Consider the following 71746-nt stretch of genomic DNA (forward strand, 5'->3'; position numbering starts at 1 on the left):
AGAGGATTTCTTTTGGCATCCTTCCTCTTCCAAGTTCAAGATGAGACTGCATGCTGGGTATAATCCCAGCTACTCAGGAAAGATAGGTAGGAGAACCATGGCTGTGCGGTTGCTCCGAATACCTCAGTCAAGCCCCATGTGTGGGTTTCATCTCAGCAAGGCTGGGAAGAAGTGGCAGATTGGGTGACAGTGGCTGGCCCAAAATTGGCTCACAGACAACCTTGACCTTGGCTGCAGAGACTTTAGACATGTCTTCTCCTGAGATGTGATTTCCATGGCTGTAAACACCTGTGTGCACAGTAAGTATCACCTCACTGTCTGTGAGTCTGCCTGTAACACATGGTAAGCGGGGCAGCCACTCCTGCCAGGCTTTCCCAGGTGACACCAAGGGACTCAGAGATGTGTGTCTCCCATTAGCCAGTAAAAAGCTGAATGGAGCCAGATGTTAGTGGCTCACGCCTGTAGTCCTAGCTACTCAGGAGATTGAGATCTGAGGGTCAAGGTTCAAAGCCAGCCTGGGCAGGAAACTATGTGAGACTCCTATCTCAAGTGGTAGAGTGCTAGTCTTGAGCAAAAAAAGCTCAGGGATAATGTCCAGGCATGGAGTTCAAGCCTTGAGACCAATTTAAAATGATTTTAAGACAATTTAGTAATACCGAAAAGTACTCTTGTGTTAGAGTAAAATAGACAGTCACAAATCAAAAATGACATGTTCCAATGCAATAAATATATCAATTTACTTGGGGAAAAGTCTGCAAAGAAAGTCAATGAAAATATCACCATTAGCTGTTTACAGATATATATGTGTGTGCATGTGCGTGGGTGCATGTTGGGATAAGTACCAAGTCTTTGGTGTGCTGGGCAAACATTTACATGGAGTTATATTCTCTGAGATTTCACTTTTCAAAGTTTTTCCTGGTTTATAGGGAAAATGTATTGTTTTTACATGGAGAGGGGGGGAGTGACAAGTCTAAAAGTTGTCTGGTTGATCCTGCTGATAAAATAGGGTTGGTTCTTATCTTTAGGAATGATGTCTGCTTTTCTCAGTCACTGGACTTAGAGGACCCATGTGTATAATTCAAAGAGAATTTCCCAACATGCTTCCTGTAGAGCATAAACACTACTTTCTAAAGAGGCTCGGCAGCAAAAGGAGGGTTAATGCCTATCTAATGTCACAGATCTGCTCATTTCTTGCTGACAGCCATACAGGGTTCTTAGAACACAGTCCCAGGGACAATGGAAATGAACACAGGTCAGTGGTCAGATAAGAAACTTCCACCCAGGCCAGGAGTTTGGCCTAGTGGTTAAAGTGCTTGCCTAGCATGCATGAAGACCCGGGTTCGATTCCTCAGTACCACATACATAGAAAAAAGCCAGAAGTGGTGCTGAGGCTCAAGTGGTAGAGCTCTAGCCTTGAGAAAGTCCAAGGACAGTGCTCAGGCCCTGAGCTCAAGCCATGGACTGGCCAAAAAAAGAAAAGAAACTTCCACCCAGAAAATTCCCTTTTCCTCACGACTTATCACCTTGATAAAATGAGGAGTCCGATGATTGAGTACTAGCTGCCATGTTGCCTGCTTGTGTGTTGGCTCCAGAAGTTACTGAGTAACTCAGAAGTTACTGAGTACAGTCGGTGTCACTTTAAGCCATGTCTCTTCTCTAGCCATAGATTGGAAGGAAGTTCTGTTGTCCCCACTGAGATGACTCAGCCCAGCCTGCAGTCGCCTGGTTTTCAGGGATTATTATGTCCAGGAGCATGAGTGGATATAAGTTATTCACCAGTGGATAAATGGGCAATATGGCTTAAAGGACTAGCGATGAGAACTGAATTTATTTAAGAGTAAAACTCAAGTGAAACAAACATTGAAAATGACAGATCAGAATGTAAACATTCTGTGTTTTGAGAAGCTAGAAATGGCATAACTGATAGAACCCCTCAGGACCCAGGGAAAAGAAGAGAGCAGGGGTGTACTTATCAATTGCCTCAGTGAAAACTACTAGTGAAAGCCAAATGCCAGTGGCTCATGCCTGCAGTCCCTGCTGTTCTAGAGGCTGAGATTTGAAGATCGAGGTTCAAGGCCAGCCTGGAGACTCTTAGCTCCAATAAACTATCAAAAGAAAAATCCAGAAATGGAGATGTGGCTCAAATGGTAGAGCACTAGCCTAGAGCATAGAAAGATTGCGACAGTGCCTGAGTTCAAGCCACAGGACAGCACTAAAAATAAAATTAAACAGTAAAGTTAACACATTAAATGTAGACATATGGTCATTGCTTTGTGTCTGTGGATATTGGTTCCAGGACACTCATATTCTCTCTCTCTCTCTCTCTCTCTCTCTCTCTCTCTCTCTCTCTCTCTCTCTCTCTCTCTCTCACACACACACACACACAAGCACACATGCATGCACACACACACACACACACACACACACTCAGTCTTTCTCACAGTCTCTCTCACACACATAATGTTCAAGCCCTTCTATGAAATGAGACGTGCAACTTCCAGTGGCCCTCCAGTCCTCTCTGATGACTTCCTGCACCTGGAGTAAGTAGTTGCTCTACTGGGTCAGTCAGGGAAGAAGAAGAAGAGCGAAGTATCTATACATGTTTAGAACAAATGTGCTTTCTCTTTTAATATTTCTGATCCATGGTTAAATCTGTATGTCCCAGGCCAACTGTCTAAGCTCGTGTCCATGTTTGGGTACAACAGAAACACTAAAAAGGAAAACTCAAGTGAGTGATGGAGAAGAAGAAAGAGTTAACAGAGAAAGAGAGGCGTATTCATGCTATCATTTCACATACTAGAGAATACATACAGAAATGAATAGTTAAGGGCATTTAGTGTAAGGTTTGCACTAGCACAAAAATACAGAACAAGAAGACCTCAATCACTTATTTCTGTCTCCAAAATCTGGGTGACATCCAATTTTTCACCAGTTGTGACATTAGCAAAATGTAAGTGCCAGAGGGCAATAGAACTTCACTGAATGACCACTCCTCAAATATTCTGCTACTTTTTAAGTTAAATAAAAACAAAGTGGCCATGTGGGTGGGGTGGGTGCAGCGCTCCACAACAAGCTCAGACAGGCCCTGACTGTTGTCACCATCCTGGAATGTGCATTATTTTCATTGTTGGTGTCTTGCAGTGAATGCTGCTGGGACACTCCTGCATGCTCATGAACAGAGGTGATAAGGCCATATACTTGGGAGTGAGGACGGGGACAAAGCAGTCAAGGACTAGAACTTTCCCAACCAACAGAGGAGATACCAGTCTCACCCAAAGAACCTTCCAGATCCTTCTTGCCATGCACTAATTGCCTGCGTCAGCCAAGGGCTTATCTGGAAAGTAATGACAGGGAAGGAAAAAGAAAAACAGAGCCACCTCCTGTTACTTTTCCTTCCAAATCCCCTACTCACAAGCAGCTACAGACTGGGTGCTGCGATGATGTCACTTCTCATATCACAGAATAGCTTCAAAGCTGGCTGCAAAGCTCACAGATACTTGGAGAGGACCTAGTTGTTGGCTGGTTTTGTCTTATTTTGTTTCCAAATGTCCTTTGTAAACAGTTTTGCGATTGCAGGCTTATGTAATCAATGTAGAGAACCGTGTATGATGAACCTTGTAACAAAATAATGTTAGCTGTCTCGACATTACTCATTTACAGCCTCTATTCTTGCTGCCCAGTTGGTGACTTGTGTCTCCAGGAAGGTGATTCATCCTGGAGTGCTTCAGACCTCTCACCCCACTTCCTTTATCAAGGAAATAAATGTGTATCACTGTTACTTAGCAGATATTAGTGATACTGAGAAGATTGGTCTTTATAAACACTTATAGAATCTTATATAAATAATAGATTCTACTTTTTGAAACATAAAACATCAAAGAAACAGAAAACCATGTGATAGTAAAAAATACTATTGCTACTTCTACTTTCTAATTAGCCCTCTTCTGATGCACCCCTCCCTCTTAAATTTATATAGAAAAATACAAAAATTCTTGGGCCATTTAATAGGAAAAAGACTAAGCTCTTCACAAATGGTGTTGGGATATGCAGCATTTATAAAACTTAAACTTACCTGGGCTCACTCCTATATACTCAGGAGACTGAGATCTGAGGATCACGGTTCAAAGCCAGCCAGGGCATGAAAAGTCTGTGAGACTTTTGTCTCCAGTTAACTACCAGAAAATCAGAAGTGGTGTGGTGGCTCAATTGGTGGAGTGTTAGCCTTGAGCTGAAGAGCTCAAGGACAACTCCCAGGCCCAGAGTTCAAGCCCCACAACCAAGCAAAAATAAAAAAAATTTTAAAAAAAATCTCTTTACCTTGCCCATGTACTAAAAGTAACTCAAATGCATCTTCAATGTAAATATAATGCATAAAGTTTCTAGAAAGAAATATTGTAAATGTAATCTTTAAACAGGAAAAGGTTTCTTTACTATGACAATGAGAGACATGATTTATTAAGAAAATTGATAGGGAGGGATAGAGTACTTTACTGAGTGTAATTTTGATGGGAGGATAGAAGAACTTGATAGCTAAGGAACAGGTAATTGAGGCACAAGTCCTGCCTCCCCTCCCCCACCAGCGGGGTGACCTCGTGTAGTCAGCCAGCCCCTTCAACTATGGAGAAAAAGTTCCCTGCCAAGACACTAGGTGGCTGGGGTTCATTCTGTTTTCTCTCTCCTTGTGTATCTTTCCTAACCCCCCCAAAAAAAATGTTAAAAAGAAAATGCCAGCTCGATGCCAGTGACTCAAGCCTGTAACCCTAACTGCTTAGCAAGCTCAGATTGAAGAGCTTGGTTGGAAACCAGTCTAGCCTACAGAATCCATGAGACTCTTTTTTTTTTTTTTGATCCATCCTAGGGCTTGAACTCTGGGCCTGGCCATTGTCCCTGAACTCTTCAGCTCAAGGCTAATGCTCCACCACTGGAGCCACAGCACCACTTACGGTTTTCTGGTGGTTAATTGGAGAGAAGAGTCTCAGGGACTTTTTGTGCCCAGACTGGCTTTGAACCATGATCCTCAGACCTCAGCCTCCTAAGTAGCTAGGATCACAGGTGGGAGCCACTGGTTCTCAGCCTTCATGAGACTCTTACCTCCAGTTAACTACCAAAAAGCCAGAAGTAGAGCGGTGACTCAAGTGATAGAGCAGCAGCCTTGAGCCAAAAAAAAAAAAAAAAAAAAAAAAAAAACGCCAAGGGACAGTCCCTAGGTCCTACATTCAAGCACCAGTACTGGTATAAAAACAGCAACAAAGAACCCAACTATCTAATTCTTTCCAGTAAGTGTTGGCATTGTGGTGACCATGGTAAGCCATCACAGGACCTGCTTGTAGTATGTGATAAATAATAATTATTCCCCGCAAGTGAGGTAATTAAGGTTGATGATTACATTCTAAAGCAAAAATCTGCCAAATGAGTTGTGATTCAGTCTGTGTGGTAAAGTTAGTGTGTCTGTTGCCTTGTACACCTGCCATCTTTCCACCCCACAGCCATAAGCAGGATGACATTGTTTGACAGGAGGAAAGGGCAAGATGGGTGGGGCAGGAGTCCGACAGAACCATCACAACATTTGTGGGTTTAACTCCTCAGTGTTCTGAGGACATGAGGAACCATGCATGACCCAGGCATATGTGTTTCTTCTGCCAACTCTTGGCTCCAGGGTCTCATGGAGTGAACTTGAGCTGCTTCTGGTCCTCCTTCCTGTTGTCGAAATAACTTCCTATCTTTTGTAGCTCAAATTCTCCCTCCCTATCCTACTTCATTTCTCAGTGTCTCTCTCTTCTCAAAAGGATCACCACGAGATTCATTTTTGTCATTTATTCCTAAAGTTTCTTTACTGGCACCTCTCCAGAGGCAGTCTGTTTGTTTGATGCCAGCCCTGGGGTTTGAATTCAGGGCATTGACACCTTTGTTCAAGGCTGGTGCTCTACTAAATTGAACCACAATTCCATTTTAGATATTTTTTTGCAGTCCAATTGGAGATAAGAGTCTTTGAAACAAGATCTTCAGATCCTAGCCTTTTAAAAAGCTAGCCCTGCAGCTGTGAGCTGCTAGTGCCTGACTTGCTAGTTCTTCAATATTACCTTCTATTCAATTTCCCTGTGAGCTGGGCTTCAGGGATCCGAGTACCCAACCAATCTGAAAGCTAAAACTGGAGAAAGCCATGTAAGAATGCATGGCTAATCCACTGTGACCTTTCATGCCATGGCCATGCTTTGGTGATGGCCCTGGTGAAGGCTCGAGTTGGAAAGCCAGCTGACACCACCCAGTGCCACTTATCCAGCCATCAGCATGGGTTTTCCCCATGGTCACTTTCAAAGCACAGCCATTCCTGTGAGGTCAGCCCACAGTCTCCTCTGTCTGGAACCAGCGATCACTTCTCTACAGGCCTGGTGTGGACTAGGGGCTCTTTGGGAAGTGTAGTCGGGATCATGGCGCCCTCCGCTGAAGATGTGTCCCCTGGAACCTGAGACTATGGTCGTATTTGGAAAGGAGATCTTAGCAGATAGAATCAAGGATCTTGAGATGGGCTTGTCCTGCATAAATATAAGGCTCCTGACTGCAACTCTAACCATTCAGGAGGTTGTGAGGAGAGTGACTTAAAGCCAGTCTTGGAAAACAAATCTGAGACACTGGTATTTCCAGTTAACACCCCAAAAAGCAAGTAGTAGGGAATGGCAAAAAGTGGTAGAGTACCAAGCTTGAGGGGAAATGTAGCAAGAGCATGAGTCCGTGAGTCCGAGCCCAACTAGAAGAGAGGAGAAACAAGGAGCACAGAGGAGGAGCTTGCATGAAGACACGTGGGGAACTCGAGTAAGACAGTATAGACTGTAGCCACATACAATGCTACCAAATTTTATGGTGATTTGTTATCACCAACCCCAGGTGGCAAAACCACCAAGCACTGAGGGAAACGTGGAGGAGGAAGAGGCCTGCACGATGTGTCTCACCAAGGCCAAGAACTGCTCCCAGATCTGCTAACGCCACACCACAGCCAAAGATGAGCCCAGAGACAGGCCTGTGGGGCACACTGTACTGGAGTCCAGTATAATCTGGAGAAGTTTTGTCTCCCCACAGTTTGTCTCTTTGATCCTGCTGCTTTTGTTTTTGTGTCCCTGGCTGGAGTGTCATTCCTGTCCTGTGAGTCTTAAAGGACAAGGAAGAATGCTAGTGCTGTGGCCACAGAACCATCTCTGTGCCATTCCAGACAGCTGCCACTTGCCTAGCAGCTTGAACCTAGTGTGATTTAAGAATAAAAATTAAAAGCATGGCACCAGTAGCTCACACCGGTAATCTAAGCATCTCAGGAGGCCAAGACTCTAATCTCCAATTGATCAGAAAAAAAAAATGCCAGAAGTGGAGCTGTGGCCCAGGTGGTAGAGTATCAGCCTTGAGCAAAAAGCCTAAAGTACCAACTCCAGTCCTGGCACATCCACAAAAGAAGCCCGTCATGAGTAAAGGATTAAACAGGTATATGAGAGAAGTTGAATTTGCTTCACACTGTAGGAGATACTGGCTGTACCCCCAGAAATCTCCAGGCCAGTGATCTTGTATTCTCCTGGGTCCTCAGGAGCCGCTGTGTGGAAGCCTCTGGTCGGGAGCACGAGTGTGTTCCCAGGCCCAGGATGCTGAGGCTCCCGACCTTAATGTCACTGGGGAAACTGGTAGAAGGAACTGTTGTCACCTCCCTGCCCTGCCTGGCTGTGGGTGCTACCCCTCCCACCTGGCATGGCCTGTCTTAGGCCACATCAACACCCTGTGGGATCAGCTCAACAAAGATGGAGACCGTCTTCTTCCTCCTGCACACCATTAAGACAACCGCAGGAGGAGCTGCCTTGCCCACCTCCACCACCTCCACCACAGTAGCAGGCCTGGGTGTTCCTGAGGCCTGGAGGGTGACAGGTGAGCCCGTAAACAACGGCCTTCTGCAGGAAGAGTGTCCTGACCTGTGCAGCCCCTCTGTGACCTGGAGGACATTACGCTAAGCCAGTCAGGAAAATGACAGGTACTGCACAAACCCACCTGTGTGCGCTCCACAGAGAAACAGAAAGACATTCACAGAGCTAGAAAGCAGAGCGCTGCCATGGCAGGGGCTGGGCTTGGGCGGGAGCTGGGACAGGTCTGGGAAATGGGAGAGTCCAGAGATGGAGAAGGAAGCTCGTGCACACAGTATGGATGCAAGCATATAACTGTCCGCATGGTAGTAGTCTTTCTACCAAGTGTATCCCCCCCCAAAAAATAGAAAACCCTCTCATTTCCCTTCTTTAATAGTCTCTGTATTTGTCCTCAATTTAGACACAAAAGTGAAAAATCATCTGTGACTCCTATATTATTTACTTTGGTATTATTATTGCTGCTGCTGCTGGTAGTGCTGTGTGTGTGTGTGTGTGTGTGTGTGTACAAGGGCTAGTACTGGGGCCTTTCCCTTAGCTTTTTTTTTTTTTATTGTAATTAGTAAAAGGGTTACATGATATTTGCCAGATAGAAGGTGCATTAATTCACATACATTGATACCCTTTCACATGTCTTGGTACCCATTACCCTCCCCCCCACACTCCCTTAGCTTTTTCACTCAAGGCTACCACTTGAGTCAGAGTTCCAGTTCTGGCTTTTGCTGGTTAATTGGAGATTAAAAAAAAAAAAATCTCATGGACTTTTCTGCCTGGACTGGCCCTTAGATCTCAACCTCCCAAGTTGCTAGGGTTATAGGTGTGAGCCGCCAGCGCCTGTTTTGTTGTTTTTTTTTTTTTTTTGGTTTTGTGTTGTTTTCAGAAAGCAAAGGAAGTGCAGGCTTCTCCTTTCTATGCTTTATACTGTTTGAACTCCAAGGGAAACTACACACACACACACACACACACACACACACACACACACACACACACACACACACACACACACACACACACACACACACACACACACACTGGAGGGATGTCCCACCCGTCCTGGGCTTCTCCAGCCCCTGCAGGTTTGTGCTCCCTGTGCAGCGTTTTCCCGCGTGTCCTGGGGCCCCGCTGCGTGGACACCTGGAATGGTCCCAGCCCTGGGCCCCCGGCCGGCACACGGGGGGTGGGGCCGGGCAGTCTGCGTCTTGCCACGCCTTCCAGGTGACCCGGGCCCCTCCCACCACCCCTGTCACTTGGGGCCTCGGGTCCTCTCCCCATCCTCGCAGGACCTGCGGCACCAGCCACCCACCGGGGGCCAGGTGGAGCCAGGTGGCTCCGCCTCGCACACTTCCTGCTGCTCCGGTGTCCGGCTGGGCAGGTCCTGGAAACAGAGTCAGAGCAGCCCTTCTCTACGCCAGCCAGCCGCAGAGCTGAGCCTCCGCGACCGCCACCATGGGTACGTGCGCACCGCGGGCGGGGCCCTTCTGTCCTGGCCAGCGTGCCCAGGGCAAGGTTGGGGGGCGCCATGGGGGCCCTGGGGAGGGGAAGCGTCGCCCCTGGGTCTGTGCTGTGCTGTGGAGCCTGGACCCACATGGAGATCTCATTGACCCCGGCTGCCACTGGGGCCCGTGGAGGCGCCTGTGCGCAGGGGAAAACCCAGCAAGGATCCCACCCACCTGCCCATCTGTGGTCTGAGGGGCTGCAGGGCGCCCCACGTCCCCCACAGAGTAATCAGCACATGGCGGAGGGTCTCCCAGGTCCCCAGCCCACGAGGTGACCCTATCGTTCTATGGGACCCCAGGTGCAAGGGGATTCCAGCCGTGTCCTCAGGCCTCTCCAGTTCTGCCCCAGCCTGTGGGGCTGCAAGAGAAGGCCCCCTAATCCAGTGCCTGATGCTGATGTTGAGACCCTCCCTATGTGGCGCACGCTGGCTTCGAACTCACCATCCTTCTGTCTGAGTCTCCACAGTGCTGGGATTACAGGCGTGCACCACCATGCCCCTCCAGTGCCGGATGCCTACTGCAGCAGTTAGAATGGCACTGCTCTTGAGTAGGTGGTCAGCTCCACCCTCTCCTCTCTGAAAGCTGGGCCCCTGCGTGGAATGTTGCCCCTGAGACCTGATGTGAATGGTTGAGGCTCTCACTCTTCAGGCCATGTGGCTACAGGGAGATAACTGGAACTCTGAGCTTGGCTGGCCTGCATCCCATTCACTCTACCAGTGGTCTTGCTTCAATAAAGTAAGCTCTCTGGGGACCTCACTGTCTACTGCAGAGTGTAGTTTGGGAGGTAGATGCAGTGCATGGTTCAAATCTTTCATTGTGGCTAGATGTGCTTGCTCCAGAAAGAAGATCTCATCAAGTTGTTGGGTAGAGGACTTGCCTGGATCTCTGGTGCCTCCAGTGCACTTGTCACTGTCTTCCCCAAGGTGCTTGTGTTGAACTTAGATGCCAAATACCGAGTAACATCTAGGCTGAATCAAGGCTCTGTTAATAGTTTGAGTGGGGGTGGTTGTCAATAGCAACTTCCTGGTTATTGATGAAAGAACAGAGTTGGGGGCCAGGCGTGTGGCCTAGTGATAGAGTGCTTGCCTAGCATGCACAAAGCCCTCGTTTCAATTCCTCAGTATCACATACACAGGAAAAGCCAGAAGTGGTACTGTGGCTTGAGGGGTAGAGTGCTAGCCTGGAGCAGAGGACCAGTGCCCAGGACCAGAACTGGGAAAAAAGTCAGAGTTGGCTTTTCAAGCATAGTTCTGAATGAATTAATATTTCCCCTTTGCAAATTGGTTTTTGAGTGAGGTTTGTTGTTGTTCATTTTCTTTGTAGCTAAGAATAATAGCATAGAATGTGCAGAGCCACGGTTTATATTGAGGTACCACTCTGAACTGAATGAAGTCTCAACTTTTCACTATTGTAAATGAATAAGAACAAAAATATCTTTTAAAGGTTTTTATTAAGATTTTTTAAAAATGTCAATTCTTGCCTTCTTGAGCAAATACCAGGATTTGAACTCAGGACCTCACACTCTTCCATTGGTGCTCTGCTACTTCAGCCATGCCTCCAGCCTGGCTTTTTGCTAGTTATGATGGAGTTTGCAGGCTTTTCTGATTGATCTAGCTTCAAGCTGTGATTCTCTAGACATGTCTCTTGAGTAGCTAGGATTACAAGCATGAGCCACTGATTCCTGACTGAGAACATATTTTGACACTTAGTTTATGCCAAAATCATTTCATATATTGGGTGACAATTGAAAGAAATGTTCATACTAAGTTCTCTCCCTTCCCCTGGGAATCAAGGGTCAGACAAGGAAATTGAAAGATAACATGAGGCTCAAAACTGTCCCATCAAGGCATTCCTTACTTAGCAACATAAGCAGTGACAATCCACAATAAACAGGAAGTGTAGCTGCTATGAATGTGGCAATATTCATAAGCCTGGCTACAGTATTGATTAGCATCATGAACCCCAAATCCTGTTTTGAAGCAGTGCTCAGAAACCTTTTCTATATAAAACCAGCTCTGCAGGCCACATAGTTTCTAGGGTAGCGTCTCAGCTTTGTCCTTGAAGAGTAGAAGCAACTATAGGCAGTTTAATAAACAAACAGGCAGAGCTGTTCCAATAAAACTTTATTTATGAGCACTGACTGTCAAATCTCATATAGTTTTCATATGCGCTGGATAATCTTTAAAGATCTTCCCTATCTTTCAAATTCATAAAAAATATATCATAGCATATGAACCGTGCAAAGACAGGCCATGCCTGGAGCTTGAGCCATTGTTTGGAGGTGCTGCTTACTTTAAATTGTCATGCCCCTCTGAGGCAGTGGTGGAGAGAAGGCTCTGAATGCCAGCAATCTCCTCCAAGGGAGAAGATTAAGGAGGAAAGAGCCGCCCTGAAGGCCTTTGCACATTCGCTGAAGATATTGCCCTCCTCTCCTATCGCCTCCAACCTCCTCACCCAAAGCTTAGCAAATCCATGCCAAGTTTGTCACACTTACAAATTACATGTCGTAACTGGATTCTGAAGAGCTGTCGATTTGTTCTGTCATGTATATGACTGTGAAAATGAGGCAAAGGAGTCAAGTTCTACAGAGGGAGCTTGATCTGGTCTGCAGAAGTCTCTGGGTAATTTAAGAAAATCGCTACCACTGCTAGGTGCTAGTAGTTCACATCTACAATCCTTGCTACTCAAGAGGCTGAGATCTGCGTATCATGGTTCAAGACCAGCCTTGGTAGAAAAGTCCATGAAATTCTTATCTCCAATCAATAACTCAGAAAAAAGTCCAAAGTGGCTCTATAGCAAAAGTAAAGCAACAGCCTTAAGCAAAAGAAGCTCAGGGACAGCTCCAAGATCCTGAGTTCAAGCCCCAGGATTGGCACAGAAAGAAAAAAAGCCACTTGCTTAGTGAATAATAATTTAACCCCATGACTGTGCTAGCCCCCAAGTGAGCTTCCTTCCTGAGTGTAAAATGATGAGCTAGACTTGAAAGAACTTCATGTTTGGCCACCTGAAGGCTTTCTGCTGTCAACTCTCCTCTTCCCAGAAGCCAGAGGGGCAATACCGCTGGAGGCAAAGGAAGCTCCCCAAGAAGACCTCTTCCTTCTAGACAGCAGCCAGAGGAGAGTGCTGCTTCTCTGGCCTGATAAGGAGCTGTCAGGGGCTGTGGGACCACAATCCAGTTGTGGGCCCACCTGCTAGGGCCTAGACCCTATGGCCAACAGATCTGTGGTGGGCTTCAGGATGAGCACTTGAGTACAGGATGCTCACCTGCTGGCCCCAGATCATGGCTTGAAATGACTCGACAGGTCCTAGGCTCTCTGCTTGACCTTTGCCTATGATCAGATACTGCTGCTGCACCCTAAAAATGAACTTGTGGAAAGATCTTATACAAACCTCTGGACCATCCAGGTGGGTTCAAGTCAGTAGCGATGAAGCATTGGATCAATCTGGCAGAATTGGATTAGTAGCTGAAGAAGTGAAGAGGGCGGCTGGGCTGGGGCTGCGGGCTGGGCCTGAGGTTCTCAGGATTTAAAAAAAAAAAAGAGTTTGTTTCCCACCTGAGGATGTAAAACAATCCTGAATGATACTTGCATGGGGCGGGGAGACACCGAAGTTCAGGAATAACTCTCTTCCCCTCTGAGTTGTGGGAGAGGAACGTGAGGTCATGAAAGGAGCAACTGGAGGCCGGCCTGCGTGCTAAACTCCGTCTTCTTTCACACCGCTGTAGAATCTCCCAAACACAGGTATTCTTTTCATTTAGGGTGGATTTTTGTTTATTACTGTCTTCCTACTGTCCTTGGAGAAGGAAAAACATAACAAATCAAGGGTTTATTTGTGGGTGAGTCTAGCTCCCAAGAGACCTCAGGAACAGAAGGGACAGCCATTCTGTTCTCCAGAGCCAAGAGGAGGAACCGGAAGTCGTGTGGAATCCTGAAAGCAGGGGACCCAGTGGAACTTTGCAGGCAGCAGTGCTTTGCCCCAAAAAGCGCTTCCATAGTGGCAGTTGTTGGACGGGATTGCATCTCCCTTGTAGGAGAGAAAGTGGGTAGTTGTCCCAGGTGAGCTGATAAGGAAATCAAAACAAGGGTGAGGCCCAAGGAACATCTGTACATTCCTCCATGATGACAGGGGAAAAAAATAAGAGCAATGTTACAAGAGATGACTGACAATTATTGACTCGTAATACTGAGGTTGCAACATAGGGAACCAGAGAAACATTTCTTTTCACATTGTCCCTTGGTTTATGAGCCCAGCTGCCACCAGCAGTGAGGACAGAGGGAAGGGCCATCTGGGCAGTTGGGAAGTGCCCTGCTGTGGGGGAAAAGAACAGAATTTTCCCCAGAGAGATAAGGAGGAGGACTGTCTAGTTCCTCCCAACTCTGGTTCCTGCATTGCTTAGAGGAGGGGATTTGATATGGGGGGAGGTGTGATATATGACAATGAGTTTGTATCAAGGACAATATTTTGGTTCAAGAATCAGACTTAGGCCAGGCACTGATGGCTCATGCCTGTAATCCCCACTACTTAGGAGACTGAGATCTGAGGATCACAGTTCAAACGAGCCCATGGCCACTAAGCCATGGGGAAAAAAAAAAACAACAGAAATGGAGCTTTGGTAGAATGTTACGCAAAAGCTCAGGAAAAGAGCCCCGGCTCAGAGTTCAAGTCCCAAAACTGGCAAAAAAATAATCAGATGTGTAACTAGAAAATTTGCAAACTGTACTTAGATAAGAAGGCCTATTAAGTTCTTGAAGTGTTTAAAACTTCCAACAGTGTGCCTGCGGTGACCAGATTGTATTATACGCTCCTTCATGTAAGCAGAGATATTATACCTTTGAAATGTTCTTGGGGAAAATTATCCTTGTCTCCATCAGCCCTGAACAGTGAACTCATGGGCTGCATAAGCTGGGAGTTTTCCAACAGAAATGACTCTCTTCTGTCTGGAGGCTGGGCGTCCAAGACCCAGGACTCAGCAGGATGGTCTCTCCCTGCAGACCCTCCGCAAGAATCTGACCCATGCTTTCTCTTAGCTTCTAGTGATTGTGGCCACCCTTGCTCACAGAGACATCACTCCAGAGTCTGCTTCCCAGATCTGCCATGTTCTAAGACTCTGGGAAGAACCCAAATTTGGGAATTACACCATTCAAACCCTCACACATTGCTGCTATTTGAGTTTAGAAAAAAAAATATATTTGACACGTAACAATAACTCCATTGGGGACTAGAGGCATAGCCTAGGTAGTCTAGCACCTGCTTAGCAAGCAAGAAGCCCACAGTTTAAGCCACAGTATTGAAAGAAAAAAAACACATTAGTGTCAGCATCCTCAAACTTGAATGCTACACTAAGTGAGAGATAGATCATAGTTCAAATCAATCCTCAACAATCCATTTAGGGATAATGTAATATTACATGAAATTAGAAACTCTTGAACTGGTACAGTAAGCATAGACAATTTACTCAATTTAATTCTTAAAACCCACACCAGTGGTGTATTGGTATTATGTATGGATTCAAGGATGAAGTTCACAGGAAATCCATATGCATACTGCTTAGCCTTTTCTATCTTTTTACATTTTCCAATGTAATTTCCTCAAAGCTTGCTCATGCCACAATTATAGGAAAGGACTAAAAATAAGTGAGACCCCTGTCACTTCTGTGGACAGTCGTTAGACACCGAAGATTCTGCAGCTCACTTCTGCTTCCTGATGAGTAGCAAAGTGTGGACAAAGCTCCACGTTCTCCACACAGGCTCATGGCTTAACCCCAGAACAAACGCTTTCTTTTCTACTCATGGTTTACATATAAGGGTAAAAAAAAAAAAAGGATTGGTTTGTAAAAGTTAGTCTCTAACATAATTATCTCCAAAACAACCCCGCAGAACACCGTGTTTTGGTGTTTGTGGTGTCTTGGAGTGTCTTCCCCTGTGACAGTACGTGTGATCCCACTGCACAGTGTGGACCCCCATACAGCACTGATGCTTTTCTGCCGGGGTCTGTTGCTGGCTGCAGGTCCTGGGGTGAAGGGAGGTGTTTCTCAGGAGGCTGACAGCTGCCTCCCCGACCCTGGCCGCATGTTCTCCCCTCTGTCTCCTTCCAGGGGTCACCTCTGAGGAAGAGTCTTTCCCTTTTAACCTAGAGGTATAGTGGTGAATTTAAGCCTAACTGTAAGTTCTGAATGAAGGGTGTGTTTCTAGAGATAAAACAAGTGACTTGGAGAGCAAGGGTTACCATTCTAATGTCCAGGAAAATTATCTCACCTCAGCACCTGTTCCCTGCCTCTGCCGGGATAGAACTTAGGACTATTGCCCAGTCTTTCTGTTTTGCTACATATTAACTCTGGGGTACTCTCTGGCCTGGCTAGCTTTTCCCTGCATTGGAGCAGGTTGGGATTAAACAAAGGTGGTTAGATCTGCAAAGGCATGTCTTTCTGAAAGGGAAAGGAATGGCACATGGAGATTCATTCATCCTGGGAGCAAAGCGCTAAGCGTCTTCAATGCACAAAACCATTATAGACCTATCAAGACTATTATTTTGATCTAGGTGCTGTTGACTCCTGCCTATAATCCTAGCTACTCAGAAGGCTGAGACCTGGAGGATCTCATGCAGAGAAGTTTGGGGGAGTCCATTTCCAATGAAATAGCAAAATGTCAGATTAGAGGCATGGCTCAAGCCGTATAGCACCAGCTGAGCAAGCAAGCCTTACTTGAGGCTTATTTTCAAGCCATGCTACGGTGGGGAGGAGGGGAACTATTTTGGGCAATTATATTTAAGACACTTTCATTAATTTATTTTTTAATTTTTTTATTGTATACTGGGCACGGTGACTCACGCCTGTAATCCTAGCTACTCAGGAGGCTGAGGTCTAAGGATCAAGGTTCAAAGCCAGCCCAGGTTCAAAAGGACCTGAGACTCTTATCTCCAATTAACCTCTAGAAAACGGGAAGTGGAGCTTGGCTCAAGGGTAGGGTGGTGGCCTTGAGCTGAAAAGCTCAGGGTCAATACTCAGACCCAGGGGTAGAGCAGTAGCCTTGAGCTTAAGTGCTCAAGGACAGTGCCCAGGCCGAGTTCAAGCCCCATGACCCACAAAAAAATTATTGTAAAGGTAATGTATAGAGGAGTTACAGTTACATAATTCATTTCTTTTTGAACAGTGTCACCCCTTAGGACCCTTTTTTAAAGGGTAATAGAATGTCTAACAGAAATCCACAAGCAGTGACCTCCAAATGCCCTTTGACTGTTGTGGATGGAACTATATCTCCAAAATTTGCAGGCTGAAGCCCAAACCCTTGGACCTCAGAATGCAACCACTGTAAGAAATAGGGTTGATGCAAATGTCACCTTAAAAGAGGGAGTCACACAGTAGAGTAGGTTGGCCCTCCAATCTAGTATGTGCATAATGTTCTTATAAAACGTAGAACTAGGAGTTGGATGTACGACTGAAGTGGTAGAGTACCTGCCTTGTAAGCATGTAGCCCTGAGCCCAAGTTCCAATACCGCCTCCCCAAAAAAAGAGGATGCATGGAGGAGTTGGGATGTAGGCACAGACGCGAGGATGCCATGCGATGAGAAGGCAAAGAGAAAGGGATATGTCTACAAGCCATGTGTCTACAAGACGGCCACCAAAGCACCAGCATCTAGGAGAACATCACGAACATTTTCCATCACTGACACCGAAGGAAACAACCCTGCCGGCCTCTTGATCTCAGATTTCTTGTCTCCAGAACTGTAAGTCAGTTGATCTCCATGCTTTTTAGCTTCTCAGTGGTTTTGTAGGACAGTCCTAGAAAACAAATACACTAGCCAAGCACTGCCCCCAAGCCTAAGCCCAGCCTAACTGAGGGAAGGGGTGTTGTAAGAGAAGCCGAGGTGTGGCTGCCAAGCACACTGGAAACAGGACAGCCTGACTGATGGCAGATGACAGTATTGTAACTTGACAGCTTGTCACTCGCCTACACCATTCAGGAAGAGCAGCCCAGATGCCAGTTTCCTGGTCCCTGCCCTGGGCATGACACTGAAACCTGGGACTAAGGATTGCCCCATGAGTTATAAGGCACACAGTTGCGTTCTGCCTGATGCCAGGTGATGGCTAAGCAGTGTCCTGATGAGCTGGCAGGAAACTACTTCCGGTCAGGACTGCAGGGCCGGGTGGGGAAGGGAACTCTTCCCAGGCCTCTCAGCTATGTTCCATCAAGCTCTTGCTGGGTGGCATGTGTGGACACATCCAAGGTTCCCAGAGAAGAGTTGATCCCCCTCGGTGGCACCATGCTGGCATCAGTAAAACTTGACCCTGTTTTCCGGGTTCGCTGCAGTAGCTGGATGTCATTAGTGTCTCACGGACCTTCTTCATTTCAAAGGACTGACGCACTCACTTGCTTTGGGCAGTGATCCATGAAGCACAACCAATAGCTCAATGCAGTGGCCTTCTGCTCTGACAGCCCCTGCTGTGCAGATGCATTCATTCACGTATGTATGAGAAGAAGAGTAAGATCTGCCGGATGAGGGAGAAGGTCGCTAGGGAGGGGGCTCCATGAAGTGTAACCTCTGGGCCCAGGGGGAGGAGCCCAGCACACCCCCTCACACTTCTTAGAGACACACAGGCAATGTGGCAGAGTTCAGATGCGAGGAAGACACCATGAAGTCAAACCATGAAGTCAGTCCAACGGCAGTTGCCATGGAAGCCGCTCCACTGCAGCACGAGATCGCCAGAGAAACCCACCTCGAGGCAGACGTCCACACCTCGGGAAGAAGAGCTCACCCACTTTCTTCCCACCCCCCCGACTCCACTGAGCTCTGTGAAGCCAGTGTGGAGCCTGAAAGCTCCTTTGGAAGTGGGGTGCACTTAATGTTCTTGGCCAGGAAGAAGGAAAAAAAAAAACAAAATAAAACAAGAGGCTTTTTCTTAGGGAGCAAGAGAATGATCATAGGACACGTGGGGTTCTGGGGCATGTTTCACTACCCAGAACGGCTTGCTCTGTCACGGGCAGATCTAGAGAATCCTAAGAGGAGTCGGGTGAGACACGTGGCTCGAGGCTACCCCTGAGCTCATGGAGCTCCAGCATCCAGCAAGGGTGAGGGGCAGCTCGTCCCACAGTGGACACTGCGGAGCTGGGGCTGACATGGACCCTAAAGGCCTGAGAAGCTGACCTAGGGGCAGGTTCTGGCCTTCCATGGAAGATCGGAGAGCAGGCCTGGCTGTGTGGACAGCAGGGAAGGTGAGACAGAGAAGTGAGAGAGTGAGAACGCAAGACCGTGGTGGAGGGGTCACCGCGAGGGAGCTTCCAGCGCGGTACTTGGTTGCTCTCATTTGGCATCTTCATCTTTGCTCTGGCATTGCTTGAAGCAGCCATTCCTGACTCTTTCCCTGCCTCTCCCCGAGGCGCCTACGACAGCACTGTCCACCTGAAAACAGCTCCACTGGAAATACCAGGCTTGCCTCGGGGGCCTATGTTCAAGACTTTGCTCTGGCTCACAGCCTCCCCATCACACGGTCTCACTTTCCAGAGTGACAACACCACCCGTCTACTTGCATCAGCAGGAGCTGCTGTGGAAGTCTCCCTCTTTGGGCCCATCACCACACTGGCACATCCAGTAGCAAACTCTTGTCAGTATTCTCACTTCATTCATTCTAAACTGCATCTGTGCTTCATGAAAAAGAAGTCTACCATTATCTTCATGAGATGCCGTAAATAAACTGCCTTTACTCCTAAACGTTCAGTCTTGTTTGCCATCTTGCAAAGAAGATGGCAGCATCTCTGGATGAAGGAATGGAGGCCTGGAGGGAGGGACTTTGGGAAAAACCACGTGGGAGAAGGTATTGATTGCCCTGGATTCCAAGGGGCCTGCTGGAGAAAGAAGCAATGTGACAACATTAACATGGCCCAATGTAAATCAAACCCACTTCTGCCCTTTGTGAGACCCAGTTGTAGACTTCAAAGTCAGTTGCAGTCCCAGGAGCTCGAGGGCCCCTGCCTTGTCAGTTTCATTAGCTCTGCTCTCCATTTTTGAAGTCTTTTTCTGATCACATTGGCACCCTGAAAATGCAGGATCCTCATGTTAAGTGAAGAATCTGTTATTCAAGGTGAGCCTGGAGCCTAAGGCACAGAGCTGAGACCTACCTGGCCATGCCCAGCTGAAGGGTCAGAGGTCAGGAATGACTTCTAAGCCCCCAAGTAAAACATTGTGGCTTGGAAAAGTTATCACAAGCCAGGTGCTGGTGACTCATGTCTGTCATCCTAACTCCTCAGGAGGCGGAGATCTGAGGATTATGACTTGATGCCAGTCCAAGCTGGAAATCATGAGACATTTTTCTCCAGTTTTACCACCAGAAAACTGGAAATGGAGCTGTGGCTCAAAATGGTAATGTGCTAGCTTTGAGCAGAAATGCTTGGGAAAGGCACCCAGGCCCTGAGTTCAAGCCCCATGACAACCCTCCAAAAAAGAAGTCATAATAAAAGGGACATTTTGCCACCAGATAATTTTGACTAGGTTATATGTAAAGGGTGATTAAAGGCCTGTCTGTGATTCTGTAGAGTTTGAGACAAACTGACGTACTGTAGCTTCCCGATAGGGCTGTGACAAACTATCACAAACTCAGAGGTCACTGCAGTTATAGAGGTCCAAAGGAGAAAGTGGATTTTACTGGACTCACTTGGAGATGTTCCCAGCGACATGCTAAGGGTCCTCGGGTAGAATCTATTTTCTGGACCTTTCTGGCTTCAACAGGCTCCTGGCATTCCTTTGCTGTTGGTCCCCTCCAGCAACTGCAACCACAGGCATGCCCGTTTTGCTTCTCGACTCTTTATAAGATACCCGCAATTGATTATATTAATATGTTATGACTGATTATATTGACTATATTAGATCTACCCTATAACTCAGCACAAACTCCAAATCTCAAGGTTCCTGAGTCTAGAGTGCCTTTTACCATAGAAGCAAACATCTTCCTAAATCCCACTGATACGTAGACCTCTCTGAGGCTTGCTGTTCTGACTACCACACCACACAACTACAAACATACCGTTTCTAAAACAGCATGCAAAATGTGTGGCCCTCCCTGCTTGACACTTGGTATGTCGGGAGATAGTCATTTCTGCCTGTAGGCGACAGCTCCTGTCTTTGATTTCAGCAAAGTGCTTCCTTTCTTCCAACTCTCCAAGTCCAACTCCTGGTAATACGGATCTGGGCCCTGAATGATACTGAGAGAGTTCACTCTTGGACCTCATTTTCCGGCCAGATTATCTCCTATCCTAGGTGTGGCAGCTCTGCTCTCTACTGGATTAGGCAAGCTCCATGTGGTGCCCACGATGATGAAATCACCCAGTGGTGATTCCCAGACATGGCCCCATCCTGAGAAGGCTCCTGATGGGGTTGATTTCCAAGTTATAAAACACTCCATCAGAGAGTCCATCCCTAACTGCTTCCAAAGATGAAACAAGCTTTGTATAAACAGTAAGAAATATGGGGCCAGGAGTTTGGCCTAGTGGTTGAGTGCTTACCTAGCATGCACAAAGACCCAGGTTCGATTCCTCAGTACCACATACATAGAAAAAAGCCAAAAGTGGTGCTGAGGCTCAAGTGGTAGAGCTCTAGCCTTGAGAAAGTCCAAGGACAGTGCTCAGGCCCTGAGCTCAAGCCCAGGACTGGCAAAAAAAAGTAAGAAATATTTCCCCAAATGGGAACTTCTTACATGATTGTCTTTTATTCCTATTTTCTGTTTCTCACTAGCATGTACCCCAAGTCAGCCATCATAGGAGTGTGTAGTCCACACTTATTTTGTATTAAATTTTTTACACAAGAAGGAGGTTTAAAAAAAAACCCTACTGGAGCCGTGAGTTTAGCCTGGTGGTAGAGTGCTTGCCTAGCATGCACAAAGACCCAGGTTCAATTCCTGGGTACCAAATACATAGAAAAAAGTTGGAAGTGGTGCTGAGGCTCAAGTGGTAGAGCTCTGGCCTTGAAAAAATCCAAGGACAGTGCTCAGACCCTGAGCTCAAGGCCAGGATTGGCAAAGAACCAGCATTTAGTCAGTGATTCCCCAGGCTGGCACTGTGGTTCTTTCTGCATTGGCTGTTACCAGTACTCAAATCCAGTCTAATCTGAGTCATTCAAGAAGTGCAGGAACCCTCAAACATACCGACAGACTCTACTACCAGGATATAGACTACACCCAATCAAACCAAAGCAAACAGAATCTAGTCCCAGTTGAAATCAGAGTTCAGACCAAATCTCCCTGAGCACACTGATCCACCCGAACTTTCTCAGATAGTGATCCTGTTGACACAGGTACAAGGAGATAAGAAATGCTGACTGCAGCACGCCACCAGCAAACAGTTATAAAAGAAAAGTTTAGCAACCTCTGCCCAGCAGTAGTAAAAACAGTTCCTGGGAATGCACACCTTTCAGAGCTCCCCCGGGTGTAAGCACCAGGAGATAGCACTCAGAATTAGGTTGGAGAAAATAAATTTAGTCATTTTATTTGCTGGATGTGATGATCATGAAAATCAGATCTAAGCCCTCTGAATGTTTTGATCACCTCTTTGGTGACTCTACTTCTGTGGGACGTAAATATGACTTGGCAAATAACCAGTGCCAGGTAGTAATTAGCAAAAATATCTCATTTCTGTTCTGGCTGATGAAGTTTTCCCCTGTGACCCAGGATTATGAGGATGAAGGGCAAGGCTTTGTGATGAAGCTCTGGCCAGCTGTGGCTTTGGCTTGTCACCCCTTCCTCTGTTGCATGGAAGGCCTGTGGAGAGAACATGGTGGACTGGGGGGAAAAGTGGGGGGTAGTGTGCTCAACCTTGCATCGCCCTCAGGGGACTGCGATGAGGTCATGTGCCCTGACGTCTGATAGGCCGAGCATTATAGATTATGGCCATGACATTATAGACGCAAACCAGCACAGCAACAAAGTAGGGTTCTAAAGGATCTCAGTAGCCTTGCTTGCTCGCTTCTTCCATCTTGTTTCCCTAGCAATCAGGACTGTCACTTGTCTGGTGATTAAAGATGGAGGCAGGGAGAAGGCCATCAGGAATCACAGAACATTTTTTTTCTTGTGTCAGTACTAGGGCTTGAACTCAGGGCTTGGGTACTGTCCCTTAGCTTTTCTTCTTGAGGCTGGTACCCTACCACTTGAGTCAACACTTCCACTTCTGCTTTTGGTTGTTAATTGGAAAGAGAGTCTCATGAAACTTCCTTCCTGGCTTTGAGCCATAATCCTCTTATGTCAGCCTCCTGAGGAATCAGAATTACAGATGTAAGCTACCAGCACCCAGCTGGCATTCAGAAAATGGAAGGCTTTTTGAACAGAAAGACCAGATAAGCATGGTAGCCAGAGGCAAAGCAGGTCTCCCTGTGACTGCCTACAGGCTTCAAGGATGAGTCGAGCAAGTTAGCAAAACATGGAAGGAGAATGAGGCATGAAGCAGAGTAGCTGCTTGAGGATACAGCCAGTCTGAGGTCATCTGGCAGGAAACAAATGCCTGACGCGTCCTCCCCCTCCCTCTGCTCTGCCCCGCTTTGCAAATCTCCAAACACCATGATAGGCCACTGGAGACATTGACAAGATCTGGGCAGGTCTTAATGCTGACCTCAGCATTAAGGCTGACAGAGCCTCTTGGCCTGTGGAGAGAAGAATGGAGCTAACAGGTAATGAGCAGAACCTGAACATTGGACTTGCAGACTAAGACAGCTCTTCAGTGACTCATTCAACCAATATTTAATTTTCTACTTGTGAAGACCATCATGGGAAGAGTAGAGGATTCTAGGATGGTAGTATCTCCCATGTCCTGAAATCCTGACAGCCATGCCACAAGCAAATGGCAGTTTACTCCACCCCAAGCTGTCCAGAAGAACAAGTTTTCCCAAGGCCACAACTAGTAAGGAGCAGAAGTCAGATTGGGACGTGGCTCTTGTCTTCCTGCACTGCCCCTTGAAGCAACCCTTCCCTCAAGGACTAACTGGGGAGGCCTCAGGTGGGTCATGAGGAATCTCCACCCTCCCTTTCATAGCAGGAACAGTTGGGAACTGGAGCCCTCGTGAGATCAGAGAGAAGGAATTTCCCTTCTTAGAGCAAGGACTAAAATAACATCGAAAATGCTCTGAAGTGGGCAAAGATGCAAGGCCATCCGGTGTGGGGCCCTGGGGCCATACTAAGCCAGACAGGTCGACAGAGCCCCATCACAGGCTGACAGAAACAGGAAGGAATCCTCGTGCCCAGGAGGCGCCAGGCTGCAGGCCTTGGGGGCCACATGGGTCTGGGTGGCACAGGGAGCCCCTCAGGCAGAGCTGGGGTGCTTTCCTTGTGGGCTAGGGCTTGGGCTGACACAGAATGGAAATGCAGGGTGGGGAGTCTGGGGGGAAGGGCCTGGCATGGGGATGGAGAAAGGGAGCCGGGCCACCGCAGTACACTTCCTGAAACATCGGGACAGCTCTGCCGTGTGTGAGCCAGACAAGTGAGGACGTTTACTTATGGTGGTTCTTCAGGAACAGACCATCAGGCCTGCATGGGCTTCTCACGTGGGCCTCCCGGACCCACTGCCTCCAGCTCGCCTGGAGCTTGTTTAGAAAGGCTAATCCGCAGGGACTGTGAAAGAAGCCTCCTCAAACACAAGCCATGGTAGCCATGGTGGGCTGCAGTCAAGCTGTCCTCCAGCAGCTGCGCTGGGAGCTAGAGAACCACACCTCTACTCCTAGCTACTCAGGAGGCCTAGCCCTGAAGACCTCAGCTGAAGACAGTCCTGCAGATAAATCTAAGAAACTCCGATCTCCACCTAACCCAGCAAAAAAGCCAGAAGTGAAGGAGTGGCGCAAGTAGGATAGTGCCAGCCTTGAACATAAAAGCTAAGCAAGAGCTTTCGGCCCTGAGTTCAAGTCCCAGTACCAACACTGTGCATGTGCGCGCGCACACACACACACACACACACACACACACACACACACACACCCCACACACACGTGGATGGTATATGGGCAGCTGCCAGGATTTAAGGATGATCAGGGACTCCCCAGTGCAGTGAGGTTTTGTCAAAGCATGCTGCATGGACCGGTGGCTTCACTGGGCATTTGTTAGAAATGCAAAGTCAAATGTCCACTCTAGACAGACGGAGTTGGCGAGTCTGGGGACAGGGCTGCAGCCAGCTCTTCTCACAGCCACCTGGCCACTCTGAAGCACACCCACCCACGTTTGAGATCACTCCCAGGTGTGCATGCTCAGGAGCCCTGGCAGCAAAGAAGTCTAAGATGACACCCCAAGGGGGTGAGGAGGGAGGGTGACGGGTGGCATGGGGTGTAAGGGGCAGGGCCATGGCTTCGGGTCACCTCTTGTGAAGCTGCAGGGAGGGAGATAGAAGGCCAGAGGTGTTCTGCTGCTGCTCACGCTGTGGTGAGTGTGGCCCGCTCTCCGGTGGAGTCAGTGCGATGTGCCTAGATTCACTTGTTTTTACATTCTGTTCTTTCTATTTCATTTTTCTCACAGGAACCTTTGCTACAGTGAAAGGGCTGGGGGTGGCCAGGCACTGTAGCTCACGCCTGTAATCGGGAGGCTGAGATCTGAGGATTACGGTCCAAAGCCAGCTGGGTTAGAAAAGGCAGTTCTCCAACGAACTAGCAACACGCCAAAGTAGAGCTTATGGCTCAAGTGATAAAGTGCCCAGTCTTGAGCTAGAAGGGTAAGGGACAGCACCCAGGCCTTGCGTTCAAGCCCTCATGCAGGCATAAAAAGAAAAAGGGAAAGGAAAAGAGTTGGTGAGTCCATGCTGCTGCTGCCGCTCGAGTGAGAGCCCGGCAGGGAGGGTGATCCAGAGCATCCACCGTGGCACTGCGAGGTGTGGGGGAAACTTTGGTGGCAAGGCCAAACTCCCAACAGGGAGCCGCTGTCTCCCACATGCAAGGAGCAGGCCAGGGGAGGCCACCAGCCTCTGCTGTGCATGAGGAGGCAGGGCCAGGGCACAGGAAATGGAGGCCGCATCTCAACTGTGTTAGGCCGCAGAGCCTATACAGAGCCATATCTCAGCGAGTTCACCCCGAGGAAAACCGATGACTTTGGAAGATGGAATAGAATGTAGCTAAATATATGGGTTTTATCCTGAAGTGGACTTTGAAGTGTTTTCGAGAGGAAATGGTAAGGGCTTGAGTTTCCCAGTCCTGGTTCTCACTTTTGCTGGCACTGGAGCATTGCCAATGGTTTATTAAAGGAGTGTTTATGAAAGAGGCCACGCCCACTCCAGAGGAGAAGCGTGGGTCTTAGGCTTCCATCACAGAGAGGCTGAAGCTCCAAGAACGCCTCTGGCTGCCAGGAGAAGTCAGGACGGGGGGACGCTGACTTTATAGTCAACCAAGAGTATCGTAGTGACTTGACTTAATACCAGCATTTTGTTTCCCTTTTAGGAATGTCCAAGTCACAGGTGAGTATATTTTTTTTTATTGCTTGCTTTTTCACATTATAAATTTGGTAGCATTTTCCTCCTAAACCTTCAAAGCTGTGCTCTGTCCACTTAACAAACTGTGGCTTGTGTGTCTGTGCTGTGGAAAGGCTATTTCCTGATCAGATTTGCCATCTCTGTGTGGAGTGAGGACTTGAACAGAGTAGAAATTGTGGAATCTCTATTTCAGGGCTGGGAATATGACTTAGTGATAGAGTGCTTGCCTAGCATGCATGAAGCCCCAAGTTCAATGCCTCAGTGCCACATACACAGAAAAAGCCAGAAGTGGTGATGTGGCTCAAGTGGTAGAGTGCTAGCCTTGAGCAAAAGAATCTCAGGGACAGGGGCTGGGAGTTTGGCGTAGTGGTAGAGTGCTTGCGTAGCATGCACAAACACCCGGGTTCGATTCCTCGGTACCACATGCATACAAAAAAGCTGGAAGTGGTGCTGAGACTCAAGTGGTAGAGTGCTAGGCTTGAGAAAGTCCAAGAACAGTGCTCAGGCCCTGAGCTCAAGCCCAGGACTGGCAAAAAAAAAAAATCTCAGGGACAATGCATAGGCCCTGAGTTCAAGCCCAAGGGCTGGGGGAAAAAAAGAGGAAGGAAGGAAGGAATTGCAGAATTCAAATCTGAATGCTTCTGAATGCCCACTGATGAGTCACTAAATGTACATTAGCATCCCTCCATGCCGGGGGTCCTAGTTGTGAATCTGGACCACTGAGGTGTGTATTTGATCCCAGGCTATTTTCTTTCTGTCAGAGCTGTCTCGGTTACCCCCTGAGCATCTTCTTCATCGTGGTCAATGAGTTCTGTGAAAGATTCTCCTACTATGGAATGAGAGGTAATTTTAGACACTTGTCACCTTTTGGGAAGAACGTGTCAGGTGATCAGTCCTAACTCTGCATCTTCCTCCCCTGCTCCCTCCCCTGCCTTCTGTGACAAGCGCTGCTGGTTCTGTACTTCCGGAACTTTATCGGCTGGGATGACAACCTGTCCACTGCCATCTACCACACGTTTGTGGCCCTGTGCTATCTCACACCGATTCTTGGAGCTCTTATCGCTGACTCGTGGCTGGGAAAGTTCAAGTGAGTGGTTAATGAAACAAACCAAATATGTAAATGTAAACTTTGTGCTTTAGTATTGTGGAAGGAAGAATCACAAAACAGAAACTTGCCAGATGCTGGTGGCTCAGGTCCATAATCCTAGCTACTCCGGAGGCTGAGATGTGAGGATCGCATTTCAAGGCCAGCCCAGGCAGGAAAATCCAGGAGACTCTAATCTTCAATTAACCACCAAAAAACCAGAAGTGGAACTGTGACTCAAAGTGGTAGAGTGCTACTCTTGAGCAGAAAAGCTCAGGTACAGTGTCCAGGCCCTGAGTTCAAGTCCCAAGACTAACAACCACCACCAAAATGCCTCATCCCCAGAGTCTAGCCAGGGTCTGGCATTTAGCAAGTAGGTAGGTTCTTTACACTCCTCCACCCAAGCAGAACACTTTTATCCCATCTTGAAATAGTGTCAGAGTTCAGGGCTGGGAAGATGCAGACACTGACCACATCTTGGCTGCTGAAGGGCTCTGGCAGTTTGGTGGGCTTGTTGTGGGACAGGAGGTAACCAGGCCAAGCCCTTTCCTGGTCCTGCACGAAGACCTCCACGAGGACAGTGCCAGGAAATGTTTCCCAGAAGTGAAAGGAGAAGTAGTGGACATTCCAGGCCACAAGATTGAACACAGATAGAAACAAGTATATTCACTGTTTCCAAAGAAGTCTCTAAAAATAAAAATGACCAGTGGTTCACGCTGGCCACCTATCGATACCAGTGGCAAGATTAGTAACCTATGCTGCAGCTGGGGAAGGAAGCAGGCAAGTCTTTAAAACAGGCGAAAGTGATCTTCTGCCTTCAGCTCCCCAGCCACAACTTCGCTCTCCCGTCCTGCGTTGTGTCTTTCTGAGAGCAGTTTCACCCCAGTTTGAGCAGAGTCTTCCTGACGGAGCTCCTGTGAGCCTTGAATGAGGTGTGTGGACAGCCATGGTGCAATTAACTATCATTCTCTTAATCCTTCTAAACAGGACGATCATATCGCTCTCCATCGTCTATACCATCGGACAAGCGGTGATTTCAGTGAGCTCCATCAATGACCTCACTGGCCAGAGCCCGGAGGGAACCCCTAACAGCCTCTCCGTGCATGTGTGAGTTCATGGCCCCACTGCTCCACCCCCCCTCCACTTTCTCACTGGGAGCTCTGGTGTGGCATCTGGCTCCAGGGAGTGGGGCGCCCTTCCCCTCCACATCGCTCCAGGTCAGCAGTGCAGGGAAGGATGACTAATGGACTCACAGCTGGGACTTCTGTGGAGGACTTCACCGTCCTTCTGGAGTTGCTCACTTTGACTTGGCAGCCCTGGGCATGGATGTCCACTGGAAGGGAATTCCCATCCCTCTTCATCTTCTCCAGCTCCTTAGCCTTGATTCTTAACTAAAGCCCTTTAGTTTCTCCCTTGCTTACCTTTCAGTAATTCAGACAAAACATTTGACAAAAACGTTAGTCTTGGCTACCTGTCTGGATTCTTGATGGCCAGTGCTGTGGGCCACTTCTGGTAATCTGGCCTTGTAGCCTGATTAGAAAGACTGGTTTTTCTCCTGTGGATTTCTGTTCTTTCATTTAAGAGCTCACCATCCCATGGGCGGGCAAATGTAAGTGCAAGTCAAGTTCACGACCACAATACTGACTTGCTGGTGGATCAGAAGTCTTCTCCAGGTGACAGTCTCTGAATTCTTGCCCTCAGTGGCTAGTGAGAGACTCAGCAATAAGTGCAGTTAACAAATGACCCCACAGAACCTGGCAAATGATCCTCCTAAGAACATGAACTTGGAGATGAGCTGGGTTCGGATTCTGGCAGAGACCAGACTGTGAGAGTCCAGTTGTGTGATTGTGAGCTAGTGTCTTATCCTTTGTGCTTCAGTTTCCTTCCTGGTTGTAGTACCTATATCATTCAGGGCTATGGTGGGTTAATGCAAGGTGGATAGGAATCTTAGATGCCTGACTTTTATTTCATGTAGTTAGAAAATGCCTAAAACCTTCCAAGAGTAAATGACATATAATATTCAACACCTTGTTTCTGTGATCAAAAAAATGTTTAGAGAGAGCACTTCAAACACAACTCATATTAAGAGACAAAGGACAATGAGGACAAACAGGGTTTGGGCCAACTGATGCAGAAAAAATGATTTTGCAAGTGGGATTTTTTTTGGTCGGGGGTAATGTATAGAGGGGTTACAGTTACATTCACCAGATAGTAGGTGCATTACTTCTCATCATTGATAGCCCTTCTCATGTTTTTGTCCCCATTTCCCTCCCCCAAATGCAAGTGGGATTTTTGTTTTGTTTTGTTTTGGGGTTTTTTGGGGTTTTTTTTGCCAGTCCTGGGCTTGAGCTCAGGGCCTGAGCACTGTCCTTGGGTTTTCTCAAGGCTAGAGTTCTATCACTTGAGCCTCAGCACCACTTCCGGCATTTTTTCAATGTATGTGCTACCGGGGAATCGAACCCAGGTCTTCATGCATGCTAGGCAAGCACTTTAACCACTAGGCCAAACTCCCGGCTGCAAGTGGGATTTTTAAGGAATTTTTTTCTCTGTGGAATATCTGCCTTGACCTTTTTTTTTGCTTCAAAGTATTTCTAGTCTAAGAAACATTAGTAGCTAAGAAGATATGGGATAAATGCTTGTAAACTTTGGATATTTGTAGCACCGAACTGAAAATTTAGTAAAGTACAAAATCAGGGTTGATAAATTGTTATGATTTTTTTCTAATTCAGCAGGTCAAATGCTCATAGATAACCTAGAAAATACAAAAGTAAATTAAGATAAATAACCTACTTCCACCATGTGATTTCAACAATAAATCATAGCTATATTTCATTCCAGTTTTTTCTGCATTGTAAGCCATTTAAGACTGTACTACCCAACCCAAGGTTCTTCTTTTCGTTGCCATCTTATTGCCCAATTAATGTCATTTAATGACTATTGTGAGTCTATCTTGATCACACAAGACACAAGTCTTAGGTTTTTTCAAGTAATATTTCCTTGTTGTGTGTGTATATCTGTTCTGGGGTCTGAGCCCAGACCCCTTCATACGCCTAAGCACATGCTCTACCACTGAACTACACCCTGCCCCTTAATTCAAATATCTCCTATGCACGTTCTTTCACTGGAAAGGATAAAGCTACAAAAGAACTTTGTTCAGATTTTAAAGTATTACTTTCCCTTTCCTAGATGATTCAATTTTGGACCATGGTAGAGATACAATGTTCAATAGAGTACAAGTTTTCATTCTGCTGTTAGACTGCGGCATTCCTGTGAACTATCCCCACAGCCAAGCTAAGCCTCTTCCAAGGTCAACCCTGCACCCGGTCCTCAGCGGCAAGTAGGAGTCTCCCGCTTCTACAGACCCCTCACCTTGGCCCTAACCCATTCCTTTTCCCAGGGCACTGTCCATGATCGGCCTGGTCCTGATAGCACTTGGTACAGGAGGAATCAAGCCCTGTGTGTCGGCGTTCGGTGGTGATCAGTTTGAAGAGGGCCAGGTGAGAGCATGCCCCCCACGCTGCCCCAGAGCCCACTCCAGTGAATGATAGCCCCCAGGAACCAAAGCCCTGGATGCTAAGTCTGTTCGGCATCACGTTCTTCTTCAGTATGCCTCAAAGTAAGATACTGTTCTACACCAGTGGCTCACATTGGTAATCCTAGCTACTCAGAAGACAGAGCTGAGGATCATGGTTCAAAGCCAGCCTGGGCAGAAAAATCTGTAAGATTCATATCTCCAGTTAACACTAAAAGTGGTCAATTTGAAGTAGAACTGTGGCTCAGGTGGTAGAATGCCAGACATGAGCCAAAGGACCACCCAAGAGTTCAAGGCCCTTGAGTTCAAAGCCCTTGAGTTCCAGGCCCTGAGTTCAAGCTCCATCATTGGCGCCAGAAGGAAGAGGAGGAGGAGGAGGAGGAAGAGGGAAGGAAGAGGAGGAAATCTCAAGTGTGTTCAGATCTAGGCTAACCAGGCTGTGAGTGGGCTCAGATATGAGCTGAGGCACAGTTCTGGTGCACAGGTCCGCTACTTCATCGGTGGTATCTAACTTACAGATAGACAAGATCTAACTTATCCTTTCTATGACAGGAAAAACAAAGAAACAGATTTTTTTCCATCTTTTACTTGGCCATTAATGCTGGAAGTTTACTTTCTACCATCATCACTCCCATACTCCGAGGTAAGGAATATCTGCACAAGGCGTTTATTCTCCTTTTAATTATGAAGAGGAAAGTCAGATTTAAAAAAGAAAAGATAGGGGCTGGGAGTTTGGCCTAGTGGTTAAAGTGCTTGACTAGCATGCACAAAGAACTGGGTTTGATTCCTTAGTACCACATACATAGAAAAAAGCCAGAAGTGGTGCTGAGGCTCAAGTGGTAGAGCGAGCCCTAGCCTTGAGAAAGTCCAAGGACGGTGCTCAGGCCCTGAGCTCAAGCCCTAGACTGGCAAAAAAAAAAAAAAAAAAAGAAAATCTAGGGGCTGGGAGTTTGGCCTAGTGGTAGAGTACTTGCCTAGCAGGCATGTAGACCCTGGGTTCGATTCCTTGATACCACATACATTGAAAAAGCCAGAAGTGGCACTGTGGCTTTAATGTAGAACTCTAGCCTGGAGAAAGCCCAAGGAAAGAGAAAGAAAGAAAGAAAAAGAGAAAGAAAGAAAGAAAGGAAAGCTAAACTCTCATCTTGTTAGTTTTGTTTAGACCTCTTTAGTTAGCTGCCAGATGTGCAACTCATCATATCTAATACCTGACTCTTATAACCACTGCAGAGTCTCAGCATCCTTATCACAGGCATCATTTTTCCAGCTCTATGCTAATGCGGTCTCGGGATAGGCATCCAGAGGGGTGTCAGGAAGAATGTCCAGTGAGTCATGGACAATCAGCCTTCCAGCTCAGCTCCCCAGGGGCGGCTCAGTAACTTGGGAAGACCTTCAAAATTTTACCCCTTGATTTCTGAAAAGAATCACATAGCACTATCAGCAACTATCTTTGTGCTTATATAAACACTTTGTGAATTTCCATGCTGAGGGGAAAAATTGGCATTGTTTGGGACAAAAACCCATGAGGTACTCACTTGAATCAGATGAAATTACAAGAGAGTATTTTTAGGAATTCATGAACAGTAAACACAAAAAACACCATATCAACTTGGTTTTTAGGCAAATTTAGTCATTTTTTTTTGTCAGTCATGGGGCTGGAACTCTGGGCCCGGGTGCTGTCCCTGAGCTCTTCAGTTCAAGGCTACCGACCTACCCCTGGGGCCACAGCCACACGTCCCATTTTCTAGTGACTAATTGGAGATAAGAGTCTCACGGTCTTTAGTGCATGGGTCTGGCTTTGAACTATGATCCTCAGATCTCAGCCGCCTAAGTAGCTAGGATTACAGGTGTGAGCCACCACACCCAGCTCTCAATTTAGTAACTTTTTAAAGTTAGACTCACTCTCCTTTCCCACTTCCAGGTTTTTCTGGAGTGTGGTTACTGTGTATGTCTGAAGTATAGACCATGTTAAAGGATGACATTAAAGTCAAGACTCAATTTTTAACATGTGACAAGCATTCAACATTAATTAATGAGGAAATGGAAAGTTGTTATAATCAATTCAAAGAAGAATTTGATCAACAGAGTTCTTAATTTTTATTTTTTACAGTGCTAAGGTTTGAACTCAGGACCTCAATCTTGCCAGGCCCGTGCTCTACCGTTTGAACCATGCTTCCAGCCCTTTCTGCTTTAGTGATTTCTCAGCTGGGATCATGTACTTTTGTTTGGAGTCAGCCTCAGACATGATCCTCCTATCCTTCCCTACCACGTAGCTCCACCTACAGATATGCACCATCATATCCATCTTGTTTTTGTTTGTTTGTTGTGGGTCATGGGCCTTGAACTCTGGGCCTGGGTGCTGTCCCTGAACTCTTCAGCTCAAGGCTAACACTCTAACACTTGAGCCACAGTGCCACTTCCAGTTTTCTGGTGGTTAATTGGAGATAAGAATCTCACAGGAATAGGGAGAGGAAAATGGGGGCAAAAACATGAGAAGGGGTATCAATGTGTGAGAAGTAATGCATCTACTACCCTCTATACATTACCCCGACAATAAAAAATACAATAAAATAAAATATTTTTTTGAAAAAGAGTCTCATGGCTAGGCGTGGTGGCTCACTCCTGTAATCCTAGCTACTCAGGAGGCTGAGATCTGAGGATTGTGGTTCAAAGCCAGCCCGGGCACTGAAGAAAAAGAGACTGTTAAATCCAATTAACCACTAGAAAACTGGAAGTGGTGCTGTGGCTCAAGGAGTAGGGCAGTAGCCTTGAGCTGAAGAAATCAGAGACAGCACCCAGTCCCAGAGTTCGAACCCCATTACTGACTGACAAAAAAAAAAAAAGAGTTTCATGAACTTATGTGCCTGATTTACCTTGAACCACAGTCCTCTTTTCTCTGCCTCCCAAGAAGCTGGGACTATAAACATGAGCTATTATAGCTGACACTGCTTTTGCAGTATCATGAACAGAAACCATTTTCATGACTATGGCTTTTCTACTAGCTAATTTCTTTCCCTATATAAGTGTGAAATAGCTATTCAGACAAAGTCAAAATCCTTGGAAGATCAGATCATTATCTAAGGCAGAAGTTGAATTTTTCTGTGAAAGGCCCTATGTAATGTCTAATTGTCACCTAAATATCATAAATGTAGGATCATACAAAAGGAACCCTACTGCACTACTGGTGGGATTGTAAACAAGTTCAGCCACTCTGGAAAGCAGTGTGGAGGTTTCTTAAAGAACTGAAAAATAGACCTTTTCTATGATCCCGCCATACCACTCCTGGGCATCTATCCTGAACATCATAACCCATGATATGATAAGGACACCGGCTCAGCTATGTTCATCTCTGCACTATTCATAATAGCCAGGCGATGGAAACAATCCAGATGCCCTACTGCAGATGAAAATGTGGTATATATATACAGTGGAATCTACATAGCCAACAGACAAGATAAAATAATGGCATTCGCAGGGAAGTGGATGAATCTAGAGCGAATCATGTTGAGTGAGACAAGTCAAGAACAAGGAACAAAAGACACATGGTATCCTTAATTTGTGGCTATTAGATCCAAACAGTACAAGAGCGATGACTCAATATTTGTGTACCCAATGCTATGGACATGGTATTGGAAATATAAACACAACTACATAGACATAAAAATTTATGACTCTATAGGCATGTTTTATTACATAGATCAATATGTATCTATGACATACAAACCCTCAGCCTAATTTTAATTATGCTCTAAAATCTAAGTGCCAGTGATTATATATAGCATTTCCCTTCTCGAATATTTGTTTGTTAAATAAATCATTTGAAATATGATGTAAAAATCAATGTTAATAAATTCTTTAAATTAAAAAAAAAACAAAAAAATATTGACTTTCCAGCATAGTTTTGCTTTCATTAACTGAGTTCAATGTATTTGAATTACTATATCCACTTCATATTCTGCCTCATCTCAGAAAATCCACAGAACAAATAGAAACACACTGGGTGACCCAGGGTTATACATAATTTAGGGGCTGAGATTAGAACATGTCTCCCACAATGCAGCTTTGTTCAGCTGGTAATGGATAAGTCTAGGAAATTATGTAATAACAAATTCTAGTAACCAATGAGGAAGTTTTAGAGATGGAAACTATCTATCCATTATTGATGACATCATGATACATTAATCTTGTCATTTCTTTCCAGTTCAGCAATGTGGAACTCAGACTTCCTGTTACCCACTGGCCTTCGGAGTTCCTGCTGCTCTCATGGCTGTATCCCTAAGTAAGTAAGAATCAGTTGAATCAGTGACTCACACCTGGAATGCTAGCTACTCAGAAGGCTCTGAGAATTGTGGTTGGATGCCAACCAGGACAAGAAAGTTGTCTCCAATTAACCACAAAAATGTGGAAGTGTGGCTCAATTGGGAGAGCATCAGCCTTGATTGAAAAAAGCTAAGCAAGAGTACAAGGCCCTGAGTTCAAGCCCCAGGACTGACACAGACACAGACACAGACTCTCTCTTCTCTCTCTCTTTCTCTCTTTCTCTCTCTCTCTCTCTATCGCTATCTCTCTATCGCTCTCTCTCTATCGCTCTCTCTCTCTATCGCTCTCTCTCTCTCTCTCTCTTTCTCTCTCTCTCTCTCTCCCTCACACACACACACACACACATCACAGTCTCAGACCTTTCTTCTTTTTTTTGAAAGATTTTATTAGCACTGATTTTTACATCATATTTCAAATGTCGTGTTTGACAACAAGTAATCAAGAATGGAATCTATATACAATCACTGACACATACATTTTAGAACATAATTAAAATTAAGCTAGGGTTTGTATGTCATAAATACATATCAATCTATATATTATAGCATGTCTAGAGAGTATATATATATCATCATAGATTTTTATGTCTATGTAGTTATATAGTTATATTTATATCTTCAAGACCATGTCAATGACCTTGAGTACCCAAATATTGAGTCATCACTCTTGTGCTGTTTGGATCTAATATCCACATATCAAGGAGACCCTGTGTCTTTTGTTCTTTGGGCTTGTCTCACTCAACATGATTTGCTCTAGTTTCATCCACTTCCCGGCAAATGCCATTATTTTATCTTGTTTGTTGGCTATGTAGAATTCCATTGTGTATATATACCACATTTTCTGTATCCATTCATCCGTAGTGGGGCATCTGGAGTGTTTCCATCGCTTGGCTATTGCGAATAGTGCAGAGATGAACATAGCTGGGCAGGTGTCCTTATCATATCCTGGGTTTTGGTGCTCAGGGTAGATGCCCAGGAGTGGTATGGCGGGATCACAAGGAAGGTCTATTTTCCGCTTTTTAAGAAACCTCCACACTGCCTTCCAGAGTGGCTGAACTAGTTTACATTCCCATCAGTGGTGCAGTAGGGTTCCTCTTTCTCCACAACACTGCCAGCATTTCTCTTTGTCTGAGTTCAGAACATTGGCCATTCTAATTGGGATAAGGTGGAATCTTAGGGTTGTTTTTATTTGCATTTCCTTTATGACCATGGATGATGAGCATTCTCTCATATGTTTTTCTGCCATTTTAACCTCTTCTTTGGATAAGTCTCTCTTTAGTTCCCTTGCCCATTTAGTGATTGGTTTGGTAGGTTTGGTGGGGATTAGTTTCTTGAGTTCCCTGTAGATATTGGATATTAAGCATTTCTCTGATGTATTATTGGTAAATATCTTTTCCTGGTTGGTTGGCTGTCTTTCTACTTTAGTAGCTATGTTATTATCTGTGCAGAAACTTTTTATTTTTAGGTAGTCCCATTTGTCAAGTCTTTCTCCAATCTGTTGTGACCCTGGGACTCTGTTCAGGAAGTTTTTGCCTGTGCCTATGAGTTCCAGTGTTAGACCTTCCATCTTAACTGAGGAAAGCTAGTAGCATGCAAGGGAACATTAGTGTCTGAGTTTTCCTTGAGAAGTATTACTTCGTATCACATATGCCTTTTGGAAAAAAATGCCATGGGAAGTGGTATTATGGCTCAATGCGGTAGAGCACTAGCCTTGAGTGAATAAATCTCAGGGACAGTGCCCAGGTCCTGAGTTCAAGCCTCATGACCAACAAGGGAAAAGGAGAGAATAATGGAGGGAGGGAGAACGGGATGGGGGGGAGAGAGAGAGAGAGAGAGAGAGAGAGAGAGAGAGAGAGAGAGAGAGAGAGAGAGAGAGAGAGAGAGAGAGTGAGAGAGTCAGTCCATGGAAGAATAGTCTCACTGAAGAGCTGCTTCATTAGTTGTAGCCACATTTCTGCACTGTGCCACAGAAAAAAAAAAGTTGCCACATAGAAGTAAAGTTTCAACAGATTAATTACATTTCCCTGAAGTTAGAAAAGAAGAAAAATGATGAGAAGGAAATTTTTCTCATCATCACCTCCCAGAACATTAGAGCTATGTTTATTGTCATTGTGGATTAAGGCACTCATCTGCCTGTCACTGGGGTGCCATGATGCTAAAACAGCTGCATGTGCAAGGTGGCTTGAGATGCCTTCAGTTCTGAGAAGCTGATGGGAAATACTGGCTTCCGTGTTTATATATCAGAACAAAATATAACATTGTACGACCTCTCCTGTGATAAGAAATCCAGCTCTTCCCTAAGTTAGCCACTTATTTCCAAACAAGATAGCTCAAATCAAAGCATCTCTTGAGCTGCAGATAACACATCTCCTTTTCCCTGTCCAGTTGTATTTGTCATTGGCAGTAAAATGTACAAGAAGTTTCAGCCACAAGGAAACATCATGGGAAAAGTTGTCAAGTGCATTGGCGTGAGTATCTCTGCAGCTGTCTTTCAATGATGTTGAATCACCTCAGGGCCTCCTGCTTCCTTCACATGAACGTGCAGTGGGGCTTTGACTTTCCTTAAAGCATATTTTTAATATTTTTACCCATTTTTAAAATTGTTATTTAAAGCACCAATTTCTTATAAAATTTACCCTGCTAAAAGAGAAACAAATCAAAGTCACTCCTCATTTATCCAAATGGTAGGCAGTGCCTGCTGTTTTGCAGGACCCAGTGACACAGAAATAGGGCCACTTGAGTTTGGTGATAAGAATCATGAGGTCTCAAGCACTGTGAGGTGGAGGCCACAGCTCCACCTGTATTTTCTTGTAAATGTATTTTTGGGTAGCAGACTCTTACATTTCAGTTTTTTAAATGATGCTTAATTCAATTATTAGGGAGATTTTCGGGATGTGAGCAATGGCCTACTATGTAAATTTATATTATCAAGCATGTTCATATGTTTCTGATTTTTAAAAATCAGCACCCAAATCAGTCTATACCATAAATGGAATTAATCCCTGGCTTTTTGAAGAATTAGCATGAAAAGTCAGGCACCAATGGCCCACACCTGTAATCCTAGCTACTCAGGAAGCTGAGATCTGAGGATCACGGTTCAAAGCCAGCCTGGGCAGGAAAGTCCGTGAGACTCCTATCTTCAGTTTAACCACCAGAAAACTAGAAGTGGCGCTGTGGTTCAAGTGATAGAGTGCTAGCCTTAAGCTGAAGAGCTCAGATATAGTGCCCAGGACCAGAGTTCAAGCCCCATGACTGACAAAAAAAAAAGAATTAGCATGAAAAAATAATATAAAATGCATTTTTACATTCTTGGAAACATAAACTGTGCAGGCACACCGTGGTGGCTCATACTATAATCCTAGATACTCAGGTTGAGATCTGAAAACCAATGCTTAGAGCCAGCCCACAGGAGGCAAATCTGGCAAGACTCTGATCTACAAATGATAAGCCAAAAGTCAGAAATGGAAGCATGGTTAAGTAGTAGAGCAGTAGCCATAAGCAAAAACTGAGGGAGAGGCCCTGAGTTCAAGTCCCAGTACCAGGACAGCAAAATAAAGTAGACCACATTAGGGGAGTGGCTCAAGAGAAAGACACTTCAAACATTGCCTAGCATACCAGAGCCCTTTGGTTGGTTCAGTCCTCAGAACCACAAAAGCAATCTTAAATTTCAAATTAGTTTAAAAAAGTATTAAAAATCCTATGTAAGGAGTCTTGGGCTAAATAAGTACATTAAAATGAATTTTATGCATTCCGCTTTTGATTGTTAATTCCACCACAAGGAAACCTAAGTGGTGAATGTGCCGTGAGTTATATGGCTATTGAGACGCAATTCTCTAGAGGAGCTGGAGGGTGTGACTCGATTTACCCAAACTGAAAAAGAACAGTATTTAAAACAAATGTATCAGCTAACATTTCGGCACCTTCATCATGCTAGAATATGCAATTGGAAATTTTGCTTTTCATACACATTTTTCACTAAAATCCATTCATGGGAATGGGTTTTCCTTATTCTAGTTCTGCTTTGTAATTTGATTTTTCTTCCTCCCTTCAGTTTGCAATCAAAAACAGGTTCAGACATCGGAGTAAGGAGTTTTCCAAGAGGGAGCACTGGCTGGACTGGGCCAAAGAGAAATACGATGTGAGTGACTTTGCTGACTGCCATAGAACCCATTTCCATTATCCACCCTTTCATGGTTCTCCTGGCAGTGGGCAAACAAAAGCAAGATACGGAGTATCAAACCACAGAGGCCAAACGCTCAGCTGTGCTGCCCTGACCCTTGTTAGCTTCAATAAGATGATGCGTGAGTGATTTCATATGCATACACAGATAGACGGCTATGTGTACATGTACAGACATATGTATCCACACGTGTAAGGAGACCAGATGAACAGGGCTGTAATTTATCTGAAAGCAACATTCCTACTGTAGAGTGTTTGGTGTAACCGGCCATTAATTTTGTGTAACTGTGCTTATAAAACTATTTAAGAGTTAAGGGGAGTGGTCTCCAAAATGGGATAAAACATTTAGTAGAATTTCCTTTTCACAAACTCAATCCTTACCTCCTAAGTAGATGTTTTACTTACATTTTGATTGCTTAGACATTTCTCTGGAAGCATGAATCACCTTCCAGCTCATCTTTAGGTACAAATACCCGAGCCCCTGGCTCTGTGAGTGACTCTCGGGGCTGACAACCTCCTCCTCCTTCCCACAGGATCGGCTCATCACTCAAATTAAGATGGTTACCAGAGTGATGTTCCTGTTCATCCCCCTCCCCATGTTCTGGGCCTTGTTCGACCAGCAGGTAACGTTTCTTCTGCACATCTTCATTTAGCGGACGTCTTTAGGGTATTACCGTGTATGGAACCACACTTGGCATTCAGTTCCAAAGAGGTTCTAGTTTCCCTTTTGTATTTCACTTTTTAAATTGTTAGATCACATTGAGTTTATTGAGTAAAAAAATAAGAATTCCAGAAGCTTCTGTGAACATTTCTGGTGCAGATCCATGAGGAAAGTAAAGTGGAGTCAAGTAAGAGCCACTCTTGGGGACCTATCCCCAGGACTTCAGGACTCTCGCCAGTCTAAACTGACTGCAGACAACCTGTTTTCCAACTGACCCCGCGTGGTAAAAAGGTGCACTGTCTCTGATGGGTATCACAGGGTATTTAAACTGAGAGCGCCATAATATCTTCCACTGTGTTAATTGATTAGTTTGTCAATGCTGAGGTTTGAACTCAGGACCTTATATTTACTGGCAAGTACTCTACTACTTGAACCACTTCCTCAGTTCCATCCACAGATGTGACAGAGCCATTCCCTAGACACAGTAGAATCTTGTGTAGTGAGACAACTCAATGTGTGGTGATCAGTAGAAATGCAGTAAGGTATTCTTTTAGAAACTGAAGTTTAAAAAAGGTGTGACCATGTGTATTTATTGTACAGAGGGATTACTGAAAAAGTATGAACTACCCTTGGAGAAAATGCAATCTGTGGCTTTCTGCCTAATACAATAATGGACCAGGAGGCCAACATGAAGTTTGACAACTTTATGTATTTAATTAGTTCATCAGTGCTGGCACTGGGGCTTTGAACTCACAGCTTCACATTTGTGCTTAACCTTTTTCATTCAAGGCAGGCACTCTACCAGTTGAGCCATATGAGCCAAGTCTCTACTTCCAGTTTTATTTTCTTGTTTTTGTTTTGTTTTGTTTAACTGGAGATAGGAGTCTTATGGACTCTTCTGACCAGGCTAGCTTCACACCAAGATCCTCAGATCTCATCCTCCTTTGTGTGGCTAGAATTATAGGCAAAGCCACCATCAATCACCCAGCTAAGGCAACTTTAAATCCTGTGACCCTTCAACCCTCATGCCTAATTTAGAATTGTCCACAGTGGCTTAATGCCCCCTGATAATGCGGTAAATATGTCTGTTTTTAAGGGGTCCAGGTGGACGCTACAAGCAACAACTATGACAGGAAGATTTGTGAGTTTGGGGTATCTCATTATTTACTTCCCCCTGCCTCTGCTTTATTTTATGCCTTTGTTCACTTTCTCCTTCCCTTTTGTGAGATTTTCTTCTTGTCTCTTTCAGGGGAGTATTGAAATCCAGCCGGATCAGATGCAGGTAAGAGAAAGAATTAAAGTGGCTTTCTGGATCCCTCCCCCACCCCACTCGGAGACCGAGTTCACTCCTTATCTCTGCCCCTCCCACAGACTGTGAACGCCATTCTCATCGTGATCATGGTCCCTATCGTGGATGCTGTGGTGTACCCGCTCATTGCCAAGTGTGGCTTCAATTTCACGTAGGTGTTAGATGGCTTGGAGTGGTAGAGACCCAGTGGTTCATGGCACAGAAGGAGGTGTCTGCTGGGGCCCCCCCACAACCTCACCTTGAAAATGGGGTCTCCAAAGAAAAGAATTAAAGAGATATTTGCAGGCCAATGTTTCTAAAATTATCCTTTAAAATAAAAGGGCTTGGGTTAGCACCAGTGGCTCATGCCTAAGCTATTTTAGGAGGCTGAGATCTGAGGATCAGAGTCTGAAGCCAGCCCAAGCTGACAAATCTGAGAGAGTCTTATCTCCATTCAACCAGCAAAATGCTGAAAGTGGATGTGTGATTCAAATGGTAGAGTACCAGCCTTGAGTGGAAAAAGCAAAGTGAGTTCAATATTGTGCCAATACCGGCACACACACACACACACACACACACACACACACACACACAATCAAACTATCGATTGTTACGTTATTAAGTAAAAAAAATCAAAAGCAGTCCAAGTGCTGGTGTCTTATGCCTGTAATTCTAGCTACTTAGGATCATGGTTCAAAGCCAGCCTAGGTAGTAAAGTACATGAGACCCTTACCTCCAGTTAATCACCAAAAAGCAGTAAGTGCAGGTGTGACTTAAGTGGAAGAGCTCTAGCCTTGAGCAAAAAAGCTTCAGGCCCTGAATTCAAGCCCCAGGACTAGCAAAAAAAACAGTGGAAGAATGCCTGCTAACGAACACAAAGTCCCCGATTGAGTACTGCCATAAAAAATAGACGGATGACTAGATAAACTATTAATAGAAGCCTGAATGAAGAGTTGAGTGAGTTTCTAGAAATTGGGTGGAAAGAAATGCGAAGCTGTATGCCACTGCCTCCTTCCCAGCATTCATGGTCACAAATGAGGAAAGGATTTGGGGCACCCAGATCTTTGAGGGTTGGTTGGTTTTGTTTGTTTGGGGACAAGAGGAAAGGTGGTGTCCCCTGGGCCTGAGGTTCATGTTCTTGTCCCCGCCAGCTCTCTAAAGAAGATGACTGTTGGGATGTTCCTGGCTTCCATGGCTTTTGTGGTGGCTGCAATTGTGCAGGTGGAGATTGACGTGAGTTCCCCAAATCTCCGGTGTCTTGCCCTGGTGGGTTGGAGGGATGGGAGGGTCAGAGGAAGCCACAGCCCTCCATACACCCCATGTGAGGCCTGGAGCTATGGGCAGGCCAAGGGTGCTGTCTCTGAGCCTTAGTGCTCAAAGGAAGGCCCTGTACTACTTGAGCCATGGCTCCTCTTCTGGCTTTTTGGTAGTGACTTAGAGTCTCAGGGACCTGGACTGGCTTCAAACCTTGATCCTCAGATCTCAGCCCCTGAGTAGCTAGAATTATAGGCATGAACAACTAGACCAGGCTTCTTCCTTTGGGGGGGGTGAAAAATATTCCATTGTATGTAGTTGCATTTTGTTTTTCCACTCACCTGTTGATGGACACCTGAATCACCCACACCCTGTCTGGTGGGTATAGCTCAGGTGGTTCTCACTCTCCTGTGCACACCTGACTTTGTGGGAAATGAATTGGGCCAAATCTGGGCTTCTCCAGCAACACTGGGTCTGTGAGTGCAGCATAAAGACTGGAAGCTCTGAGCACCAGTGTAGAAGCACAGGAGGTGATGCAGGCATGAAAGAAAGATGAGAGCTCCATACCTGGGGCTGGGGGAACACAACGCAGGGACCCATCAAAAGCAGAGCCCACAGAGGCCATGGTTCCTCCCATCTTACCAATCCTAGACTTCATAACCTGGTCTCCACTGGCTGGAGGCAAGACTGCAAGCAGCCTGTTCCCTACTATTCCATTCTCCAAAAGAACACCTTGTCTCATGGTCACATGACATGAGATCAAAAGCCACGCTGGTTCCCAGGATATGATAAGGACACCTGCACAGCCATGTTCATCTCTGCACTATTCACAATAGCCAAGCCATGGAAACAACACTGGCGCCCCCCTGCACATGAATGGACACAAAAAATGTGGTACATGTATACAATGGAATTCTACATAGCCAACAGACAAGATAAAATAATGGCATTCGCTGGGAAGTGGATGAATCTAGAGCGAATCATGTTGAGTGAGACAAGTCAGGACCAAAGGAACAAAAGGTGCATGGTCTCCTTAATATGTGGCTATTAGAGCCAAACAGCACAAGAGTAATGACTCAATATTTGGGTACTAAAGGTCGTTAACATGGTCTTGAAGACATAAATATAACTACATAGACATAAAAATCTATGATGCGATATATATACTCTCTAGAAATAGTGCTGTCTTATATAGATCAATATGTACCTATGACATACAGTCTTAGCTTAATTTTAATTATGTACTAAAATTTATGTGCCAGTAATTGCCTATAGAGATCCCCTTCTTCAATACGTGGTTTTTAAACATGGCATTTGAAATATGATGTAAAAAATCAGTGTCAATAAAATCTTTTAATAAAAATAAAACCTTAAATATAAAAAAAGCCGTGCTGGGCATTGGGCCTGCCTCTGCCAGCACAGCTTTGGATGGCTAGAGGAAAACCAACTCTAAAGCAAGGCTGACAGCCATCGTCAGTCACACAGAAACCCTCACTGTCAATTTTCTTTTCTTTTCTTTAGAAAACTCTTCCAGTCTTCCCTGGAGCCAATCAAGTCCAAATTAAAGTCTTGAATATAGGAAATGACAGCATGATTGTATCTTTCCCTGGAGAGATGGTGACACTTAGCCAATTCTCTCAAGTAAGTGAAAGGCAAGGTGAATGCCTTTTTCATTTGGGGACCTTTCCCATCACATTGTCACCTGCTGGGATCACAAATACACACCACCATGCCTGGCTTATTGACGACTGAGATGGGGTTCTCCTTAGCATTTTGCCTGGCTGGCCTTAAACTACAATCCACCCAGTCACAGCCTCCAAGTAGCTAAGATTGATTGCAGGCCTGAGCCATGATGCCGGTCCAAAATTTATTTTCAAACAGCAAAATAAAATTATAATCATTGGTGAAAAGTAGTATCCTGGGTCAATATGAAAATAAATTTATGACAAGAGTTCATGAGGGTAGGTGGGAGGCTAAGACAAATAAATGCCATCTTCCCACAAGGGATTTTTTTTCTTTTTTGCCAGTCCTGGGCCTTGAACTCAGGGCCTGAGACTGCCCTTGGGCTTTTTTCCCTCAAGTCTAGCCCTCTGCCACTTGAGCTACAGCACCACTTCTGGCTTTTCTCTGTATGTGGTACCAAAGAATGGAACCCCGGTCTTCATGCATGCTAGGCAAGTACTCTACCACTAGGGCAAACTCCTGGACCTCCACAAGGCATTTCTGATGAGTATAGATCTGAACATGAAACTTGGGATGTCAGAAATACAACATTACAGTGGTAATGGTATGAATAAGACTGGTGTTGATTGTGATTCTTTTTCCCTATGTATAGACAAATGAATTTATGACTTTTGAAGCAGACCAGCTGACAAACATAAACATTGCTAATGTCACTGAAGTAACTCATAAGTTTGAGCCAGGCCACCGCCACACCCTTCTCGTGTGGGCCCCAAATCACTACCGGGTGGTAAGTAGCAGTTGTCATCTGAGAAACACAGCCTTTGTTTGTTTATTTTTCAGTCATGGGGCTTGAACTCAGGGCCTGGGCACTGTTCCTGAACTTTCTTGTGTGAGGCTCTTGGAGCCACAGAGCCACTTTTGGTTTTCTGGTGGTTAACTGGAGATAAGAGACTCCTGGACTTTCCTGTCCTAGAACACAATTCTCAGATCTCAGCCTCTTGACTCAAAAAGACTCCAGGCATGGGCCACTGGCACCCAGCGACACAGCTTTTAATTAGTGTGACATTGTTTTATTATATCTATCTCACAGGATCAGATAATCCTCCATTTCTCCTCTCTTCAGGCACACAGGTCATTTGACTTGCAATAAAAATTTTGTGGGTGAAAAGAGTTAACATCACTTTTTAAAAATTTTTTTGCCAGTTCTAGGACTTGAACTCAGGGGCTTTCTCAAGGCTAGAGCTCTACCAGTTGAACCACAGCACCATTTCCAGCTTTTTCTGTTTATGTGGTACCAAGGAATTGAACCCAGGTCTTTGTGCATGTTAGGCAAGCACTCTACCAGTAGGCCAGACTCCCAGCCCCCCACTTTTTAAATTTTTTTTTTTTTTTGCCAGTCCTGGGCTTGAGCTCAGGGCCTGAGCACTGTCCTTGGACTTTCTCAAGGCTAGAGCTCTGCCACTTGAGCCTCAGCACCACTTCTGGCTTTTTTTTCTATGTATGTGGTACCAAGGAATCGAACCCGGGTCTTCATGCATGCTAGGCTAGCACTTTAACCACTAGGCCAAACTCCTGGCCCAAATTTTTTTAAAGATAAAATAAAATATTTTAAAGCACTGGGGATGGCATAATGTACATAAATCACAGAATACTTACATATTCTCAGGACCTCGAGGTAAAGTTTTTAAAAATATCTTTATTGTCATTAATTTTTAATTTACATTGAATTAAATCAGCCTCCAAAAAAAATACAGAAGGCATGATGTTAGGTATAACCAATCACACACACATGAAATGCTCGGTGACAAAATACTCGTGAAGAAGCTGTGCAGATCGCATTTAATGAAAAGAAGAGAATGCAGGATTCTGTCAAGGGCATTTGAGTTAGCCTCTACGAAATCTCAGCATGCAACTGATTTTGTTTGTCATTTGCTTCGTGAGAAAGTTGTTGCAGGACTCGTTTTTAATTGCTGGGGAATAGTATTCTTAGGGATCACTGGCAATCAAGGATCAATATTACTAGAGCCAGATACCGTTAACTCACACCAGTAATCCTAGCTACTCAAGAGGTTGAGACCTGAAGAGTGTGGTTTATAGCCAGTCTGGGCAGGAATGGCCACATGACTCATCTCTAAGGAATTACCAAAAACCTACACGTGGAGTTGTAGCGCAAGTGGCAGAGTTCTAGCCCTCAGCAAAAAAAAAAAAAAAAAAAAAGAAGAAGAAAGAAGAAGAATGGCTCAGGGATAGTTCCCAGCTCCTGAGTTCAATCCAGGCCTCTGTGTGTGTGTGTGTGTGTGTGTGTATGTGTGTGTGTGTGTGTGTGTGTGTGTGTATCTGTATATACACATATATATGTGTTTGTATGTATGTATGTATGTATGAAAATACACCTACCATTCAAGGCTAACTGTTCTTATTCATAATTTTTTCTGTAAAGTTGTGAATACATATTGTGTAACAACCATGTGATTAGTCAAAAAAGTAGTAGGTGCTCAGATTAGCCTGGAGAACAAGCAGGGCTAAAGAAATGGAATCCTGGGCTGGGAATGTGGTTTAGTGGTAGAGTGCTTGCCTGGTATGCAAGAAGCCCTGCTTTCAATTCCTCAGTAAATTCCTCACATAAATAGAAAAATTCAGAAGTGAGGCTATGGCTCAAGTGGTAGAGTGCTAGCCTTGAACAAAAATTCAGGGATAGTGCCCAGGCCCTGAGTTCAAGCCCCAGGACTGGCAAAAAAGAAAAGGAAAAAAGAAATGGAGTCCTTTAAATGGGACCCGCCCTTCCCTCCTACGATGAGAACTCACATCATGTTCTTCTAAGGTTGAGATGACCTGGATATCAGAAACATGTTTTTTTTGTTTTGTTTTGTTTTGTTTTTGTTTTTGTTGTTGTTGTTGATGATGATTTTATTTTATTTTTTTTTTTTTGCCAGTCCTGGGCTTGAGCTCAGGGCCTGAGCACTGTCCTTGGACTTTCTCAAGGCTAGAGCTCTACCACTTGAGCCTCAGCACCATTTCCGGCTTTTTTTCTATGTATGTGGTACCGAGGAATCGAAGCCAGGTCTTCGTGCATGCTAGGCAAGCACTCTACCACTAGGCCAAACTCCTGGCTCAGAAACGTGTTTATGTTACTGTTTTCTCTCAGGTAAAGGATGGACTTAACAATAAGCCAGACAAAGGAGAAAACGGAATCAGGTATGAAGATTTCACTAAAACTTAACTTATAGTGAGCCACCAGTGGCAGATACCCATAATCCTAGCTCCTGGGGAGGCTGAGATTTGTGAATCCAACCAGTAGACGTATCTAGGAGAGTCTTACCTCCAATTAACCAGCAAAGAGTCAGAAGTGGAGGTGTGGCTCAAGCAGTAGAGTGCCAACTGTGAGAGAAAAGGCCAAGTGTAGATGTAGAAATCGATATATGTCACAAAGGTGGTGAAACTTAGTCACTTGTTTTAGGGACATAAAGGTTGAATTGTTCTGTTCTGTACTTGTGGGCTCACTCAACTGTTTCTTCTCTAATTGGACAATATGCTGCAAGTCTTCTCTGAGGCTGGAACCTTCATCTCTAGAGTAGCACAAGAAATGCAGGGTCTTCCACAGCCTGTAACAGCTAAGAACGTGATTCTTAGCCACCTGTTCTTGCTAACACCTGAGTGATCCTTGGCATAGGCCAAGATAGAAGCCTTGGGATCTAGAACCCGGGCTAGCAGGCACTTCAGCTGGCACTGGGTGCTGGCACTCTAGCCCTGTCCAGGCCTAGTCTCCACCATTTGAAGGCAGCTGCTTACAGCTGTCTCTCCATACTACTGGGCTGGGTGTTCTCTCTATATAACTCTTGCCACCCTTCCCTCTCCCAGGCTCTCGGAAGTAAATACAGATTTTCCTTTTCATCCCCAAAGAAGCCCTTTCCGGAGCTGTCTTCCAGCTCCTCAGCAATGTCTGTTGTTGGTCCTTTGCTTCTTTAACACAAACGCTTTCAGAGCAAGGACTGCAAAGGCCTGGCTGACTTCTAGAAGGAAAAAGCAGCTCTATCTGACCCTACCTACTTGCTGTCCATAAATTGGGAACTTAGAACAGCTCCTGACATGTATAAAGTATTGGAGATCCCCTGAGCTCTCAGATCTGGGACCTGTCTCTATGGAGAGTCTGTTTTGCTTTCAAATAATAGTCTGTCTTAAGCCAGATGCTAGTGGCTCATGCCCATAATCCTAGACACTCAGGAGGCGGAGACCTGAGGATCATGGGTCAAAGCCACCCTGGGCAAGAAAGTCTGAGACTCTTATCTCTAATTAGCCAAAAAACTAGCGGTGGAGCTGTGGCTCAAAGTGGTAGAGTTCTAGTCTTAAGTGACAGTGCACAGGCCCTGAGTTCAAAGCCCCACAATCAATTTTTTTAAAAAGTCTGTCTTAGACTCTGCTTTCAAATAGGTTTACTCTGTCTGTGTTATAAATAAATAGATAAAGTAAGTAAGCATCGGGCTAAATTATTTTTCTTAGGGGCATTCTTATAAGTTCTGAGCAAGAAAGAGCCTAAACTTGCTTTTACCTTTAGACTCTAGAAATTTCTAACACGCTCTTAAATTCTTTCCAAAAAGTTATCTCAACCCAATGACAGATGCATGTCTCAAAGCATAAGTTATTCCATAGTTCAATTCCAAGAGAGATGATTTTTTATTTCAGATTTGTAAATACTTTTAACGAGGTAATCAACATCAAAATGAGTGGGAAAGTATATGAAAATATCGCCAGTTACAACGCCAGTGAATATCAGTTCTTTCCTTCTGGCAAGTAAGTACCCCTGCTGGAAACTCCTCCAGTTCTAAGATGTCAAGTCTTTATCTTTAGAGACTACATTGAGGTTTTTAATACCAAGAACGTTAACCTCAATCATTCATTCAATAGGAAAAGCTACACAATAAACTCAACAGAGATTCCACAAGGTTGTGTACATGAATTTCAGTCTTCCAACCTGGACTTTGGCAGTGCTTTTACATATGTGATCAAAAAGGAGGTGAGTAACTCTTTGCTCTCCATAGATATTCTCTTCTGTACATATCCTCTTGGACATCCCATTGAGAAAAGTAGGATCAGTATTAGAAATGTAGAATCCATTATACTCACCACTTGTGCTTCAACTACTGACTTGGGTTAATAGTGAAATAAAATGTAGAAGTCTGAGGGCCGGGAGTTTGGCCTAGTGGTAGAGTGCTTGCCTAGCATGCACGAAGACCCGGGTTTGATTCCTCGGTACCACATATGTAGAAAAAAGCCAGAAGTGGTGCTGAGGCTCAAGTGATAGAGTGCTAGCCTTGAGAAAGTCCAAGGACAGTGCTCAGGCCCTGAGCTCAAGCCCACAACAGGCAAAAAAAAAAAATGTAGGAGTCTGATGTACAGGGATGAATATTTCACGTTGGTCCATACTTCTTTACTATTAACAAAGGCATAGCAACATCATTAAAGAGATGACAATGTTTTAATAAACTGGAATCAGTAGCCAGACATAGTAATGCATGCCTGTATCACAACACTCAGGGTTAAGATTTCAAGGCCGGCCTAGGTTACACAGTGAGATCCTGCCTAAAGAAAACAGGGGAATGGGGTAGGAAGAGAAGGAGGGAAGAAAATGAAAGAAAAGAAAAAGAATGAAGGGAAGGATGGAAAGAAGGAAAGAAAGAGGACAGGAAGGAAGGAAGGAAGGAAGGGAGGGAGGGAGGGAGGGAGGGAAGGAGAGAGAAGGGGGAGAAGACAGACAAGTGAACACATTCTCAGTTCCCACCAAGCCTGTCCAATCAGAAGCATGAAGGTGATGTTGCATGTTCACATTTAAGATGTATACTTTCTTCCAATGCCCACCGAGCAGCGCTAGCGGTGGAACTCTGTTGGCCTTGTAAAGAATTGTCCTAAGATTCTCCACTTCCGTTTTAACTTGCTGCTTCTGCCTTGATGGTTTAGAGTAACGGCTGCCCGCAAGTGCTGGAGTTTGAAGACATCCCCCCCAACACCGTCAACATGGCTCTGCAGATCCCGCAGTACTTTCTGCTCACCTGCGGCGAGGTGGTCTTCTCTGTCACGGGGCTGGAGTTCTCCTACTCCCAGGTGTGTGCTTCCTGTCACCCCGTCTTCCCCCTGCCCGCCTGCAGAAATTGCTGCCAGGGCACCATCTACATCTGGAATGGCCGTGTATAGTCTTTAAAAATTCTAGACAGCACTATGGAATCTTCCACAAACACGGTCTCTGAGATCGATGGGCTCTTTACTGAGAATCCTGCCCCATGAGCTCTGTGACTGCTTCTGTCCATGTATCTGACTCCAGAGTCACACTAACATTGAGAATGCTGGGTGGAAAAACCTAGGTTTGTGTCAAGTTAGTACAGTCTAGATTTTACAGTGACCAAGGGATCAACTCCTCAGCAAAGTGTTCACTGCCAAGTCTGTTTCTGGGACCTACCCAGTAACCACATCAGATAAGGCCTTGCTTTAAGTGTATAAGACAAATGAGGCCATTGTTTGGGGATTTGTTTGGGATTTTTGTTGTTGTTGTTGATTTGTTTTTAGCCAATACTGGGGCGTGAAGTCAGAGCCTCCCACTGTCCCTTGGCTCTTTTTACTCAAGGATGGCACTCTACCACTTGAGTCACTGCTCCACTTCCAGCTTTTTACTGATTAATTAGACAAAAGTCTCTCAAATTTGTCTGCCAGTGCTAGCATGAAGCCTCAGATCTCAGCCTCCTGAGTGGCTAGGACTGCAGGAGTAAACACTGGTGTCTGGGACAGTTATTCTTGGTGCCCAAATTAGAGCTTGATTCTGAAGTATTTTGTCAACACTGCACCAATAGTCACTGTGCGCCACAATTTCTAGTACCTTCCGTCTTTGTAGAAAAGTTGGTAAAGGGTACCTAGTAAATCCTTTCTGTGATGACACTGAGAACCCAGAAAATGAAGCACAGATGAGCAGACCTACAGCTCAGAGAGCAGCCACTCATGGATGGCTCTGCTTAGAAACTCTCTGGGGGAGCGGAATTGGCTCCCCTTACCAAGGGAGACCCCTGGAAGCCTGTGGAGACACACATTTGGAGAAGGCTGTGTGCTCTGCCATGGCGGGGGTGGGGGGGGTGCTCCAGGTTCTTATCCACGCGATGCCTGCCTTGTCTTTGCACATGCCTGGCCTTTGTTGTTAGGCAGCTGCATGGTGGCTCGGTGGAGTAGTGTTGAGTGTGCTGTGTTCAAGGGCCATGATCCAGGTCGTGATTAGTTCTGTTTTGTTTCCGAAGGCTCCATCCAACATGAAGTCTGTGCTTCAAGCGGGCTGGCTGCTGACGGTGGCCGTGGGAAACATCATTGTGCTCATTGTAGCAGGGGTTGGACATTTCAGTAAACAGGTACGGGATAGAAGGAGATGTGCTCTCTATCTCTCTGTGAACACATGGCCATTTGGTCTAATGGCTGGAGACAGTTGCCAGACCAACTAGACAGGGCTTTTACCAGTAACAATGGCAGACAGAGGGTCGATTCTAACTTCCCCCTGCTGTTGCACAGTTGGAAACGGATAAGTGAAATAAGCAGCTGAGTTTCAGGACATCCACATCTCAACTTAGAGCTGGTGACGCCTAGCTACTCAGAAACTGAGATCTAAAGATTGCAGATCCAAGCCAACCCTGGAAACCAAATCTAAGACTCATCTCTGGACACATGCACAAGTGGTAGGGCCTCAATTGTAAGTGAAAAAGCCATCTAAGGATGCTCTTGAGGCCCTAACTTCAAGCCCAATAACAACATAAAAATAAATAAATGAGTAAATATATTTAAAAAGAACATCCTTCCTAGCTTTGATGAATACCACCAAGGAGCTCTAAAGCCGGGGAGAATGATGGGAGAGGATGACACTGACCAACAGACATTCTACTTATAAATTGGCATGTTGAATTGAAATGCCTTTATACAATTATGCAAACATGATTTTTTAAATAAACTTAATTTTAAAAAGAACAACTCTAAACTAACACCTGATCTAGAAACTTTCATAATACCTAAAGTAGAGCCATATTAAAGGCTGTTTTCTAGCTATAATTAAATGAAGATGTTTTTGATAGTTGAACTTCTGAGTCTAGCTCTGAGGCAGACAAGGATAGGGGCCCATCACCTCCACATTTTACAGCTGCCCACACCACATCAAGACCCACTGAAGCTGTGCTAATGCCATGAGTGCATGCGCTCATGGAGTCGCCACACCCTTCACTTCTGTCATTTTGTTGATTAACTGAAGGTAAGAATTTCATGGACTTTATCTGCCTGCGCTAGTTTCAAACCATGATCCTCAGATCTCAGCCTCTTGAGTAGCTAGGATAACAAGTGTGAGCCACCAGGGCCTGGTCCAGCTACTTATATTTTTTTTCTCTTTTTTTTTTTTTGGTGCCATTTGTGGGCTTGAACTCAGAACCTGAGTACTGTCCCTGAGCTAGCTTTCAGAGACAAGGCTAGCGCTCTATCATTTGAGCCATAGTCCTATCTCTGGCTTTTCTGAGTATTTTATTGAAGATAAGAGTCTCACAGACTTTGCTGCCCAGGCTGGCTTCAAACCACGATTCTTCATCCTCCTATTTCATCCTGAGTAGCTGGAATTATAAGTGTGAGCCACCAAGGCCCAGCTCATCTACATATCTTAAAGCTTGAAGGCCTCAGAAATTTCCTCTCATCTCCGAGTCTCGTGTTTGTACATTTCTGTGCTGTGAGAAAAAAAAAATGTCATCTATGATGTAAGCATTAGAAAAAAGATAGCCAGTCTGTCCCTGAATTGATTGTCTATTTTCAATAGCTTTTCAAAGCTACTGACGTGCATACATGCGTGCCTTCATATGACCTTGTTTTTGTTTTCTTTTTTTTTCTTACTCCAACTTGGAAGTGGGCTGAGTACATTCTATTTGCTGCTTTGCTCCTGGTTGTCTGTGTGATATTTGCTATCATGGCTCGATTCTACACTTACGTCAACCCAGTGGAGATTGAAGCTCAATTTGAGGAGGATGATAAGAAGAAAGCAGAGAAGGACAACCTGAATTCCACCTTGGAGCCTGTCTCCCAGACCAAGATGTGAAGGTTGTGCAGCAAGGGAAAGATGAACTGAGCCTGGCTGTGCCCTCATCTCTGTCCCAGGAGACTCGGTTGCTCCACTCTGAAGTCTTTTTTTTTAAAGTCTTACTTATTTAAAACACACACACACTTGAAAAAAAATTAACAGCTTATGTTGCATGAACTCCCCTCCTGTCATACAAATGAGCTTAGTTTAGACTAACTTCATCTTGGAAGGGTTCCATATTGCTTTTGTTCTAATGCTGTTGTGAAAACAACATAGAATGTGGGAGGAGCCAATGCCAAAAATGAACTCACAGGAATAGTAAATGCAAGCAACTATGAACTGATAACTTAAACATTTTATTATTTCTCAATCCCTACCTCTTTTTAAATTATATATGACTAAAAGTATGAAAGCTAGTCATGATTTTGATGTTTCACTTATTTGAAATAAATTCTGTTCTTAATAATGAGTATCTGTGTACCTTTGAATAAGGTAAGAAATCTTTAGCATACAATATATTTTCACCAAAGGTTTATCAGAACTTGATGAAACATTATCAAAAGTAATGCTCACATTAGTAAACCCCTGGGACATGAAAAATCAAACTTTGTTTCTTCCTGGTCCTGTTTGTTCCCCACACAGGGGGGAGGGAAATACCTTATCTTTTCTTCTGATGTTCACATATACGTACATTTCATAGTGCTTTTCCTCAATACTGATGAGCATTTTCTGCTTGAGGTAAAAGTCCCTTCCAAAATAGTATAAACCTTCCTACAGATACCTTGCCATTCATATACTAACTGGCAATCATTCTTAGACAAACTGGTCCACAGCACTGGAGGTCACATTGGTTCCTGGACTAGGAGCAGCAGTCGGTGAATGATGATGCCACACATGCGAACTCAATGTTGCATGTGGAGGCTGTGCTGAAAGGGAGGTTTGAAGTTCAGAGGAGAGACACAAATACGCTAACATATTCTTTTTTTAAATTTAATTTTGTCAGGATGATATACAGAGGGCTACAGTTACATATGTCAGGTAGTGGGTACATTTCTTGTGGAACATTGTTACCCCCTTCCACATTTTTCTGTCACTTTCCTTCCCCCCAATCTTCTTCATTTCCAACATATTGTCTTATGAGTATCACTGTTGCACTGATTCACCCTTTGTCCTTTGTCTCACCATTTTGTTGTTCCCCTTCCCTTCCCTAATTCAAATAAATGTATATATAATACACCAAGTACAAAAATCAGATACAGTGACTATCAAATCTTGCTCAACACCTTCTAAAGCTTAAGATCATCTCCATTTCCTGACATTGGCTCCATTTCCTTGAGTCATGTTTTATTTCTTTACACACACTCTTATCCAACCACCATTTAACTTCTGTGCCTTAAATACATCAAATTTTCATTCACAGATCAAAGGAGAAAAAAATCAGATCCTAAGATACAGTCTCTATCCATCACCCTCAGCCCTCCTCCTAGCTAAGTCTCCATTATCATCTCCCACTTCCTATCAGTTTCCTTATCTACCCTCCCTGCTGCCTTCGAGTCATATCTGTTCTGAGCCTCTGTAATTCACCACAGTGCTTCAGACCTTACTGTATAGTCACAGTTGAGCTCACCGAGACTGCAAGTGCTGTATGAATCTTGTTCACTGACCCCCAGAACACAGTAGTCTTCTGCTTGTAAATAAATATCTTAAATATTGTGTGATATGAGGAGATGCAATAGATTTCATCTGAACAAATTACTGGCATTCAATCAGAGCATGATTGAATGAGTCTAATTGCAAACTCCAACATAAAAGGTTAGACCCTGGGGTAACCTTGTCCAAAAAGAAATGTACTCTTTGCCTGACTTATGTAACTGTAATCCTACTGTATGTCACCTTTACAGCAATAAAAAAAATTTAAGACTAGACCTAGAGGGTCACCAGTCTTGTCATTCTTGTGGTTTCTGTTCCCTGACTGATATTATGTGCCTTTGACAGTAGAAAACATAATTACCTCTACCTAGGCTTCAATTTCCATGGCCTCTCTCCTGACAATAGTTGAAAGAGCTAATCCTGAATCCTGAATCCCAACTTGCTTTTTAAGTCTTGACTAACTTTGGACAACCTTTGACATTTTAGATCTGCTTTCTTTTGTGAAATAGAACATCAAACAATCTGAGGCCTTTGAAGTCCTTTGAGAGTTCCTGGCACACAGTGAGCTTCCAGATTACCTGAGTGAGACAAACTGATAGTAACATGGCAGCATACTTAGCTGCAGTGAGTAGAGCCAACACCTAGAGAAGCCTCCTCAGCCTTGGAAGGATGTGAGGAGGGAGAGGGGAACTTGGGAATTTTGTGCTTCTAGCTCTTATTTAATAGCTTCTAAGACTGACAAATGCCTTCATTGGTGTTCTGCTCACAAGACCTTGAATACTGGCAGTTGCCATGAGTGGAGTGACAGAAGGAAATATACAGGCTTTATCAATAACCTCTGCTCTTCTGCCCCTTCCTAGCAGTTTTCCATTTTGCTTTCTTTTGAGCCACCTCTTAACTCTAGGCTGACAGATGCCTACACAGATTGGTGTACACTGGCTTGAATACTCACTCAGTGACAGATCTATCTTGCGTGGGATAGGGGCAAAGTCCACTGGAGGAGACTCAATAGCTTAGATCTAAAAATCCTAATAACCTCAGAAGTATTCTGATATAACTATTGAATGTTTTTCCATGTTAAGCTGATTTTATTCTGGTCTCCATAATCCTGTTTTTTTTTATTGTGGATGTTATTTATTTCTGGATGCTTTGGGTCTCTTTTAGACTTTATAAAGGCACTTTAGTACATAGATGTTCATGTTTGCCTTTGGTTTACTAGTTTAGCTATAGAGTTTGTCATGCATTCTGGATTTTTTTTATCTTATGGCACTGGGTATTGAACTCAGAGTCTCACACTTGCTAGGCAAGGGCTCTTCCTTTTGAACCAGACCGCCAGCCCCAAATTTTTCTTTGTTCTTTCGTTCAGTGACCAACAACAGTGCTTAACATATATTGAATGTTGGCTGTAAACCTGCAGAATGCTTACATGTACAAGGTGCCATCTATGATTATTCCCATTCCACAGAGGGTGACCTGCCCAGGGCCCCCCCACAGTCTAATTCCAGAGGTCAGACTGTCAGCTGTACCAGCTGCCTCTGCCCACTGACATTAATCAGCCGTGGAATACCTCATCCTAATCCTTATAACATCAAGAGGGAGGTTTTATGGCCCTCATTAAAAATAAGGAAACAAGAGAAGCCAACGTGAGTAATTTACCCAGAACTATATATCCAGCACTGGCTGAATCAGGATTTGAACTCAAGTATGCCTGAACTAAGAGAAGGACCTGCCTCATACTACCAGGCTATTGAGTCAACTTCCACATGCGAGGAAGTAAATCTGAGATGGTCAAGGCCATGGAAATGGAGAAGAACAAAGCAAAATGAGTGCTGGGGGCCTCCAGGACAGACCCAAGTGCTGCAAGAGGGCCCATGTCTAAGGAGGTGTTTCTGGATTCCCTGACTCACAACTAGAAAAAATTTAACTCCCTATCTTAAAGGGAACAAGGGTCCCCAGGGGCCTGATAGAACCCAAGAGAAGTGACTTCCTCAACCAGTTCATAGCCCTAAGTTCACCAGCAGAGGGCAATGTCACCTGGGGGTGTGTAACAGTGCAGCAATGCGGCTGTGAAAGAAGTCAGTCAGGAACCACCAGGGACCCAACTCAGGACAGCGGGAAATGTCCAGGCTTTTCCATTTAATCCTCTAAACATGGTCAGATACACAGAGGAGAAAAAGAACATTCTTAAGCACAGTAGTGCATGACTCTGACTGCATTCACATTGTACAACCACGGTTGCATCAGCAGCTATCTTCAAGGCTTCCATTGTGCAGAATGGAAACTACAGTCCTGGAACCCAAGCTTCCATCTCCCAAGCAAAAGAGCAACTCTCCTTCCGCTTGCCTCTCTCCTGTGACCTGTGCTTGTGGGATTGCCAGAGAACATCCTGCCTCATGGCCTTGTCTCAACCCTGATCAAAGGCAGTAACAGAGAGAGCTGGCCTCCAGGCCCAGGCTTGTCAGCAGTGCCTTGGCCACCACTTAGGCTGCAGAGGAAGTGAGGAGGCTCCCAGCTGGCCTCGTAGCACTGGCCTTCTGTGGACTCCAGCAGCTCACAGCCACACTGGTTTGCATGTAATGGCTTGTCTGGCTCCTTCTAATGAGGATTCTCAGCTCCGTGGCTGTGTTTAAAAACAGAAGAAACAAAAAGTGAAGCTGATAGGTTGCTATTCTTGTACCTGGCACCAAGACTTGGTGTTCCAGAGGCCAGTGAGGGCCCCAAGATCTGCCTGCTGGGATCAGAGGCCCAGATCAAGTGCAGCCTGTCCTGTGCTGAGCAAGAGTTCTCATTTCACAGGTTGTTCCTGCGCTTTGTGGCCCCATTACCACAGGTCAGCAAAGAGAGGAAACACAGGCCAAGGGTCAAAGGACCCCAGCTGACAGGCAAGTCCCATGTGTGGTAGGCAGTAGAGGATCAAGAGCCCCTTATCCAATTGTGACTTTGGGTAGAGATGACTTGTCGGCCTCCAGCAGCCCCTGCTGGTCATTCCGAGTTCTGTTTCCAGTAAGATGGACCATCAGTTAGACCCACCTTCAGCAAAACTGACCTTCTGGAAGACAAACGTTTATGAGTACAGATCTTTAGTTAGACTGACCTTCTCAAAAACTGACCTTCAATAAGACTGACCTTTAGCAAGAGTGACCTTCAAGAAGAGTGACCTTCAGCAAGACTGAACTTCAGCAAGTCTGACCTTCAAAAGGACTAACCTTTAGCAAGACCAAACTCCAGCAAATCATCAGTCTTATTAGGATCTTTGATTGATTTTGAAAACCTAGAAGAGATGCATAATAACCCATGATCAGCTGTGTGACAAAGCTGTCACCCATATGTGTCCAAGAATTATTGACTAAGGATCTACAGCAAGCATCAGGAGGGGGAGCAAGAAAGAGCAAAAAAGCATGAGTAAGAAATTGTGTGTGTGCGTGTGTGCATGCACGTGCACCCTGAATTTCTGGCAGGAAAGGTGCAACAAGAGAAACAAAAGAAATCGGAGGTTCCAGGAGGACTCGGCTGCACTGAGCAGTGGTCCTGGATGTGCGGGGCACGGGAGAAGACTGGGTAATGAGGACCTCCTGCCAGGAAAACCTGCTGGTGCCCCAGGCAAGTGGGGCTCTGGGCAGAGAATAAGTGACAGGGGGGCGAGTTGTGTACAGGTGGGAAGGGATGATACCAGACAAGCTGAGTCATGTCTGTCTCTTCATGGGCTGGAGCAGTCGCTGGGAAGATGGACTCAGTAAGAACCTTTGACTCTCACTCTTGACTTCCCCTTGTTAGCTCTGTGGCCTTGCAGGACCAAGAGGGGCACAATGTGGAAACCGGTGCCCACTGCCCAGAGCTGCCGGAAGGTGTTTGTAAGCCCGTTTCTTGGTGCTGTTTTCTGGATCCTTTTATACTAGGCAGCCATTCTTAGGGGGCATCAGGAAAGGAAGACCTCAGAAACATGGTGCATGGAAGATAGACCACAAACAGTGATCTGATCAATAAGGAAACGTTGGAAATAGTGTGGCATGAAGATATCAGGTACTGGGAAGTTAAAACGCATGAGCAGGGAAAACTTTTTTGTGCTAGTCCTAGAGCTTGAACTTAGGGTCTGGGCTCTGGTCTTGAGCTTCCTATGCTCAAGGCTAGCACTCTACCACTTTGAGCCACAGTTCCATTTCTGGTTTTCTGGGGATTAATCAGACTTTCTGCCTGGGTGGCTTTGAACACTCCTGAGGATGTAGGATTATAGGTGTGAGCCACCAGCTCCTGGCTAAGGAAAGTTTTGAGAAGGGAATGGATGATGGTGGCACGTAAGCCACTACTTCAAGGAAGTGAGGGAGACCCTCACTGCGAAGCTGAGGACAGAGAGGGGAGGCAGAAGCCACCTAACAAAGCAGTCAGCTCAGTGAATAAGAGAGCCTGAGAAGTTGGGCAGCCCCAGAGTGTGGGTAGAGGCCACAGGGTTTTGTTACATAGCTGCCACAAAGCCAAAGAGATGGACATTACCCAACATGGCCACAAGATGGCAGAATAAATCATTCGTGGGGAAATAAGCCTACAAAAGGCTTTGGTAAAAGGTCAGAATTCTCTTAATAGGAGTTTTCAGACATAACACATTAGAAGGCCTCATCAGATTCAGGGTGTCTCTGTTTCGAGAAGTTCCCATCTGGGGACCCAGGTTGTAGGGGACTGAGCTGGTCTGATTGGAGCAGCAGAGGACTACACCAGGGGAAGCCAGGCAACAACTGAGACGTTCTGGAAAGAGACTCATTATTCCACGGCACTTTCCACATGCCAGAGTCCGCATTATTTTATATCTATCCCTTTCCAGTCTTTTTCATTCTCTTTATATATCAGACATGGCTATTTTCTATGCATTAATGTAGGTCAGAAAAATTATTATGTAAGGTATTGCTAAGTGTTAAGAAGTAAAACTAAATAGAAATAAAGAAATAAAGGGTACTGAGAGGTGATGTTTTAGTAAAATACAATGGTTGTGGGCAGGGAGTTTGACCTAGTGGTAGAGTGCCTGCCTAGCATTCACGAAGACCCAGGTTTGATTCCTCAGTACCACATACATAGAAAAAGGCTGGAAGTGGTGCTGTGGCTCAAGTGGCAGAGTACTAGCCTTGAGAAAAGCCCAAGAACAGTGCTCAGGCCCTGAGCTCAAGCCCAGGACTGGCAAAAAAAAAAAAAAATACAATGATTGTTGTATAACATTCAGTATCTTTAAGAGGCTTCCTTTAGAACCTTCTTTAAGACTCCAGAAAAATACTTTAAAAACTATCTTGGGGCTGGACATGGGTGGCTCATGCCTATAATCCTAGCTATTAGGAGGCGGAGATCTGAAGATCATGGTCCAAAGTCAGCCGGGACACAAAAATTCATGAGACTCTTATCTCCAATGAATCACCAGAAAACTGGAAGTGGCTCTGTGGCTCAGAGTGATAGAATGCTAGCCTTGGGCTGAACATCACATGAACAACGCCCAGACCCAGAGTTCAAGCCCCACAACCAATAAAACAAAACAACAACAACAACAACAACTGTCAGCCTCTATTTTGCCATCTCCTATGTTCTGTATGTCCTACTATCTTCCATCTTGGCGTATGTGGCCCCTTTTCTTTGGTGGTGTCACTTGGCTATAGTGGCTTCTTGAGACCCAAACCATGAGAGATCAATTGTTTCCTAGGGTCCTGCATATCTGAAACTTTTGTTGGAGACTAACCCTGTCATTTGATTGGCATTTGGCTTGGTATAGAATTCCAGTTAGAGACCATTTTCCATGGGAACTGTGCAGGATTTTGGCTGTACCAGAAATCCTAGCCTAAGCCAACATAAGCAATGGGAACAGTTTCTGGCTCACACCATTGGAAGTTCAAGGCCAAGACAGTCTTCAGAGCTGGCCCAGCTGCTACAGCATTATCAGTGACCCAGTGCTTCCTTCCTGCCTGCCTGTCTGCCTTCCTCTGTCTTTTCTCTCTCTCTCTGTGGCAACAGCAATACTTCCTGTATCAGCCCCACAGGATGACAGACTTTCCCATATTCAATGCAATCCCTCAGTCTGGTTGGCTGAGTGCACATTCTAGGATGACCCTTGGTGGAACCAAGGGCCATGATCAGAGAATGCCAGGCAGGGTTGGCCCAGATTTGAGAGGTAAGCACTTGCTCAGGGTAGTGGAAAAAAAAAAGTGGGGGAGGGGGGCCTTCCACTGGGAATACACTGGGGAAGAAAGAAGGATTTTTCAAGGACTCCTTGGGAAAGCAAGAAAGGGAGAACTTAGAAACGGCGAGGCCCCCAGCCTTGAGGGGTCAGTCAGGCTCTATGGTGATGGAGTGGCTTCCACCCTCAACCCCACCCCCGGGGCCTGTGAAGGTGACCTTATTTGGAAAGTCTCCTTCGGATGAGGAAATCAAGGCCCCTGGGAAGGAGTAAAAAGGGAAAGAAATAAAAAGCCCCAGAGATATGCAGGCAGGAGGTAAGGCCACACAGAAGGGGTGCAGCCTCAGACGAAGAGGAGAAGCCCTGGAGGCTGCAGTGAAGCCGCTGGGGGCGGGGAAGAGCCTCCCGAGCCTTTCCACGCGCAGCCGGGTCTGCTGTGGGAACAGGGAGGGAAGGTGGCCGCTGCTGCCGCTGCTGCTGCTGCTGCTGCTGCTGCATCTGCTGCTGCTACATCTGCTGCTGCATCCGCTGCTGCTGCATCTGCTGCTGCATCCGCTGCATCTGCTGCTGCGTCTGCTGCATCTGCGTCTGCATCTGCTGCGTCTGCATCTGCTGCTGCATCTGCTGCATCTGTGTCTGCTGCGTCTGCGTCTGCATCTGCTGCTGCTGGATGTTCCTTTGTCATAGCTGCCCAGCCAACTCGTTCAGGCCCGGGCACCGGAACCTGTCCCCCCGCCCCCCTCCCGCCCGCCCCCGGGGCTGGACCTGCGGGCCTCGGGAAGGAGCAGCTGGCTGGGGGGGGGGGCGGGTAGCGCCCGCCCCGCCCCTCCACCTGCCTCTCATTGGCTGAGCCCGGAAGCCCGAGAGCGATGGATTCTTGGTGCAGTTCACACGGCCCCCGGCAGAGGGCAGGCCCGAGTCCCGCGAGCCAGCGAGAAGGCGCTAGGGAGGGCCCGCCCCGGGCAGCCCGGAGGAGGACCTGGGGAGGCGCCTCCCCGCCGGGAAGAGCCGCCGAGAGAGCCGTCTAAGGTGAGCAGTTTGGGTTCTTCAGAAACACCCGTGGTTTCTGGTTCTCCACACTGCCAGAACTGAAGTGACACCGGAGGAACCCAGAGAGCGGTGCTAAGCACTGAGGGCTCCCTGTCCCAAGCATGACCTTGACATCAGTGTCCTCTAACACTGCTGTCTCCCAGCACCTCAGAACACACACTGCCCCTGCCGTCTCCACCAGAGGATTGTCCTTCCCTCCCTCCCTCCCTGTCTGTCTGTCTGTCTGTCTGTCTCTGTCTCTGTCTCTGTCTGTCTGTCTGTCTGTCTGTCTGTCTCTGTCTGTCTCTCTGTCTCTGTCTGTCTGTCTCTGTCTGTCTGTCTCTCTGTCTCTGTCTGTCTGTCTGTCTGCCTCTGTCTCTGTCTGTCTGTCTGTCTGTCTCTCTGTCTCCCTGTCTGTCTGTGTCATGGGGCTTGAACTCAGGGTCTGGGCGCTGTCCCCGAGCTTTTGTGCTCAAGGCTAGTGTTCTACCACTTTGAGCCACAGCTCCACTTCCAGTTGGAAATAAAAGTCTCATGGACTTTCTTGCCCAGACTGGCTTGGAACTGTGATCCTCAGACCTCGGCCTCCTGGGTAGCTAGGATTACAGGCGTGAGCTGCCAGATTTCTTATCATCACTAACCAGCCAGTTAACAAGCTAGTTTCTCCCGCAGAATGCCATTTCCTCCCTCCTCCCCACCAAGATACCGTGGTAAGAACTGTCTGAGCCTGGGTCCAGGCTGGACTTGGAATGGGAGTGAAGAGCTAAAAAAGCGCCCCCATTCTGAAGCAGCAACCGTCTTGTTGTTTATGTAAACTGTGAGTGACCCAAAAGTGCACATAAGTTAAAGAAACAGAATTGTGGTGCCATTAAGTCCCAGGAACTGACCTGTCTGTGTTAAAATTAACCAGAACTCGTGTAAATTCAAGGGATCACATTTGTTTTCTAAAGCCATAAAACTACCCTCAGACAGTTAATTAGGACTCTACTGGCATGGAAACCTCCTGTTAGCTTCGACTGCCCTGAACCGTCCCTAACCCCTACCTTATCTCACTCCAATAGCTGATTGCTGTGTTGATGTAAATCTGTAGTCTTTGCCTTTAAAAGCCCTGTAGAAATTCTGTTCAGGGCTTCTCCTAGGCTCCCGCTGTTTGGGAGTGTAGGGCAAAGCCCGAGCTACCCGCCTGAATAAAGCCTTGCTTTTGCATTTCGGAATGTCTGACTCTCAGTGGTCTCTTGGTGGTCGTCCTGAGTCTTGGGCATTACAGGGAGAATTTGCCTACAATCCTCAGGCTTCTCCTTGGGGCCTACGCAGGCCTGGCCTGGCCTTTGTTTTTGCCAAGTGATTTGATTTTTTTTTTCATTGTATTTTATTGTCGCGATAATGTATAGAGGGGTTACAGTTTCATTCATCAAGTAATGGGTACATTACTTCTCAAACCTTGATACCCCTTCTCATTTTTGTCCCCCTTCCCCTCACCCTTCCCCCTCCCAGTCATCTTGTTTTACCCCTTCCCTTCCCTATTTCAAATAAACATACATACATTATACCAGATAAGTGATTTGTTCTTAACAACGCAGGACCTTTTGCACTTTAGATGTAGTCTTAAAAAATACTATCCTACTGCCCTTCAAAATCTGACCCTGGCTAACCTCTCTGAATTCTCCATCTGTTCCACAGAACAATGCCTTTGTCATACTCTTCTCTTCCAAATGTCCTCTAGCCAGATATCAAAGTTTACAATTCACCTTTTTAAAATTTTGAACTTCAACCTTTCTATACCATGTTCTTTCTCGCCTACCAAATTTGTGCCCTCTATCTTTTCCCAGCTAATTCTACTTGTCTTTACTTTGCGCTCTATCTTTTCCCAGCTAATTCTACTTGTCTTTACTTTGCGCTCTATCTTTTCTCAGCTAATTCTACTTGTCTTTACTTTCCCTGGGAAACTGCCTAAAAATTGGTTAGGTTTTTCTCTACTATGACTACATAGACCTACTGTTCCAGACATTTACCAGACTTAATATTCTGTAACTACAGATCTTCTTGCTTGCCTAATCTTCTAAACTTCAAGATTTTAAGAGCAAATATAATTCAATATTCATTTTTAGAGCCAGTCTGGCATTTATATAATGACTGATGTGGGAGCTTGGGTTCCACAGGGATGTATGGAAGGTGTATTCTTGGGAAACTGTGGGCCCTGTTAGCTCACTTTCCATAATCTGCCTCACTGACACAGCACATGGAATAAAATGAATAGTAATTTAAAAAAAAATACTATCCTAGAAATCAAACACTTCCTTAGGACCTAAAATGCCAGACCTTTACTTTATTAAATGCTGAGAATTAAGAAGTACACCTTAGAATAAAACAAATTACCAAATTCCAGTAAACTCTGTAGACCACAGGACCTTTGATTAGCTTCAATACATGCATTAAACGTGTCCAGAATGGAGGCCTTGCAATTATGATAGCTATAATATAGAACAAAACCATCAATTACTATCCCTTTCTGAATAATCATGGCTTTCATTCCCATTGCATTATAGAACAAGATTAGTGAGAACTGGAAAAGGTTTTTCAGTTAAAACATAAATTTGAGGTAGAGAAGATTTGACTTATAGATGATAATAACCATGCTAGTCAAATTAATTAATCCACAGTCAATAGATATTCAATAAATCATATTTCCCATATTGTAAGAATGCTTCCAGGCTCCCTCCTTATATTGATTTGCACATATTAAAGTGGTTTGAACTGGGGGATTTTTAAGACCAGGGAAAGATAAATATCACTAAGAAATGAGGCAGTTATAAAAACATCTACTATTGTTGAGCCCTCGCCTCTTCTGGCCCACCTGCACTGACTCACTCTTCCCAATCTCCCTGTCTCTGGCTGGTACCCCACTGCACAGACGGAGCCCAGGATCTGTTAAGTAATGGGCCAGGTTTGAGGGCCATGAGTTTCGTGTGTGTGTGTGTGTGTGTGTGTGTGTGTGTGTGTGTGTGTGTTGATACTAAGGCTTGAACTTAGAGTTTTATGCTCTTGGTTTTGCACTTACCACTGGTACCCTACCACTAGAGCTACACCTCCAGTTCTACTTTTTGCTGGTTAATTGAAGATCAAAGTCTTTTAGATTTATCTGCCTGTTCTGGCTTTGAACCCGAATCTTCAGATCTCATCCTCCTGAGTAGTTAGGATTATAGGAGTAATCCATTCACACTCAGCTTTCAAAAGGGTTTTCTCACATTTATTTAAGTCAAAAATCCAAGATTTGGGGGCCTGGAAGTTGGCCTAGTGGTAGAGTGCTTGCCTAGCATGCACAAAAACCCGGGTTTGATTCCTTGGTACCACATACATAGAAAAAGCAGGAAGTGGTGCTGTGGTTCAAGTGGTAGAGTGGTAGCCTTCAGAAAGTGCAAGCCCAGGACTGCAAAATCAATCAATCAATTAATCAATCCAAGATTTGATTGTTAGGGCTGTAAATTGATACAGATTTGTATTACAAAGTTGACTCTGAAAATGAAATAAAAACAAAAACCAATGGGCAATGCCCATTTGGAAAATTAACCCACTGCATAGAAATGTACTAGATGTCTTTGTTGCACAGTTGATTATGGTTTGGAATTGGAGAATTGCAAGTTTTCTTGAATAAATAAACACATGAGATAACCAGAACTCTACAGAGCACTGAGAAAGAACCAGGCACCAGACAAGATGGAGAATGGTGAAGGCACTGCCAAGCCTGGCTTCCAACTCTTTTTATTTTTTTGGTGCCAGAGTGGGGGCTTGAACTCAGGACCTGGGTGCTGTCCCTGCGCTTCTTTTGCTCAAGGCTAGTTCTCTACCACTTGATCCACAGCACCACTTCAAGATTTTGTTTTCTTTTGGTAGTTTTGGTGGACATAAAGTCTCACAGACTTTCCTGCCCAGACTGGCCTCAAAACACAATCGTCAAATCTCAGCTTCCTAAGTAGCTAGGATTACAGGTGTGAGCCACCAGCACCCACCTTTCCTACGCTTAATAGATGGAGGTGGGCCTGCTCTTTGCCTCAGAGTTGTTTCCTGTATTAGTCAGGGCAAAAATCCCTGGGAAGTCATCTGAAAAGAAAGTGTCCTGGAAGAGGAAGAAGGACCAACTTCTAGGGGAGAAACCCACACGGTGTCACAGGCCCCTGCTGAAATGAGGACCAGGATGGGACCCCGGTGTCTCTTCCACATCGTGCCTAACTTTAGGACCCCTAAAGCTTGCTTTCACCCGGTCATGCCTTTCCTTCTGGAACGGTTAAGTGTTCACTCCTTCGCCTGTTCACCATTTACCCGTGAGGGGGCCTTGTCACAGAGACCACAGCCACCCCTTACTGCCACGCCTGGGAATGGATGTGGAGACCTACAGAAGGACCCCTGCAGCGATCCCTGCTGACACTGAATGTTTAACCCCAATTTAATTAATTAATTAAGCATCCTCTTCTCACAAGCTGGGCAAAACTATGAGACTCGAAAACATGTTCCCCATTAGATAAGCAACATATCACACAAGTTCTCTGATGAAAGCATCGAGTATAATGCATGAAATGAAGTCGACAAATTGAATGGAGTAGGAAGATCAAAATAGAACCAAGTTACATGACATTTAGGGACATCTGCCATATCAAATCAATGGGAGAAAAAAGCATGTATTGTTCAACAAACAGTGATAAGAAAATAGTGGTACTTCCTGCGGGTGGGGGGAGATTCAGTTGGATTTCATGTCACAGTGTATTCAGAATAAGTTCTACATGAATGAAAATGTAACTATTTTTAAAATAAAGCAATATGCAATTAATCAGGTCAAAGCTATAATAGTTTATTTTTTTGGTCAGTTGTGGGGCTTGAACTCAGGGCCCCAGCGTTGTCCCTGAGCCTCTTGAGCCACAATGCCACTTCTAGTTTTTGAGTAGTTAACTGGAGATTAGAGTCTCACAGGGATTTTTCTGCCGGGGCTGGCTTTGAACCTCAATCCTCAGATATCAACCTCCTATGTAGCTAGGATTACAGGGGTGAGCTGCCAGCACCCAGCTCAAAGCCATAATTCTATGTACAGTACCAGCAGGCAACAACTGGAGAAGAATTTACCTGAAATGTCCTAGAGATGGAGGCATAGCATTACAATGTCCCCATTTTGAGATATCATAGTCAGTCATGGCTGAAATTCTCATTGGGGGCTAAGATGGCTGGCGAAGTTTAATGGGTGTGATAGCCATTTTATGTATTTGATCAAGATACTTGATCAAATGTCAAAATGTGGCTGTGAAGGCACATTTGGGTAAGATAAACTTTTTTGTGCCAGTCCTGGGGCTTATTATTATTTTTTTAATTTCCAGCTAACCATCAAAAAAGTTGAACTGAAAGTGTGGCTCAAATGGTAAGGTGAAATAGTAAGTGAAAAAGCCAAGAGCACAAGACCCACAGTACTAGCACGGAGAAAAAAAGGTAGACTTTTGAGACTGTGCCTAGCAGTCTCAAAAACCCTAGTGGGTTTTCAAAGCAGATTTAGGACTGAACGCATGGCTTAAAAGGTACAGCAATAGGGTAAGAAAAGCCAAATGAGAGTGTGAGACCCTAAGTTCAGGTCCTGGTACCAGCACTGGCTAAATAAATGGATAGAAAGATACATAAATGATAGAGAGCTAAATGACAGCTACCTGGTTGGATACATTGATACACAGATAGAAAAACTAATAATAGAAGAAAAGCAAATATAGCTTCATAATGGAAGGAAGGCAAATCTAATCCATCAGTTGTACCCTTCAGAGAAAAACCCTAGGTCTCCTAGAAAAGTGACATCCCTAGATCAGCTGTGACATCCCTAGATCTCCAAGCTGCTACCTCTATTTCCTCACAGCAGCCTCTTAAAACTCCTCCCTCCTCCCCCCTCTCTCTGCCCCTCTCTCTCCCTCTCACCATCTTTTCCATCTTCTCTCCCTTTCCACTCTCCTTGACTAATACAAAGGGTCAGAGTCTATGTCTCAAAGTCTTTCCTGACAAGTCATTTACTAATTAGAACCAGGAGAAGGGGTGCAGTGGAGAGCCTGCAGGAAAACAGCACCCGCACTGCCTCCTGCTAGGATATACTGATAGAGACACAAAAATCTTACCCCGCAGTGAGTGGCTCAACGCTAATCAAAAGCAAAGCTGATTGTAATCACCTAAGCAAACCATCTAAGCAAATGTGGGGCACAAAACGGCCTGCACTCTTCAAGACAGCCATGTCATTAACAAAAAAGACAGAGAGGAACTGGCACAGAGTAGTGGAAAATAGAGAGACTTGATCACTCAGTACAATGTCCAAGCTTTGATCAGAGACATTCCTGGACAAGCAGGTAGATAATAGAATGCCGTTGCTCAACTACACAGCTGCAGGGGTTAGGTAAGAAAATTCCCTGTCCAGGGGGGTGTGGGGGGGGAGGGAAACGGGTACCAAGACATGTGAAAGGGTATCAATGTATGTGAATTAATGCACCTTCTATCTGGCAAATATCATGTAACCCTTTTACTAATTACAATAAAAAAAAAATACGGGAAAGAAAAAAAAAAAAAAGAAAATTCCCTGTCCAGATAGATACAGAGATCTGTGCATGTAAATAGATGGAAGATATAGAGATATAAATATATACATCATAAGTGTATATGTGTGTATGTATGTAAATGTGCATATATACACCTACATATATATACACCAAGACAGACAGAGACAGACAGTGAGACTCTGCAGCGGCAAGTGACAGTAGTAAAGATGCAGCTATTCTTCCACTGCTGAACTTAACATTTTGACCTGTGGTATTGGAATAAGGTCTTTGAGGTGATCCCACATACTAAGACCAATGCATTATGCCAGAATATATTCTCTCTGAGTGTTTTTACAGATGTTTTCTCAGATTTGAACCAAGACCTCAGTTCCCCTCTCATTGAGTAACATTCCTGGTTTCTGTCTCGTTATCTGGGCACTAATTAGAGATGCTTAGGTGGGTGAGGTCAGGACATTGGAAGACAAAGAAGTGGACTACTCCACCATCCAAAGGCAACCCTCCCTACAGAAAGCTGACTCACAGACTGGCCACTTGCCAAGGCCAGGCTTCCCCGTAGGCTTATCTACGACCAGATGTTTTTCAAGAAAGATTTCCTGGTCTGGTCACTCAATCGTTTTCAGGAATGTGAGCTACACTGAGATTCAGACACAAAACGTGGCTCCTGGATTCCAGGGCTACCTGGAGTTCCAAAGGCCCCTGCGGAGGGCAGCCGAAGTCTGCACTTGACACTTGTTTGTCTCCTGCAAGGACACGCGGGGAGAATCGACCCCCTGTCCACACGTATTCACAGCGTTGGCTGTTGGTATAAGATGTGTGAGGGAGGCAATGTTCCCCAGAGCGTGACAATACCCATACTTGATTTTGCATAAGACCAGCACTGCCTGCCTGGAAGACATCAGCTGATGCCTGTGAGGAAAAGCTTTGAAGTTATGACTGATTCGAGAGGTGTTTTTTTTTTGTTGTTGTTGTTTTTCAATATCTGATGACTTTCCTAGAAACTGTTGGGTTTCTAGCAAAGATGTCTAGCAAAGGTTTCACACAGGTGTCTTGGATGAGGGAATATTCTAGAAACAGCAGGGTATCTGCTCTTTACAGAGACCTAGAAGCAGTGGAGAGAACAGAGAAGAATTTCTGGGAACAATTAAGATGGGAAAAAATATTTGGAGGGAAAAGGAGAAAGTGTGTGTGTGTGTGTGTGTGTGTGTGTGTGTGTGTGTGTGTGTGTGTGTGTGTGTGTGTAGGTGAGAGACAGAGAGAGAGAGAGTGAGAGAGAGAAACAGACAGACAGACAGACAGACAGACAGACAGACAGACAGAGACATAGACTGTGAACTCTGGCAGATTCCTGTTCTCTTCTGCGTGATGCCTCAGCTCCCTGAGTCACCAGAGTTTCTTCCACCCCTGCCCAGCCCACTGACTCACCCCTGGACTTTATAGCAAATGTATCTGGCAAGGCAGGGCCCAAGATAAAAATGTGACAATGTTGGGATGGTGAGTTGAGACTCTGTGGGAAGAAGAAAGGGGGAGGCACTCATGGAGACAGGGCTTCTTCAGTATGCATGAGGGCCTACCTGCAGAGGAGATGGTACTGAGTCATTTGAAGGGGGAAACTGAGTCTGCATCCTTGACCCTCTTGATGCGTTTGCTCTCTGAGGTTGACAGGTGTACAGCGAGTCCTCCTGAAACAGTCCTGATTCTGAAGTCAGCCAAGGCTTTTATAAAGACAAATAAGTATTTAAAATAAGAAGTGTGATTCTCCCAATTGGGAAGAAAAGACTTCTTGGGCCAGGAGTTTGGCTAGTGGTAGAGTGCTTGCCTAGCATGCAGGAAGCCCTGGGTTTGATTCCTTGGTACACAGAAAAAGTCAGAAGTGGTACTGTGACTCACACTAGCCTTGAGAAAGCCCAAGAACAGTGCCCAGGCCCTGAGTTCAAGTACCAGGACTGGAGAGAGAGAGAGAGAGAGAGAGAGAGAGAGAGAGAGAGAGAGAGAGAGAGAGAGAGAGAGAGAGAGAGAGAGAGAGAGAGAGAGAGAGCAATTTCTTTTGCTTTGTGCCCCTACTCTTTCAGCATTTCCTCTACCCTTTCAACATATATGAATTTATTTTGTGGGTAATATGGCAGTCTCACAACTTACCAATGTCAACTCATGGACCTGGGAGCCACCTCTTTGGGACAGAATCTTCCAGAAAGGACAGCGATCTGGTCTCCTGCACCCTGGGAGGAGATCGTCTTATGTTGCTGGCGGGATTTTCTGAAAGAGCTAGTAGCTCGTGCTTGTAATCTTAGCGACTCAGGAAGCTAAGCACTGAGGATTGGGGATTTTGGTTCAAAGCCAACCCAGGCGGGAAAATCTGTAAGACTCTTATCTCCAAGAAACTACTCAGAAAAAACTGGTAGTGGCACTGTGGCTCAAGTGATAGAGGACTAACTTTGAGCACCAAGACACTCAGAGATAGCACCCAGGTCCTGAGTTCAAGCCCCAGGACCAGAAAAAAGAGTGGATTTTGTTTTCCATCCTATTTTCCACAATATTTTGCCTAGTACTGGGTGCATGACATCATGTCATGGATAGACTCAGCAATCTGTATTTGCATCCTGGATTCCTGGCCACAGGTGTTTTTACTTGGAACTTAACATGGCGGCCTTCTGTGAGCACTGCCCACTGGAGTAGAGAGTCATAAGCAGCCAAGGAAGATGCTGTGATGGCGCCTCCAATCTGCAGTCCACCAACTAACTGTGCCACTTTTCCCACTCCAACAAACTCAGAGTACCCACCATAAGGTACCTCTTCCCAGCCTATCTAAAAAGTACCCTGAGTCATAGTTCACCAGGGGACCACGCCACCATCTACAGGTGTTTGGTTTTTGGTTTTTTTTGCCAGTCCTGGGGCTTGAACTCAGGGCCTGAGCACTGTCTTTGGGCTTTTTCCTCAAGGTTAGTGCTCTACCACTTGAGCCACAGCACTACTTCCCGCTTTTCTGTGTATGTGGTACCAAGGAATCGAACCTGGGTCGTTGTGCATGCTAGACAGACAATCTCCCACTCCCAGTTCCTGCAGGTGTTTTCTTTAGAGATGCAAACTCACCAGGAAGGTGATGCAGGTTCATTCGCTGCCACCATTTGCCTTCTGCAGGGCACACCACGAACTCACAGCCTGACCACAGGACTTTGGAGAGAGAAGTTGAGGACTGAAGAGATGTGCAGGAAAAAAAGAAATGACCCCAAAGTAGTACATAATATCATGAGGAATGCACTCACCTGTCCAAGACCAAAAGAGTGGATTCAGAAGCCAAAGTACAGTAAAAGCAAGATGTTAATGGTTAATGGTGGTTTTGCAAGATGGAGTGTCTGCATGCCCAGAGTAGTTACAACAAGCATTTTATCCTCATAGTGCACAGGTCCCACCCCCATCCCTCCCCACACACACTCGTGTTGCTCAGTGGCTTTGTCCTGTGGGTGTACAGTCTTCCCAAACAAAGCGAGT

At 45.3% G+C, this 71746-nt stretch overlaps 1 protein-coding gene across 1 annotated transcript; it reads left to right on the forward strand.

Moving 5' to 3' along the window:
• Positions 1-25770: 25770 nt before the first annotated feature.
• Positions 25771-52888, forward strand: Slc15a1 (solute carrier family 15 member 1). Its single transcript, XM_090341693.1, has 22 exons — positions 25771-25785; positions 26562-26643; positions 26746-26887; positions 27872-27991; positions 30282-30381; positions 30969-31059; positions 34618-34695; positions 37121-37203; positions 38787-38873; positions 39448-39537; positions 40672-40716; positions 40825-40857; positions 40947-41035; positions 42015-42096; positions 43639-43758; positions 44453-44587; positions 46946-46995; positions 48481-48588; positions 48703-48811; positions 49753-49896; positions 51072-51179; positions 52700-52888. The coding sequence occupies exons 1-22, from the start codon at positions 25771-25773 to the stop codon at positions 52886-52888; spliced, it is 2100 nt and encodes a 699-aa protein (XP_090197819.1).
• The last annotated feature ends 18858 nt before the right edge of the window (positions 52889-71746 follow it).

The sequence above is a fragment of the Megascapheus bottae genome, chromosome 11, assembly GCF_031878675.1.
Source record: "Megascapheus bottae isolate mThoBot1 chromosome 11, mThoBot2.hap1, whole genome shotgun sequence".
Taxonomy (NCBI): domain Eukaryota; kingdom Metazoa; phylum Chordata; class Mammalia; order Rodentia; family Geomyidae; genus Megascapheus; species Megascapheus bottae.

What these genes read in the sequence shown, in the direction of transcription:
- Slc15a1 (XM_090341693.1), top strand. An exon ending in ATCAGTTTGAAGAGGGCCAG is followed by an intron (nt 30,382 to 30,968) that starts GTGAGAGCATGC and finishes TTTCTATGACAG; the next exon opens with GAAAAACAAAGAAACAGATT. An exon ending in CATCACTCCCATACTCCGAG is followed by an intron (nt 31,060 to 34,617) that starts GTAAGGAATATC and finishes ATTTCTTTCCAG; the next exon opens with TTCAGCAATGTGGAACTCAG.